The following is a 72089-nucleotide window of genomic DNA, read 5'->3' on the forward strand; positions in this document are numbered from 1 at the left end:
GAACAGAAAGGTTTAGGTGTTCGTTTTTCCCGCGCGCTGTTTGGGAGTGGAATGGTAGAGGGATAGTATGATTGTGGTTCGATGAACCCTCTGCCAAGCACTTAAATGTGAATTGCAGAGTAATCATGTACATGTAGATGTAGACAAATTTTCCCCCTCATAGAGGCTTTCAATGTATTCTTTCCGCCTATCCGCTCACTCCCTTACATTTAACAGTCGAATTCCCGTTGCACTCTTAATATTATCACCGTTGCTTTTAATTTCACCGAAGGTTGTTTTGACTTTACTGTATACTGAGTCTGTCCTTTGGACAATCATTTCTTTTTCGATGTCTTCACATTTTTCCTGCAGCCATTTCGTCTGAGCTTCCCTGCACTTCCTATTTATTTCATTCCTCAGCGTCGTATATCTCCATCCCTGAGTTTCCAGGCACATTTTTGTACTTCTTCCTTTCATGAATCAACTGAAGTATTTCTTCTGTTACCCATGGTGTCTTCGCAGTTACCTTGTTTGTACCCATGTTCTCCTTCCCAACTTCTTTGATGGTCCTTTTTAGATATGTCCATTCCTCTTCAACTGTACTGCCTACTGAGCTATTCCTTATTGCTGCATCTATAGCCTTAGAGAACTTCAACCGTGTCTCGTCAGTCCTTAGTACTTGCGTACATAACTTCTTTGTGTATTGATTGTTTCTGACTAATGTCTTAAACTTCAGCCTACTCTTCATCACTACTATATTGTGATCTGAGTCTATGTCTGCTCCTGGGTACGCCTTACAATCCAGTATCTGATTTCAGAGTCTCTGTCTGACCATGATGTAACCTAACTAAAATCTTCCCGTATCACCCGACCTTTTCCAAGTATACCTCCTCGTCCTGTGATTCTTGAACAGAGTATTCGCTATTGCTAGCTGAAACTTGTTACAAAACTGAATTAGTCTTTCTCCTCTCTCATTCCTCGCCCCAAGCTCATATTCTCCTGTAACCTTTTCTTCTAATCCTTCTCCTACACCTGCATTCCAGTCTCTCATGACTATTAGATTCTCATATCCGTTTACATACTGCATTACCCTTTCAGTATCCTCATACACTTTCTCTATCGCTTCATCTTCAGCGCCGGCCGAAGTGGCCGTGCGGTTAAAGGCGCTGCAGTCTGGAACCGCAAGACTGCTACGGTCGCAGGTTCGAATCCTGCCTCGGGCATAGATATTTGTGATGTCCTTAGGTTAGTTAGGTTTAACGAGTTCTAAGTTCTAGGGGACTAATGACCTCAGCAGTTGAGTCCCATAGTGCTCAGAGCCATTCATCTTTAGCTTGCGACGTCAGCATGTATACCCGAACTATCGTTGTCAGTTTTGGTTTGCTATCGATTGTGAAAAGAAGAACCCTATCACTGAACTGTTCACAGTAACACACTCTCTGCCCTACCGTCCTATTCATAACGAATCCTACTCCCGTTATACCAATTTCTGCTGCTGCTGATATTACCCTGTACTCATCTAACCAGAAAGTTACGTGCCTTCTTTCCACTGACGACTACCGTATCTGGATTGAGCCTTTGCATTTCCCTTTTCGGATATTTTAGTTTCCCTACCACGTTCCAGCTTCTGACATTCCACATCCCGATTCGTGGACGTTATCCTTCCGTTGATTATTCAATCTTTTTCTCGTGGCAACCTCCCGCTTGCCAGTCGGAGATCCGAATGGGTGACTATGCCGGATCTTTTGCCAATGACCATATCATCATGACAGTTCTTCAATTATAGGCCACGTGTCCTGTGGATACAAGTTACGTGTCTTTAATGCAGTGGTTTCCATTGCCTTCTGCATCCTCATGTCGTTGATAATTGCTGATGCTTCCAACTTTAGCGGCAGTTTTCCGCTTCTAGGACAAGAGAGTGCCGTGAACCTCTGTCCGCTCCTCCGCCCTCTCTGACAAGGCCGTTGGCAGAATGAGGGGTGACTTCTCATGTCGGAAGTCTTGGGCCGCCAGTGCTGATTATTAATCAAAATGTAAGCAGCGGCGGGATTCGAACCTGGGACCGAAGACGTTTTGAACATGAGTCAAAGACGTTTACCCCCCTTTTTTTAAATTTCGTTTTCTTCTTTATCGTTCACTCCATTTGTTTGGTGCGGACGTCCTATGACATCCGTCGAAGTTCGTCGTTGATCCAGTAGTTCAGTTTTTTATTACAGAGGGTAGCGAACACGCTTTTTGTTTCTCATTTTGTTCGTTTTCGTTCGTTGTATGCACTCGGGGCCGACGTCGCAAGACACCCGTTTCAGTTCGTCGTTGATCCATTAACTCGTTTTATTACAGAGGGTAGCTAACCCTCTGACCGAACACGCTGAGTTACCGTGCCTGCATAAATGATGATGACTGGAACAACACAACACCCAGTCCCTGAGTCCCTAGACCACGGGCTATGTAGGCGAGTTATTGTTGTGGGTTCGTTCGACGGGATGTTCAGTCCGTTAAAGAAAGTATCTGCAAGCTTAACAGTATTTGTCATCGCTTGGCACTGCTGCACGTGGTGTGTCGGGAGCAATTAATTAACTGTTAGCGCAGTTGGATTCAAGTGAGCCAGCAGCGGCGCTACTAAGACTCAGTCGAAGGTAGATCTCTGTGGCCAGGGGGCGCAGCTGGTGATTCTGCTGCCACACCGAGAACAGTGCAGTGCCCGAACTACACCGAGGCTTCTGCCGCATCTGAACAGAGGAGAGGAGTGTGCTCGTTAGGTGTTTTGTTTTAGATCAGAAACCTTCCCGAAAGATTCCATCCTATTATCCACATGCGACAGCAACTGCATAAAACTTAAAAGTCGTGTGACTACTGTTAGTTAAATGAGTATTTGGATGAATATCTTGAAAATTAGATAAAATTGAAAATCAGTTGAAAGTGGCTCGTCGGATGACCTTGAAAAGTAGCTGAAACTAAGTTGTTGCTAAAAAAACAACCCTCGTTTCGTACCTGTATAGGTCATAAATAATGGTGATTAATATTACACGTACATACACATAGCTCGGATTACCCAGAGAGCATTATTGACCATTTTCTGGTCGTAAATTAGAGACCTTATAATGACAGTTACAATATTAGGCGTAAAGGATTTGACCAAAGGTCACAAGTTCCAGAAGCCGCGTGAAAATGCAATTTTGTAGTTTCTGTGTGTGTGTGTCTGTGTGTGCTGGTTCTATTGCTCATAGAGACAAGGAGTCACGTGTTCTTGATAGCATTTGGCCTAGCCATCATCTGTACACCTGCTGGAAGAGCGGGCGTAGTGTTGCTATTCTACAATAAACGGGCAAAGTTTAAAACCATTACACACTTCAACGAAACCACGTGGTCTCCGAATGCGCGAAGTCTTGTTTAACTCCTCCTCTCCTTACAGCTTCCTAACTCTTTCCCCCGCCTGTGCGCGCGTCGCTCAGAGCGGTCAGAACTCGCCCGCAGCACGGCGCGCCGCGCGGCAGGTGCTCCGGCAGCGCCGTCTAATTCCATCAGGGCCCGGGCCGGCCCGCCACTTGCCGCTCCTCGGCCGGGATTTTCCGCGACGAGCGCCGGCCTCTGCTGCCGCCGCCGCCGCTGCTCTATTATTCAGGGCTGGTGGTCGCGGGACGCCACACAATTCTGTTACGTAGGCGGGCCTGATTCTTCGCCGTCAGAATTAGCTTCCTCCAAAATTCATGAAGCTCAGCCGGAGAGAAAGGCGGCAGAAGTTGGCGTTAAGTCCGTGCAACTGCCGTTTTAGCGAGAGAACAGTAGCTGCGCACTAGCCGGCCACTCCCACACACAGCCCGGGCACGTGCCGGCTCGGGCATGAATTAATGCGCGCAGCGGCGAGCCGTCGCCGGGCGCTGACTGCTCTCCGGCACGCACTCCACATATCCAGCCGGCACTTGCGGTTTTATTTAACGTCTCCACGATTCGCGAAAAGAGCTTCCTAACACAAACAAGTCCTCGTTTTCTCCACTCCACTGCGATTCTGGCTAAAAGGTACAGATTGTCTGCGTTGTGGAACGTAGCCGGCCGCGGTGGTCTAGCGGATCTAGGCGCGCAGTCCGGAACCGCGCGACTGCTACGGTCGCAGGTTCGAATCCTGCCTCGGGCATGGATGTGTGTGATGTCCTTACGTTAGTTAGGTTTAAGTAGTTCTAAGTTCTAGGGGACTGATAACCGCAGTAGTTAAGTCCCATAGTGCTCAGAGCCATTTGAACCATTTGTGGAAGGTATGACAGGGAGTATTTCACATTGCGCTTCCTAATACGTCATTCCGCCCGCTGCATTTGAAAATGTACGAGCACCACGGGGAAAAATGACTGTTTAAGTGCCTTCGTTTACTCTACAAATGGCATACCTTTGTCTTTAGGTTTCCTACGTAAGTGATACGTAGACAGCTGCACTGAGCAGCCAGAACATTGTGACTACCGACCTACTATCGATATAAACCCGTCCAGCCGATAGGAGCCTCACCTGGCGACGAATGACTGCTACTCAGACACACGCACGGCGCACGAGTATCAGCGTACGTAGGATGGGGGAGGCGCGCGATCTATGCGAGTTTGACCTGGAGCAGATTGTGATAGGCAGAAGGCTCGGCACGAGCATTTATCAAACTGCACGACGTATCTGGTGTTCGGGGAGTGCTGTGGTGTGTGTCTTCAACACGTGGCAACACCAATTTGAAACAACGTCGACGTGTCGTGAGGTTGGTCAGCCACCCCTCATTACAGATGTCGTACACCGGAGGCTGGGCAGACTGGTAAAACAGGACAGGCGGCGAACTGTGGCGGAATTAACATCGGACTTTAATGCTGGGCAGAGTACGAGTGCGTCTGAACACACAGTGTACCGAACACTCCTAATGGTCGGCCACCGATCGGCCTCTCAGCCGACGACCCGTGCGTGTGTCGATACTAACTCCGCGACGTCGGCAACTACGACTGAAATGGGAACGTGACCATCGGCACTGGACGCTGGCGCAGTGGCTGTCCGCTGCACAGTCTGATCAATCCCGATACCTTCTTCATCATGCTGATGGGAGCACGCGAATCCGTCGTCTTCCAGAGGAACGGCTCTTTGATACATATATTGAGGGATGGAAACACGCTGGCGTCGGCTCCATTGTGCTCTGTCGAACATTCACGTGGGCGTCCACGGGTCCAGTGGAGCTCGAGCAAGGGACCAAGATGGCCAAGGAGCATCGTGCACTGGTTGCAGACAACGTACACCCCTTCACGTGGATCATATTTCCCGACGGCAGTGGCATTTTGGAACGAGGTAATGCTCCATGTCACAAGGTTGGTTGGTTGGTTGGTTTGGGGAAGGAGACCAGACAGCGTGGTCATCGGTCTCATCGGATTAGGGAAGGATTGGGAAGGAAGTCGGCCGTGCCCTTTCAGAGGAACCATCCCGGCATTTGCCTGGAGTGATTTAGGGAAATCACGGAAAACCTAAATCAGGATGGCCGGACGCGGGATTGAACCGTCGTCCTCCCGAATGCGAGTCCATGTCACAAGGCCAGCAGCCCGTAGAGTGGTTATAGGGACACAGTGGCGAGTTGCAATTGATGGTCTGGCCCCCAGCTCGTCAGATCTGAACCCGATCTAATGCATCTGGGATGTTATTTAACGTGCCGCTAGAGCTCATCGCGTCGTGCATATATAGTCCCAACTCCCTTCGACCATCTACCAAAGCCAGATCGCTTCCATGTCACGACGCTTCGCCGATAGGTGGGCATTAGGTACGTGGTCATAATGTTCTGGCTGATCAGTGCATACCGTATTAATAAATTCTTCGTTTAGTCGTGGTTCGTGAAACTTCGCAAATAGACCATTACGAGATAACTGGCGTCTGTCTTCTAGTGCCCACCAGTTCAGGTGGTTTCTGTGACGTTCTCCTATCACTCAAACAAACATTCAAAAATTTTTACTGTCCTTATTGGTACAGATTCAACATCCCTTCTATTTGATATAGGTCTCACAGACCTGACCAATGTCCAAATACAGTAGGCAAGAATGCGTTACAACAAGTGTCCTGTGTGGATTTACTGCATTTTCCCAGTTTTCTAAAAATTAATCGAGCTGTAGCATATCTGTTACTATGCCTAAGACTTTGTGATCAATTCATATCTCCACCAATTGCAACAGCCAGATTTTTATATGAGCTGCCTGATTCGACTGGTGACTAAAGGATTTTGCAATCTTACAACACCAATTTTCTTCGAATTTTGAAGTGGACAATTTTCCACTTTTGCATCACTTATGAATTTTATCATGATCTGACTGAAACTTTGTGCAGCTTCTTGCAGATTTCGGATAGTTCCTCATTATAGGTGACAGTATCATTTGCAAAATTTCTGAAGTTAGTATTAATATTGTCTGCTACGTGACCAGTAACCAATGTAGGTAACAAGGTGCTATAGCTTCCTTTACACACTGTGTGCTTCTTCAGTGGATACAGGAGCGAGGAACAGGTGCCGTTCATGAACAGTAATTCAGATATTCATTTATTCTACATCCGACATCAAACAGTAAAAATAATACATAGCTGTAGTTGCAGCATCAGTTGCTAACTGTAGGCCGGCCGGTGTGGCCGAGCGGTTCTAGGCGCTTCAGTCTGGAACCGCGCGACCGCTACGGTTGCAGGTTCGAATCCTGCCTCGGGCATGGACATGTGTGATGTCCTTAGGTTAGTTAGGTTTAAGTAGTTCGAAGTTCTAGAGGACTGATGACCTCAGATGTTAAGTCCCGTAGTGCTGAGAGCCATTTTAGCTAATAGTAGATTCGAATGTAGAACTATATACAAATACATAAGATTTATAAATATATCACTGTTCAAAATAATAACTATTCAGTAGACCACAATCCTTGGCCACTATGAAAGTCTGCAAATGTTATTCAACTGGCAGACACGGAGAATGGATTCGAACTTTGACCCTTTGCTGCAGCTCCGGAGAGGGGATGCTTGCATCTCATCGGCGATGTGCGGCGGGGCGGGTCGCTCTCTCACTGTCCTTGAAACAATCTGTCCACTTACCTGGATAGGTTCCACGTTGTCTGCCCCTGCACTCTGCGGTAGTACGTAGATCCTGGTTTAGTAGATAAAGGCAGCGTTGACGAAAAGTCAGCTAAATACCTACCACGCAACCCATTGGCACCATCTGAGTTAAGGTATCGGGCGTTCGGGATTCTTGCATGACTCGTTCGGGAAATGTGTAAAATTTCCTATAGGCTGGTTTACTGTGTTTAAAACAAGGAAAAGGCTATCAGAGCGACAGTAATTATGAAATATTACTGACTGCTCTGTAACAAGTTCACGCCAAAAGCAGCTAGAAGATATTTAGTCCTAAACAGTTACTGACCCACGACTACTTCAGTCGTTCAGCAGTCTTCTTGTTCAGCAGTGCTCGCCATAATGTCTTGTAATTTGTACGGAACACGCCACGCGGAGTTTATGTATCAGTTAAAAGGTTCACACGCGAAATCTCCTAAAATAAATCACTCACAAAGCTCAAAATTTCTCAAAATATTCAACTACACGCGAACCAATCAAACCCGCGAATTTCTTCATTTTGGTACAAATTTTGATCACCCCGATTTAACATAGGTGTTTACCAGAAGACGGCTCCCAAGCGACCACATCAACTCATAGATCTGAGCCACCAAGCCCAACTCAAACGCATGGGAAATGTTGAATTCCTGTTGGCTATTATGGCAAGCAGCAAATGATGTCATCTCGAGCACTTCTATACTCGAGGTATTTCTAATATCAGCCAATCAGATTACCACGCGTATTTTAGGCTACAAATTTTGGAATTCCGAAACTAGATAAAACTTAATGAAAACAAAATACGATTCATTTCCAAAAGATAAATTACTAATAAATTTAATACTCAATGTCCCTTCTCGCTGCCCTTTACAAAATCATGCTCAGTCGGACAGATGTCACAAATTACCCTATTACAACAGCTTTCTCACGCCTACATTTACATAGTTTTAATAAATTATCACAATCTCACTCTACGTATGTCCTCCATTCACTCTCTCAGTCTGCCCAAAACATTCACACAACAAAAACGCAATGAAATAAAAATTTGCCAATGCACTATTGATTACGTCAGAAATGTGTGGCAATGAAACCAAAGCAAATTCCAGAAAATTGGATTATAGTTCTGGTTTCAATTGATACTATAGATTAATACATTATAGTACCTAACTCGATTTCACAATGCCAGCACAGTTAGGCCTATTATGCGTGTTAGATAACAATTTAAATCTCAGAAAATAATGAAGTTATTGATTTGAAATTTCAGCAGTGTGGTTCGGTTATCCATATAATCTGGTGCACTAAGTATGAGACAGATGGACTAATATTTAATGGTACCTCTCCAGATTCACAGACAGTACGAGTAAGGTACTGACTGCACGCAGCGGCGTCAGCTGTCCGAGCGTGAGAACCACAGTCTCCTCTCCCCCCCCCCCCCCCCCCCCCCCCCCGGCTCCAGGCGAACTACGTTCCCAATGCAAGGCGGCAACTCGTAGTAAGTTTCTACGTTACAAGCGGCGTCATCGTTCGTGGCAGCGGGCAGCGGTCTCATGCCGCGGTGGTGGCTGTAGGAAACACGACGGCGTAACTGTCAGTGCGCGTATGTCAAAGTGCGTCCGACCGGATAGCGGCCAGTAACGCCCGAGGGTTGCAGTACCCTTCCTCAATCTGAAATACAGGACAGAAGATGTTATTTAGCTGGATTAAACATTAAGCTCTCTTTCAATTCCAGCACGTGTCGACAACGGAAAGAATGACCGCTCTGTGGGTTCTGTAATTTACCTGAGGTCCTCTGCGCGACCTGTACTGGACAGATACACAGCGGGCCGAAGAATATTCCTAGTTCCTGCCGCGAAAGACGCTTCTTCGAGTATTCTGAAGCGTTTCAGGTCCGTCTTTCATCGCGTGTCTGCTGGTTGAAACTTCTCAATAGAGTTTTCACCGTCTCTGGCCATCCACAAAAGCAGCCTTTTATTGCTTTCGTTCGCTGTCCCATGTTACTCCAATCTGATGTACTGTACTTCCATATGAACTGTGCAAGTGTTTCAGATGCAATCGTTTTTCTGTTCGAACTACACTTTCCCATTATGATACCGAAGAATTTCCTTTTCTTTACGTCCAGCTGTGGCTACTGGTCGTTATGTTCGTCCTACACATAGTTATTGCAAAATACTTGAATGATAATAATAACTCTAACTGTGACATGAACCATGAACCAGGAACCATGGACCTTGCCGTTGGTGGGGAGGCTTGCCTGCCTCGACGATATAGATAGCCGCACCGTAGGTGCAACCACAACGGAGGGGTATCTGTCGAGAGGCCCGACAAACATGTGGTTCCTGAAGAGGTAGTTGCAGGGGCAACAGTCTGGATGATTGACTGATCTGGCCTTGTAACACTAACCAAAATGGCCTTGCTGTTTTGGTACTGCGAACGGCTGAAAGCAAGGGGAAACTACAGCTGTAATTTTTCCCGAGGGCATACAGCTTTACTGTATGATGATGGCGTCCTCTTCAGTCCCCCATTCGGATCTCTGGGAGGGGACTACTCAAGAGGACGTCGTTATCAGGAGAAAGAAAATTGGCGTTCTACGGATCGGAGCGTGGAATGTCGATCCATTAATCGGGCAGGTAGGTTAGAAAATTTAAAAGGGGAAATGCATAGGTTCAAGTTAGATATAGTGGAAATTAGCGAACTTCGGTGGCAGGAGGAACAAGACTTTTGGTCAGGTGACTACAGGGTTATAAATACAAAATCAAATAGGGGTAATGCAGGAATAGGTTTAATAATGCATAAAAAAATAGGAGAGCGGGTAAGCTACTACAAACAGCATAGTGAACGCATTATGGTGGCCAAGATAGACACGAAGCCCATGCCTACTGCAGTAGTACAAATTTATATGCCAACTAGCTCTGCAGATGATGAAGAAATTGATGAAATGTATGGTGACATAAAAGAAATTACTCAGGTAGTGAAGGGAGATGAAAATTTATTAGTCATGGGTGACTGGAATTCGAGAGTAGGAAAAGGGAGAGATGGCAACATAGTAGGTGAATACAGATTGGGGCTAAGAAATGAAAGGGGAAGCCACCTGACAGAATTTTGCGCAGAGCATAACTTAATCATAGCTAACACTTGGTTCAAGAGTCATGAAAGAAGGTTGTATACATGGAAGAACCCTGCAGATACTAAAAGGTGTAACATAGATTATATAATGGTAAGACAAAGATTTAGGAACCAGATTTTAAATTGCAACTCATTTCCAGGGGCAGATGTGGACTCTGACCACAATCTATTGGTTATGAACTGTAGATTAAAACTGAAGAAACTGCAAAAAGGTGGCAGGCTTATCTCACTAGGCGTAAGATAGATACTGCCTACAAGAAAATTGAAGAGATCTTTGGAGAAAAGATAACCACTTGTACGAATATCAAGAGCTCAGATGGAAACCCAGTTCTAAGCAAAGAAGGGAAAGCAGAAAGGTGGAAGGAGTATATAGAGGGCCTATACAAGGGCGATGTACTTGAGGACAATATTATGGAATTGGAAGAGGATGTAGATGAAGATGAAATGGGAGATACGATAATGGGTGAAGAGTTTGACAGAGCACTGAAAGACCTGAGTCGAAACAAGGCCCTCGGAGTACACAACATTCCATTAGAACCACTGACAGGCTTGGGAGAGCCAGTCCTGACAAAACTCTACTATCTGGTGAGCAAGATGTATGAGACAGGCGAAATTCCCTCAGATTTCAAGAAGAATATAATAATTCCAATCCCAAAGAGAGCAGGTGTTGACAGATGCGGAAATTACCGAATTGTCAGTTTAATAAGTCACAGCTGCAAAATACTAACGCGAATTCTTTACAGACGAATGGAAAAACTGATAGAAGCCGACCTCGGGGCGGATCAGTTTGGATTCTGCAGAAATGTTGGAACACGTGAGGCAATACTGACCCTACGACTTATCTTAGAAAATAGATTAAGGAAAGGCAAACCTACGTTTCTAGCATTTGTAGACTTAGAGAAAGCTTTTGACAATGTTTATTGGAATTCTCTCTTTCAAATTCTGAAGGTGGCAGGGGTAAAATACAGGGAGCGAAAGGCTATTTACAATTTGTACAGAAAGCAGATGACAGTTATAAGAGGCGATGGGCATGAAGGGCAAGCAGTGGTTGGGAAGGGAGTGAGACAAGGTTGTAGCCTCTCCCAGATCTCCAATCTGTATATTGAGCAAGCAGTAAAGGAAACAAAAGAAAAGTTCGGAGTAGGTATTAAAATAATAAATAAAAACTTTGAGGTTTGCCGATGACATTGTAATTCTGTCAGAGACAGCAAAGGACTTGGAACAGCAGTTGAACGGAATGGACAGTGTCTTGAAAGGAGGGTATATGATGAACATCAACAAAGCAAAACGAGGATAATGTAAGGTAGTCGAATTAAGTCGGGGGATGCTGAGGGAATTAGATTAGGAAATGAGACGCTTAAAGTAGTAAAGGAGTTTTGCTATTTGGGGAGCAAAATAACTGATGATGGTCGAAGTAGAGGGGATATAAAATGTAGACTGGCATTGGCAAGGAAAGCGTTTCTGAAGAAGAAAAATTTGTTAACATCGAGTATAGATTTAAATGTCAGGAAGTCGTTTCTGAAAGTATTTGTATGGAGTGTAGTCATGTATGGAAGTGAAACGTGGGTGATAAATAGTTTAGACAAGAAGAGAATAGAAGCTTCCGAAATGTGGTGCTACAGAAGAATGCTGAAGATTCGATGCGTAGATCACATAACTAAAGAGGAGGTATTGAATAGAATTGGGGAGAAGAGGAGCTTGTGGCACAACTTGACTAGAAGAAGGGTTCGGTTGGTAGGACATGTTCAGAGACATCGAGGGATCACCAGTTTAGCATTGGAGAGCAGCGTGGAGGGTAAAAATCATAGAGGCAGACCAAGAGACACTAAGGAGATTCAGAAGGATGTAGGCTGCAGTAGGTACTGGGAGATGAAGAAGCTTGCACATGATAGAGTAGCATGGAGAGCTGCATGAAACCAGTCTCAGGACTGAAGACCACAACAACAACAAACAACTGTGACATTATCCCAAAGACTGTAATGCAACACCTTTCCGCATTTTTTTTTTCCAGCGTTTTTCGTTCGCAAGTTGTGTTGTTTTTACCTCAAAGAAAATGCGTTACTTTCTCGCACCACACAAATACAATATAATACAGGGGGTCCATGATTAAACGTTTATTAAGTGTAAAACGGTGATGTAGGAATAAGGCGTGCATGCTAGTGCATTGCAGGTACAGTGTAGGTGTATAGGTTGAATTTGTTGCTGAAAACGATGGACTGGCTTCATGACATCACTAAACATGTGTCCTGTTGTTACAGGTGTGCAGGAGGGGATAGCCATTTTGACGTGGATTTTGCAAAGGTTGTCCTGTGGTGAAAATCGGACAATAGTTGATCGCCAGTAAGGGAATTCAAAAATCAGAGAGCAGGTTTAAACGCATTGTTACGGTAAAGAACGAGCCCGGATAAGGTCTTCCATCGACCTCCGCTGACCGAATGAAAGACATTAGAACATTACTTGAACGCTATTCAAAATGTGTACGGCGATTGTCGGTGAAATTACACTACTGGCCATTAAAATTGCTACACCAAGAAGAAATGCAAATGATAAACGGGTATTCATTGGACAAATATATTGAACTAGAACAGACATGTGATTACATTTTGGGTGCATAGATCCTCAGAAATCAGTACCCAAAACAACCACCTCTGCCCGTAATAACGGCCTTGATACGCCTGGGCACTGAGTCAAAACAGAGCTTGGATGGCGTGTACAGGTACAGCTGCCTATGCAGCTTCAACACGGTACCACAGTTCATCAAGAGTAGTGACTGGCGTATTGTGACGAGCCTGTTGCTCGGCCACCATTGACCAGACGTTTTCAGTTGGTGAGAGATCTGGAGAAAGTGCTGGCCAGGGCAGCAGTCGAACATTTTCTGAATCCATAAAGGCCCGCCCGTGCAGGACCTGCAACATGCGGTCGTGCATTATCCTGCTGAAATATAGGGTTTTGCAGAGATCGAATGAAGGGTAGAGCCACGGGTTGTAACACATCTGAAATGTAACGTGCACTGTTCAAAGTACCGTCAATGCCAACAAGAGGTGACCGAGACGTGTAACCAATGGCACCCCATACCATCACGCCTTGTGATACGCTAGTATGGCGATGACGAATACACGCTTCCAATGTGCGTTCACCGCGATGTCGCCAAACACGGATGCAACCATCATGATGGTGTACAGAGAACGTGGATTCATCAGAAAAAATGACATTTTGCCATTCGTGCATCCAGGTTCGTCGTTGAGTACACCATCGCAGGCGCTCCTGTCTCTGATTCAGCGTCAAGGATAACCGCAGCCACGGTCTCCGAGCTGATAGTCCATGCTGCTGCAAACGTCGTCGAACTGTTCGTGCAGGTGGTTGTCGTCTTGCAAACGTCCCCATCTGTTGACTCACGGATCGAGACGTGGCTGCACGATCCGTCACATCCATGCGGATAAGATGCCTGTCATCTCGACTGCTAGTGATACGAGGCCGTATTACCCTCCTGAACCCACCGATTCCATATTCTGCTAACAGTCATTGAATCTCCACCAACGCGAGCAGCAACGTCGCGATACGATAAACCGCAATCGAGATAGGCTACAATCCGACCTTTATCAAAGTCGGAAACGTGATGGTAGGCATCACAACAACGTTTCACCAGGCAACGCCGGTCAACTGCTGTTTGTGTATGAGAAATCGGTTGGATACTTTCCTCATGTTAGCACGTTGTAGATTTCGCCACCGGCGCCAACTTTGTGTGAATGCTCTGAAAAGCTAATCATTTCCATATCACAGCATCTTCTTCTTGTCCGTTAAATTTCACGTCCGTAGCACGTCATCTTCGTGGTGTAGCAATTTTAATGGCCAGTAGTGTAGCTATTGCACGTTCGACGGTGCATAAAGAGCTGTGATACCCACTGGAGAAAAACATCGCGTAGTCTGACAACAATTTGGCAGTGCGTATGAACATATGCCAGGATCTACTCTAAATAAGTGGAAATCGCAACAGCCTCTGTCAGGTCCTACACAGTGACGAGGCAACCTTCCATACTTGTGGAAGGGTTGACCGACATAACTGCAGCCTCTGGGCTGAAGCACCACCATAGGAGCTCCTGGAATTCGAGCAATACTTCCACAAAGTTAATGTCTCGATGGCAGTATCCATGGACAAACTCTACGGCCCCTTTCTTCTTCACTGAAAACTCCATCAGTGGGACAATGTACCTAGATGCACTGCAACCGTTTTCTTGACCACATCTTGTGCAGGATGAACGTGTGAATAATGTGTACTTCCAAGGTCGGCCCACCATGCTGTTATCTCGCAGATGTGCACAAGTTTGTGAATGGTGTGTTTCCCGGAATATGGATTGTCCACGCAGGACCCATGATCTGGGAAACACGTTCTCTCAAGCTCACACCCATGGACTTGTTGGTTTGGGCATTTACCAATGGACTTGTGTCTCGCTGACACCTTATCAACTAACTGGTGGATGTTGGAGACCGAATTAGAAAAGCTGCTGACGTATAGCAGTAGAAAAGTCGCAGCCGACAAAAAGGAGTTAAGTCGAGATCTGCATTGTGCTTATGTGGAATGTAACATGTGGTAACGATAAGCATCTGCCATTATGATTAATAAGAACAGTTATTTCAACAAGGTCGGTACTTAATCGTTGGGCACCCAGTGAACGTAAAATTTTTTTAAACTATGGCGCTAAAGGGGAAGCGATATTAAAATGGGTTTCCTCTAGCTCTTCATGCCGCAATGGATGGAGTGAGAGAGAGCATTTCCACTTTAGAGATTATGGAGAACTCAACAGAGATACCTCCGTGAGCGAGTGCGTAACACAAACTTAGGTCTGTACCAGAGAGTTTTTCTAAATGAGCAGCATAGATGCAATAATAAAAACGATTTTTATGCTTTGATGCTGCTATGAAATAAAACCTGTTATTCTTTGATTCCAGATAACGAGTTGCCATTCTGGGCTTTTCTAAAATACATGAAATGTATTCGCAGTTGCGAACATGGACTACCATCACCTGTGTAATGGAATGGCGGTGATTAAGAAAACTACGCCCGACCGGGATTCGAGGCTGGATTACCGCTTATTGTGACAGGCCGCCTTAGCGTATGGCTATCCGAGCGCAAGATACGCCGACTCCCAAACTTCCATATGCAGGCATGTCGGAAAGTACCTTGCATGGTAATTGGGAATAACGCAGACACTGCAATATCGTATTTATCCGTCGGCAGCGGGCAAGCGACTTTAAAGTACATCTCCACTGTAAGGAAATATGTAATGGATGTTCTAGTGTCATCTCTGATGACATATCGATGTTTGGATCTGGTAGCGAACCGTGCTGGGATAGGCAAATGGTAAGGCGACCGGTCGCGGTAAGTGATAAATCACTGTTCGAGTCCCAGTCAGAAACAAATTTTCATTGACGTCATTCCTCTATATAGATGATGGTAGTCCATATTCGCAACTGCTAATACATTTTATGTATTTCACAACGTATGTAGTCGCCGCAGTGCCCGTTCCATCAGACATGCATGCATGTCCGAAAGCACATTGCATCGTAATTTGGAATAATAGAATTTCCAATGTATTTTCTAAAACAATGAGAGATTAGTTTGTAAGCATACGGACATCAAAAAGAATTTTCTTCTGAGATTGTAAAAGAAAATGTCTTTGAGAAATTACTAAAGATTCCAAGATACGGTAACCGAAATTGCATTTCAGTCTAAAAGGCAATCAAGCTTAAGTCATTCGAAATGCGTGTGGTGTTTTTTTATTCATATTGCAACCTGCTGTTTTTCTTTAAATATTTCAACTACAGTTTGTAGTGAGTAGTAAGTCTAGAGTGTTGCTGTTGGTGTAAGTGATTAATTGCAAACCGGACCACATTGCACATTTTTGGAACCTATTACGTGCCGTATTTATTTCCAGCGACTCTTGCCGTCTATTCACCAAACAAATAAAACAAAAATACATTTGTCGACAGTTGGAGTTGTGGTAGTGGCGATCAGTGGAAATCCTTGCCGCCTAACATGTGACGCGATAAGTCTTTCAAAAATTTTAATAGTCGTTACAATCTGAGTACTGCAGCTTGTCACACTACAAAGCCACCAATAAAGTATAAAAAACAAAAAAAAGTCTCGTGAAACACGGCCCTTAGTTTCAACTGTTTATTGTTGCCTTACTAACAACACATTCGCTTTATTTATTTTGGATACCGTTAGTATTCCGGCGATCAAATTTAAATATTTAGTACACAAAATATTTCTTTCCTCTCGCAGACGAATACGTACGGGTTCATTCGTGCAGCAGCAAGGCAAACGGCAGAAAGACACTATGTCTACTACTCTGTCATAGCCCCAAGTTAATATTTTATCAATATTAAACGGGATGTTACTACCATTCCTGCCGGATATGCTCGTAAGAAGACACAGGGGTTGCTGCTACATTCCGTTCATCATAAGAATAAACCTCATGTGAGGAGTACCCTATGTATTCTTCCGCGTTTGCTTCAACCTCATTGGGTTTCGTTTCACGTGGAGCGGAAGCCCAGTTGTCTCGTGTACAGACAAGTACGATGATGGGGATACGTTTTGTGCTGCGTGTTAAGCGTACACTGAACTCAGTGATGACACGGGGCAACAGCTTTACCGCTTCATTCAACTTGAACAGCACTGGCCAGACAAGTGATCCATCTTACCTGCAGTCATGTGGACTGGTGCAGTAAAGACGTAAAAAGAAACAGGCAGAGAAACAAGATAGTTTTGAATGTCATTTAATTTTCAAACAGAAGGAAATAACATATGGCAAAACTCAGGCGGTACGCTTCTTAGATGACCGGACTGAAAACACAACATGCTCTCGATTTTAGCTAACGTAGTATGGTAATTAAAAACAAGAGTGATGAAAAATCCTGACTTTAAAAAGGGTAATTTTTCTGTATGAGCTGTGTGTGGCATAGAAGCGCATTTCTGATATCCCATGTATTTAACCGTTCAAGCCACTGAAGATATTATAGTGAGTCGTCTGGGAATCTCTGGACTCCTTCCATATCGGACTCCGCGGAATACGGCACATTGCGGTACTGCTGCGTCTATGTCGAGGCGATCAGCAACAGAGTCCCAAGCCACCAAAAAAAAATCCACATTTCTTCCTCCCCTTTATGACGTGTTGTTCAGCAGTGACATGTCACAAAACTTCCTGCATGCGTTCAGTACGTTTGGCAGTTTAAATGTCCTGTTATTTCTAGTGGCAAACCCCTTAACTTGGCTCCTGATCAATTTTATTGGGTTCAAAAATGGTTCATATGGCTCTGAGCACTATGGGACTTAACTTCTAAGGTCATCAGCCCCTGGAACTTAGAACTACTTAAACCTAAGGACATCACACACACCCATGCCCGAGGTAGGATTCGAACCTGCGACGGTAGCGGTCGCGTGGTTCCAAACTGTAGCGCCTAGAATCGCTCGGCCACCTCGGCCGGCTTATTGGGTTCAGATTGCCGTGTTACGGTGACAACTGTAAGAATGCAGCACTTGTGAAGTGTCCTCGACGCCGCGAAAATTATTGTTTTCCGCGTTTCTGCGACGCTTATCTTTGTGGCTTCCTTGAGATGACATCTGTCCTACAAAACAATGGTCATATTCAAATAAAGATTATTTGATTTTTAATTTTTCTCCAAAAAATTTAATTTTAGATGTTTTCTTATCGATGATTAAGAACGTATATTTGCAATGAAAACCAAAATTTTGTGTGCAATATGTAGCTAGAAACTAGAAGACGGACATTTTTCTTGAAAAATGAACATATATTTGATGAATTTCATGTTTAAATGATTGAGATATTCAAACGAAACAGAAAGATAATCATAGCCCACAACTCGTTTCGAACCGCTACCCACCAGAATACATGATAATCATTCTGTCACGCTGCCCTTCACGCCACGTGTATTATAGCAGAATGTTCTATTGTACTATATTGTATTTTATTGATTCAAGTGATCATAATATCGTACAATTTGCACATATGATATTGGATAAGTCAGCATACATTTTTACAAGTAATTTTTACAGTTTACTTTTCCTATTTTAATTGTTTCATCAAAGTTTGTTCAATATTACAAGAAGGTAAGACACATCACATTGTAATTTTACTTCTTTGGTGGGCTTTAACTCCTTTTTACTGTATGATGAAATGCAATGAGAGAGGGTGAGAGCAAAATGGGAACAAATACGTACAAGTATATTACATACTTGAAGGAAACATGCGCTATAATTAGGACGAAGTGATCAGCTATTAAGAAATACGTTAACATTTATTACCTTAAAAAAAATCGTATACTGTGTAAAAGTTTGGCTCCAAAAGAATATTTTAATTAATGTGTGAAAATTCTCGGTATTCATGTTTCTTTTTTATTTTAGCTACTAAATTATTACACATCCCTGTCCCACCACGTAGGACGCTTTTTTGTTAACAAATTGCTCTGGAATGAATCGTTTGTAGGTCAGATCGCTGTGTTTTACCATATGTGTTCATTTAATGTTAGTTGGCTGTCTTTGCTTAATAGGTAGGTTTCAAAAACGATATAATATCATAGATATAAACAGTTGGCTCTGTCATAATGCCAAATCTCTTGAAGTGTTGCCTGCATGATTCATTGTATCTTAGATTAGGTATAATATGTATTGCCTTTTCTTTTGCATTTTGATGGTATCTCTGCTGCAGGGTGAGTTCTCCCAGAACGTGATCCCATACTGTAGTAAGGCGTGAAAGTAAGAATAATATACTAGTGTAAGGACCAGTTTGGTGACTGATTTGCTGAGTACCCTTCGAATATAACACAGTTGACATGAGTGTGCCATTTAAGATTCTCTTAAAGCCATATACCAAGAAATCTGGAGCTCGCACTTGAGACCTCTTTGTTGTTTAGGACCAAGTCGGAGATTTCTCATTTTAGATATGAGAGGCTGAAAGTTATGTAGGTTATTTTTTGCACAATTATGATGAGATTTTTCTCATTGAACCATTCACTTAGTGGTGACTTAAGTCGTATAATCTTTTAATCATGGTCAGCTTTGTCTGCGCCTGTTACCAGAGTACTTGTGTCATCTGCAAATAGTATAGTATGCCCTGGAATAGGCTTCGTGCTTATGTCATCAATATACAGCAGAAACAATATGGGTCCCAGGATTGTCCCTTGTGCTACAAGATATGTAACACGCGTTTTCTGAAAGGAGTATTCAGTAGACTGATGAACATGCCCTTCCTTATATTTATTGCATACACTCGAAAAACGTTAAAGCTGATTTTTCTTTGTAATTTGGTGGAAAACATCAAGAACAAATTGTTTTTAGCCATTAGCGGTGTTGTGCGCGAGTGTTTCTCTACGAAGCAGAAACCCGTGTCATCCCTTTTCCACAGTACGTATCAACAGCGAGACAATCAGAGTACAAGCGGCGTATACAGAGACTGTGACTGTACATTCGTTTTGAAATAAAAATTACGTAGCTACAGTATGATTGAGAAAAAACTTTGATGGCTGTTAATATATCACAATGTTTTAAAAGTTCTTTTACAGTGGCGTAATAATAAGATATCTAATACGTAAGTCGAGGCTACTTCCCAGAAAGGAAAAATATCAATGTATAAGAGCTACGGCTCCTGACCAATAAACGCGTTTGTGTTTGTTTGTATCAGGTTTATTCTTATGATGAAGGAAGCACAGCAGTATCCGCTTATTCGTTAATGTACGAGGGGCGTTCAATAATTAATGCAGCACAATTTTTCTCGGACCATTTCTATTGGAAAAATGAGGAATTTGTTGTGGGGCATGGGGAATATTATCTATTCAATGTCTATAGTTTCATGAAGTTCCGATCGTTTGCGGCAAATTCACAGCCTTCGAAATGGCATCTGTAACGGAGGCGCGTTCCAAGGGGAGAGCTGCCGGTGAGTTTCTCTTGGCGGGAAATCGGAGCGTCGTAGATGTTCAGGGGCGCTGGCGGAGTGTCTACAGAGACCCGGCAGTGAACAAAAGCACGGTGAGTCGTTGCGCGAGGCGTCTCTCATCACTGCAATAAGGTCGCGGAAACCAGCCTGCTCCCCCGATGCCGCACAGCTGTGACTCCTGCAGTGTTGGAAACTGCCGACACTCATTCGTTGCTACTGACGGATGACAATCAATCACCTCGCTGCTCAACTGGACGTCTATGTTGGTAGTGTTGACACACTCGTGCGTCAGGTGTGTGACAGATGCTACCTTATAGACAACCATAACGAGCAATGGAGGACCATCTGTGCGGAACTGCCTACGCGTTACGAGGCTGATCGTGACAACTGGTTATTGAACATCGCCCCAGGTGATCAAACTTGGGTTCATCATTTCGAATCGGAAAAAAGACAGTCCATGGGGCGGCGCCACATCATCTCTCCTCAGAAGAAAAAGGTCAAAGCCGTACCCTCAACCACTACAGTCATGGCGACGGACTTCTGGGACTCTGAAAGGCTTATTCTGTTTGATGTTCTCCTTCACAGTGCAGCGATCAACTCTGAAGTGTATTGCAATATTCTCAGGAAACTGAAGAAACGACTTCAGCGTGGTCGTCGCTGCCAAAATGTAAACGAACTTCCTCTCCACGACACTTCACGGTGTCACAAGTCTGCACACCTGGGAGCACCTCTCCAAACTTCATTGGGCTGTTCTTCCCTATCCACCCTACAGCACGTATCACGCACCTACCGACTTCCAACTGTGTGGCCCAGTGAAGGCTGCACTCCACAGAGAATGGTACGTGAACGATGGGGACGTTATTGAACACGTTGGCTTCGACATCGACTCGTAGAGTGGTACCGTGCTGGCACACAGGCGCTCCCAACAAGGTAGCGTATGACCGTCGCAATGAACGGAGATCAGGTTGAAAAATATGGTTTTGCGCCAATAGAGATGGGTATCAGGTGGTGTATTGGCTTCCTGTATAAAACCATCCTGTATTCCGAAAAAAACTGTTGGATTACTTACTGAACGCCCCTCGTATAACATACCAGAACACTCGGGTTCCCTCAACGCATGTCACTGGGGATGTCGCGTGTGAAAAGCGCAGCTTGAAGTTCCCGTCATCGATGGTTTCGGAACCCAACCTGATTTCCATGGAAAATATTATATTGTTCCAAATAGATCATCATGTTTGAACTTGAAATATACTATGGCATTATTTCACAAATACAATGCTCAACAAAAGTTTGGAATGCTATCATAAAAAGAAATATACGATACTAGGGGTCTCATTGAGCTGGTCAGTTCATCCAGTTACAGCCCATAGACTGGGCGGTGATTGCTACTAGCATGTTTTGTGGCCGTTTCCCAGCCACATTAACATACTGGTGCCGCAGTGGCAAGCCGCAAGCAGTTCAGTATCGACAACAGCTTCATTCAGTTAGTGTCCAGTACTGCAATAAAATGCCATTTAGAGGCATGCAGCACTTTGGTAGAGTCAGGATAGTGGCTTTACCTTCAGCAGGTCATACACAGGAAGCTGCTGCCGATCGATTACATGTTTCTTAAGGTGGCGTGTCTGAAGTGTGGAGAAAGGACAGAGGGACGGAAAATGTGAACGGCAGACCTCGCAGTGCATCCTCGTATGACAACACCAATGCAGGATCGTTTGCTCCAAGTTTCGGCTAGCAGGCGCCCAACATCGACTGCTAGAAATATTGGAAATGACTTCTCCCGGACGACAGGGATTCGTATCTTAGACCAACCAGTGCATACAAGATTGAATCATGGTGGTCTTCATTCATGAAGGTCAATGAAATGCCTTGCACTGAAGAGACGGAACCGACGCAATCGAAGGACCAGGGCTCTAGCACATCGGCATTGGGTCATTTACAGAATGGACTAATGTCATGTTTGCTGACGAGACCAGGATCGGGTTGCGACCGAACACTACAAGTGTTAGAGTTTTCAGAAGCGATGGACGGCGCCATAAACGCCGATATGTGCAGGAAGGCAATCAGTTTGCAGGTGGAAGTGTAATGCTCTGGGAGGCAATAATACTGGGACGCCGCACCCTCTAAGTAAAATCTACGGCAGTTTGACTGCAACCTGATACCTCCAAAGGGCATTACAAATGACTGTAAGTTCCTACAGACGTGAAGTCGATGACAACTTTATTCTAGTCGACGGCAGAACAAGAACACACCGTAGTCTGACAGTGTTTCAGTGTATTCAGAGATGCAACATCAACGGAATGCATTGGCCAGGACAGTCCCCAGACATGAGCTCTGTTGAAGATGGTCACTGTACAGCGTTCGATCCACCTGTCTTCGGAACCTCACTGAAGCTGCCATTGAGGAGTGGGACCTCATAGTACAACATAAACTCGATGGTCTCATCCAGAGGATGTCTCGCAGAGCAGATGAACTCATCCGTTGCGGAAGGGACATATTTACTAAGAAAACCTAATAATCATCCTCATGCGACAAAGATTTTCACTGGTTTTTATTGACAAGATGTACACTCAGGAGAGAGCCTACTTTGTTTTGTAATGATTTTTTCTAATCAACCAAAATCATTCTTGTTTACAGAAGGAATTATGTTCAATTTGTTACTAAGCTATTGCACAAACCTCAATGGGTGCACTGCAGAAACTCGTCCCAAATCTTTGTTCAGGTGTGTAGACGTCACTGATGTGATGCGGTAGTTCTGGGGATCCCTTCAGCTGCTTTATAAATAAGTGTGACCTGCAATCTTTTGCAGACACTGAGAGCATGGGTGTGCAGTTGAGTCGGCATAAGTTGACGCCTGACAACTGCGGCCGGCCGACCGCGGCAGCTTCACGCCACTTTTTGTTCTACGGTCTTCTGACTGGTCTGACGCTGCCCGCCACGAATTCCTCGCGTGCGCCAACCTCTTCATCTCAGAGTAGGACTCACAATAATACAATCTATGCCCTCAATTACTTGCTCCATGTATTCCAATCTGTCTCCTCCACAGTTTTGTCCTCTACAGCTCCCTTTAGTACCGTGGAAGTCCTCACAGGCACCCTATCACCCTGTCCTTTCTACTCGTCAGTGTACCACGTATTCTTTTCTCTCCGATTTTGAGCAGAACCCCCTCATTCCTTACCTTATTTGTCCACCTAATATTCAGTATTCGCCTGTAGTGCTACGTCTTAAATGTTTCGATTCTCTTCTGTTCCGATTTTCCCACAGTGAGGGAAGTTTCGATGCGGAAGGAAACAGCACAGAGTACCAGTCGCATAAGAGGTGCGCTAAGAGCGCCACCACGAGGACGCAAATCAGGTTCGCTTTAAATACAAGCTGTAGCACTCGTGAGTGTTAGCTCTGATATTCGACTTGGTGATTTGAAGTTACACAAGAATGCTTGTAAGGTGACTAAGACGCCATTATCAGCACCTCGCTGAAGTATTGAACGAGGTCGTGTAATACGACTACGAGAAACTATCTGTTCCTTCTGCGATACTGGAGAAAGAGTTGGCAGGAAAGCAGCCAGATTGTTGGCAGCCGTGCTCATGAGAATGTACGGCAGCAAGAATACTGGCTCCGGGCGGCCAAGCGGGATGGCCGAGAGGGAAAGCCGTCGTGTTCCGCGTATGGCTCGGGCATATCCTAGTGCATCTGCAGCAGCAATATGAGCAGCTGTTGGTACTATAGTGACACAACGAACTGTCACAAATCGGGTACATCAACGACAGCTCCGAGCCAAATGCCCTGTAGCGAGCATTCCACTGACCTCAAACCACAGCCATTTGGAGCGTTGCTGGTGTCAAGCGAGAGCTGATTGGAGGGCAAAGTGGGAGGTTCGTTGTGTTTTCTGGTGAGTGTCGGTTGTGCCTCGGTGGCAGTGATGGCCGCGTGTCGGTTAGGAGGAGGTCAGCTGAGGCCCTGCCGCCAACCGGTCTGCGTGCTGCACACACTGGACCCACTATACTACACCTGGAGCTACGGTGTACGACAGCTGGAGCACTCTCGTGGTTATCCCACGCACCCTGACCGTAAATTTGTACGTCATTCTGGTAATCGACCTGTTGTGCAGCCATTCATGAACACCACACTAGGGGGTGATTTTTAACCTCGCTCACATACCGCTGTTGTCAAACAACATTTCCTATAGAGTGTCGACATGTTGCCTCGCCCTGCTCGATCACCAGATCTGCCTCCAATCGAGCGCTATGGCACATCCTCTCGTGACAATTCCAGTGTCATCCACGACCGGCATTAACCGCCCGTTTATTGACCGACCAGGTGCAACAGGCACGGAACCCGTGTCCACAGAATGATATCTGGCTCTTGCTCAACACAACATATTCGCATTTGCCTGCTTACATTCAACATTCTGCTAGCTACACCGGCTATTACTGCACCAACATTTCACGTTTGCAATGGCTTATCTCGCACTTACATTAACCTGTGATCTTGCAGCGTTAATTACTAAGCAAATGTATTCCCGAAATTTCAATACTCTACATTAATTATTTTTGGTAGTCTGATTTATCCCTGTCGTGTACGTTGGTTACCTATCGAGCCCGCCAGCTCTGTGCCAATTGCGCCTCATGAACTTTAGGGGGCTACTTTTCTCGTATACTGGGGGTGCTTGTGCGATAAAATATCTTACAAGGCAAACTCCCCAACGCACCCTCCTCAGATTTAATGGTAAGACGGCACAGGGGATAGGCCGTCAAAAGTGAACACAGACCAAGCATGAAAACAGGAAACAGATGTACTGAACCGAAAAAAAAAAATCAAAATGGAAACCGTGAACAGTCAAAGGACAAGAAGTGCAAAATGTAGAATAACGGCGTCCTGATTGAGGGCACACGGTGATGGACTGCCAAGCGGGCCCTCTTACCACTAAATCTGAGGGGGTGCGATGGGGAGTTTCTCTTGTTACGGTCTTCAGTTTGCCAAAGAACCTGTGTCTCAGTCGCTCCGCTTGTGAGTTTTGCCGATTGTTCGCTAACTGCGACGCTGTTGACTCCAATGAGCGAAAATCGCCGGCGCGGCAGGTAGCTGTGCCTTGTGTGTGTGTGCGCGCGTGAGTCTGCGGCGTCGCCTCTCGAAGTGGACGTGGAACCTGCCTCACTGTTCTGTATGGAAATGGCGGAGCGCTTGGCGCACTGTTTACCTGATGTGTCGGTCGTAACACTGGCGGCGCGATCGCGCAAAGTAAACAACGGTAGGGCTGCGCTGGCCTCCGCTCCTGGCACACTTCGTCTTCTTTCTTGTCACGCGAGACAGACCCTCCCCCTCCCCCTCCCCGCCTACCCCCCCCCCCCCCCGCCATCATAGACCAGTGCACCTCACCTGCTAACACGCTACACAGAGGCATCTACAACATTTTTGTGGTATGACATTCTCTCTATAGCAGAGATTAATAAAACCACGTCCTTTTTTCTATACCGCTAATTCCTTAACAACGCATATGGGAATCCTTCAATTACCCTGTCTAAAAATTTCACAAACAGGAACTCTCATTCTCACATTCGTACAATTACCAGTCCTAGAGGCAACAGCCACCCAGATTTTTCTCGTCAGTTCAACGTGAGAAGAATGCGTCTTGTGTGTTTACTCATCTAATGCATTCCTTACTGAGCCGCCCGTGTAGCGACACTACCGGGACAGTGATCGACATGGACCGGCTGATGAAGGACAGGGGACGGTGTGTCGGGCAGTCCGGACGTGGTTTTCGGGCTTCTTCCGACGTCTACTGTGTGAATGTGGGGCTCGCGTTCAAGTCCCACCTCAGGTACACCATTCGCACACATTTAGAAAAACTTTCGCTCACTTTCACGTGAATGACAGTGCACGTAGACAGTGCGGGAGCACACATCCGCTCTCGGGATGTAACGTTGTGCCGACATGAAGGCCGGCCCTTGAATTAATCACGTCAGATACAATCCTAACCATGTCGAAACTGCGTCCACGCATAGTGCATAACCGTTCATTTATTTAACAGCTGTTGCGAACAGATTGAATCTAAATCTGTCGTTCGGCTGCGTGCGACAAGCAGCCTAAAGCTTAAAGCAGCCGCCCCCGGCTCACAGTGTTATTTTGTTAAGCGCTCAGCCTGCAATTTGAGGTAAGTCTTTCGCATACAGTGCGACTCTTATGCAAGGTTAGTGCCATTCACACTTACGACTCACTAGTCTGCTTTCTTACCGGTTCCTATGGATTTATATCTAACGTGCAAGGTGTAAAACACCATGTCTAAAAAATTTTAGAGTGTTCATAAAAGATGAAAAGAAACACATTTTAGTGGGCAAAAATGTCGCACGTGCACCATTTTCCCGCCAGGGATCTATGAAGGTTTCGACGCTAGTACTCTTCAGAGACGGTGGTCAAACTGCCATATGATCAACATTGTTTGAGAGACGCTGCTGAAAATGCCGCTTGTTTAGGGTGGCACTGCTATCTGCGTGTTAATTGTCTGGCAGGCTCAAAACATCGACGGTTTTAAGGTTTTCACGAATAATGACTGCAATTTCAGCCAATAGCCAACTTACAAACAACTCCTCTGGAGTGTCCATAGATGTCCCCTACACCAAACGCTTCACCTTCCCCTATGAAAACACATCTGTAGCAGTAAGATCTCCACAACGTGGACGCCACCGTAATGGCCCACATCTCCCAGTCCAACAATGGCAAACTGTGGTAGAATCTTAGTCGTTGCCCCAATGCTAGCTAGCACTCTTCACTATTCCCGGTAGTTCTTCACGGAGAAAGACGCAGTAATCTATTACATCTAGCGTATTAGGCAGAAGATGTGACTCAGTCTCACACGGTCGTTGAATATGCCAACCCACACATTTATGGTAAACCTCTGTTGATGGTGGCCCACACGAACTTCATTACACTTCTGCAAACTCCCAGACGCCACTGTCGTGGCTGACTTCACTTGTGAAGGGGCCTCGTCAGTAAACAAAACATGCGTTTCAAATACTTACGATTTAGAGTAAATACCATGGGCAGAAAGAATTCCACGCGCTGGGCAAAGTCATCATCTGCTAAACTTTTTACCGTCTAATACTTGAATCGATGCATACCCTTCGCGCGCAGAACGTTCCAGACAATGGCGTTTGGAATATTCAGTTCCTTGGCCAGGGATGGTGTGCTGCTGTTAGGATTGTCCTCCGTTTGCTCTAACACAGCTTCCTCAAGCTGAACAGTTCGCGCACTCCGAAGTGTGCCTGTTTCCCGTCGGTCTGGTCAAACAGATTCTATTTCATGAAGACGACTGTCAGTTAATTGAAATATGTCATCATTATCTAACCACCGGGCCAGAAATTGTTTGATGTACAGGCGTTTTGCTGCACCACTGTTGCATCGCCTCTTTCCGTAAATGAGATGCGTGTCTGCTAACTCTTCTGGAGTGTACTCAGCGATCAACAACCTGCAAGAACAATAGACCTGTCATATAACCACAGCATAACGGCAACTACAATAATCTAGTATTACTAGCAGAAATGAAAAACATAGCCATCTTGGCAGTAAGATAATTGTATCCCAATTCAGACACCAGTATCATCATGTTGCATATGAAACAGTCCAAACAATAACAGTGAGGTTTGGCCTAAGACAAGACGAGTGCGTCAAACAATTCGAGGACACAAGCGGCGATACAGTGGACTTGTCGCATTTGCATCGCATAACAAAAGCGTTTCTTTTTGTTTCTTGTACCAAATATACAAATTTATGCATGTAGCTTTTTACAACCAATATACAGGGTGTCCCTAGAAGAAAGTTCAATATTCAGGAACGATAATGCAAAGCATGAGGATTATATACCACGAGTCATTCAAATGGGAAGGCAATATCAAGTGAATTCAGCGAGTCAATTCAGTACCATATGCGAAAGTGATTGCACTGTCACAGTGTTGCCAAATGTTTGTGACGATGTTGCCAATTCTCAGCTGTGCTAGGAACAGCTCTGTAGAGTTATAGGAGGAGAATCCTGTGCTCGTGTCATAGGAGGATACGGAGAGGAGGCGCGGGGTTTGGTTAATATGCAGCGTTTTCTCCTACCAGCTGTGTCACACATTTAAGTTTGTAATCTTCCATCTCGATTACAGGTTCCCACAAGATATATACGAATAAAACACTTACCTTGTTACTTTGTGACAAAATATTATTTCAGTACAATAAAAAGTCTTTGGAAATTAACTTTGCCCACCTGTCACGAAAAGTAAGATAACAAACACTTTGCACCTCGAAATCGATTGCATCTATGTGCAGTCTTGTGATCACACAAGTAGAATTTTATGAATTGCACGAGAATGTAGGAAAATGTTGGTGCGAATGGAAGCTGTAAGAAACACAGTTACCTAATTATTCTGTACCACGTAATAATCAATTCTTTTGATAAAACAGAAGACAAGAAACTAAAAATTATGCCCATTAAGACAGAAACTAAAGTGCAGATGCGGGCACTGTGCAGATCTGCGCTTTTTCAACTTCAGATCTATACAAATAATGTATAGTAAGCAGCGTATTCGTTGCTTTCGTAATGTTTCCCTCTTGTTTAGTCTTCTAATGATGAACTGGATCCACACCCATGAGTCTGATTGTTACTTTGTATCCTTCCATCTACTATCTTTGTGTGTTATTGTTCGGTGTTCAAAAAGCAAAATACTATGCCTGCTCCCACGAGGTATTAAAACGAAGTCGCAAGAAGGCTAACGAATTATGATCAAAATACAGTGAGACGCCAATTTGTCTGTCGTCATGGTGTTAAGGGGACGGAAATAGTTGGGTGTTATTGCTTGCATCACCGGAATCCCGTTGTCGTCTTCTCTTATTGAGATTTTCATATTACCCTGAACGCAAGACGCCGAGGTAAATGTGTATATTCTCTGTGACGAAACATCTCACATTCCATTCATCCTGATCCAGTTGTTACGTGCATTGGCGGCAATGAGCGATAGGAAAGCTGTTGTGGGGTGACGAATAACAATAACAATGGTATTAATTACAAGTCAATAATCAAGGATGTTCACTGCATTACAGACGATTAACAAAATAATCAAGAAAGGCTGAGTGTTTAATTGGCGCACTGCGTGGGTGTTCTTACCACTTTGTTACTGAATTCTGTTCAAGTTGTTTGCAGAAAAAAAACAAAGAACCCTGTAGCTATACATATCGCTAGTACAACGAGATATTACCTATCAACTATCCTTGCTTTACATCACGAGACGAACATGGCGTCACTGAGCTGTTATTTGAAATACATTTTTGTTTTCTCCCTCTGTCTCTCTCTCTCTTTTTATTTTTATTTTTATTTTTTAAGGAAAGCATTGAGAAGCGCGAATAATAAGCAAGCAGGCATCTAACATGTTTACAGTTATTTTCATCGGGATACATAATGCAAAAACACAAATTTTAAGTGTGTTATTGCGTAATTCCAGTTACTGACAGTCTATTCGTGAGCTTTCTCGCATTCAGTGAGGTGAAAGCTACCACAGAAGCAAACAAAACACGAATATTTCTTGCACCATGCGCAGCACATAAACGAAATCTCGCTGCTCTAACGTGTTGTCCGATGTACTGCACGGAAAGCATGTGTGATTCATGTTGCTAAATACATCAGATATCAATTTGGAAGCGTACCAAGTGTATAAAAGTATATCTTGAAACACGCAGAAAGTCACATAGAGGTATTCGACTGAAACATAGCCATGACCAAGATTTTAACTGGGGTCGACAGCATCGTCGTCTACCAGCTTGACAGCTCGAACGGTAACAGTGCTCTTCTGGTTACTTACGTTTACTGGTATCAAAGCTACAGCATGAAAACACAAAAATGTTAATAACCCGAAGATCATTAGTTTTGGAACCCATAGGAAGGAAAGCAGTCGTCAGTCCGAAAAGTGGTTTGAACACCACAGTGTTTTAATAAGCACGGTCTTGTTGGAGGTGGTATGCTGTTGCTTTCATCCGACCTTGAGTTGACTTATCTAGCCAGTTAATAGGGGAACCAAATGTTTAACGTGGCTTTCGGACCACAGTGCAACTCGGCATTTTTCACATCAACAAACACTGCCACAGGGGAAATATGTATAAAACGGCAGATAAAAATCTTGAGACAGGTGAGGAATCGAACCCAAGACCTTCGTATCGGTAGTTTTGTTCTTTATCACCTTGCCACCGACACTGGGGATTCTGCTTGGCATTAAAATTAACAATCTCGAGTTTGTGCCTGCGTTGTCACTTGCGTGTCCCTTAGGAGACCTTACCTTTAGGATTACCCTCGTATACGTGTGTGTATATGCCTTCCAGTGCCCACTCAAGGAAGACAAGGATACCTAGTGTAACTTCAGTATTACCAATACGTCTCAGTTTGTGGATGAACGCAGACTTAGGTTATTAGTACTGTACCCACTGGTGCGAAACTCGTTTTCAACTAATGATTCCCACAGCTACAGGAACACTACTTTAACACCTCTTGTGAGGTGCCGGGGCTAGCAGTGTATTTAACACTACATTCTAGAATCTACATATGTAAATGATGCTCTAAGCCCCCCCCTATTCTAACTCCGACTTTTGCTGTTGCACATGGATTAAAAAATATACGCGAACTGACTGTAATCAACCCTGCAAGTGGAGTAGAAGAGAGTTTGGCACCTGCAATAATTTAATTTGATAAATAAGTTAAATAAACGAAGGTTTCATTAACATAGTGAGGAATGATAGGGTCCCTCTACCGATTAACAGAACGAAAGTTCTGTCCAAAATAACAATATGATTTATTAAGACTAAACACAAAATAATAAACAAAAACACATGAAACATTTACAATACATCAAATTGGCTCAAATTGGATACTCATACAAACACTGTAAAGGTGAAGTTGTCCCTAAACTAGATCGTGAGGTTTAAGACGAAGTAGTATGTGGAGCCAATTCCTTGCCACTCAAAGCTCAAGAGAGACACACAGCTAACCCAACATTAATTGCTGCTACTCAAGACAGAACAAAGTTAGAAAAAGACGAACAGGCACCCTCTGCTGAGCTCTGATTATCACCTAGGAAAATCCCTATCTGCCGGTGCTGCGGACATACATTACCAAACTGTCTTCTTAACTGCCAGAACACGATCTGGCGTACCGGAGGCGATGGCTGGTTGCTTCGACGTCCTCGACCGAAAAACGAGAGCCGACTACCTAGAGCACTCGTACAGGCCGAACACACAACATTCCCGCCCCCACAACAGTGGCCGTGGTTAAACGTTCCAATCAGCAACTCGAAAACCGGCGGAAAATTCCACTCCATTGCCAGAGCACTACCATTCCACCAATGGAGATTCTTGGCGCCAATTTCTGCGCTGATTTTTGCTACGTCACGGAGCTATGCCCTGAGCAAGCCAATCACAGTTACTATTTTGCAGAAAGCGCGGGCATTTTCCCACCACAACTGCCTGGGTACACAAGTCATTCCCACGCCTCACTGGTAGCCCGCCAGAAGGTGTTTTTGCTAAGTCTCTGCGAACTAACGGAACCTCTAGCCCAGCCGCTACTTCAGGCCCCTCTGGGCGTGTCTTTTGACAATGTCGGCATCTGGAAAGCATTCACTCGACTGTCTCACACCCGTCGGCTTAACTCTCTCGAGATCAACAGAGCCCGCCTGTCACCGGACCACCCAGGTGATGAGAGACGCTGCGTGGGAAGTCCGCGTGTGAAGGAATAGCAACTTTCCACCACATGCAATTAGAGAGGAGAATCGTAAGATAGAAATATGAGAGGGGGCTCATGCCACCTCTCATTGCCCCTACGCCATTTTAGATTGTAATTGGTGAGCGGTTGGCTCACTTAGGAGCAAGGTAGTGAGTCAATCGCCCAAGAACAATCTTACAAACTGACTCCACATGCCACACTCTATAAAAGAATCACTGCAACCAAAAAATGCAGCTCATAGAGGGAGGATTATTTATGATGTAGCCAACTTCACCTTCTTAATATGGAACACTAACACTCACATCACACATCCATACCCAGGGAGCCCCTTCCAAATACCGATTCACACAGACTTTCATGCTCTAAATATGGCCCGGGCATATGAGCCAAATATGGAGCAGTTTATTCTTTACAATCAGAGTTGGAGTGCTCCGCAATTAAATGCCCAAGATTCTACAACAATTTGAATCATGAAACTAACCTGAACTCACTCACACATGATACTATTTAAGTTAACAATCTCTTTGTGAGCTTTCAGACTCTAGTTACAACCAGTTCATTCTGTCTCCCTGCAGCAAGAATAACCTTTACAAAATGTTCCCTGAACTGATGGTCCATTAACAATGACAGTGGTGGTATCTGCTTCAGTTTATGGGGACTTCAGGCACACTGTTTGCATACACACAACAATAAATACAAAATACAAAAAAAACATGGTGTGGAGAACAATACAGTAATTTGTAATAAGAATTACAGTGTAAAACACAAACACATACAAGGTATAACATACATTACAAAAACAACACTAGAGAAAGAAATTTAAGAACAAAAACAAGGTTCATGGGGCATCAAGTTGTGGATGCACATTGCACAAAGTTCACGACTGTGCTGAGAATGAGGTACTAAATCACATTGTTAGAAATATTCGAAGCACTTCACAAATTCCACAGTACTGACATCACATAGGGCTAAACGTCGGGTGTTGTTGCTACGTTGTTGCAACGGCAATAGGGTGTGCTGGAGCATCTACAGTACTCTGTTGAGATTGCACCAACACCCACGCATATGATCACGGCAGTACGGTAGGAAGACACAGTGATAGGCTCTCCTCACGTCGATTAATTGTCTCTGAGGTCTACTTGTTGGGATACATCACTAGTCTAGGTCTCTTCTCTCGCTGGACAGTACTTTACGTTTCCCAATATTGCAGTTCGACAAGGGATGATGGCACATGGAGTGACTCTACAAGTGTGTGACGTCATCCATACAGGATCGAACTAGAAGCGATGATTGCTAAAACTGCTCTCTAATAAAGAGGAGAAGTTAGAAATGAGACCATACATTTGTTAGTGTGGCACGATACTGCTTTGTGTATGCAGATCGGCCAATGCTAGTGAGTTGTAAAAACCCAAACAGGTGAGTATAGAGCGCCCCTTTCTGTCCTGAGGCACATGAGGCGCAGGTTCTGACACGATATGTGATCTTCTTCGTGTACTCACGACAACGTGGTCTGCCGCAGGGAATCCCTCCAAACCGCTGCCGCGTCCGGAGAGCTAGCAGGCTGTCGCGTGTGGGTCGCGTGTCAGGGTCAACGGCCAGCCTCACTTTCGTTTGTGGCCCGGCGAAGGCTGTCTGCCGCCTAATCCCTCAGGTATACGGCCCGGTGACTGTCAGCTTGTAGGACCGGATGCTCTCACGCCGTTCAAATCAGGTGGTGCGCTGACGCTCACTTCTTGCAGGTAGCCGATGACCTCTTGTTATTGCTTCTGCTGGCCTCTGCATTGCCTCGATCTCCGTCATCTGCACAATTCTTACAAAAATCTTATGCCTAACTTTTCCCCATGACCTTCTATGTTATAATAAATTTACATAATGACACATTGATGGTCTGTCATATCAGACACTCTTATTTTAGTTTCATAGTCATTAATCTATGGCTATCATTAAAACAAAATCGTGGTGTATGTAATCTAGACATGGAAATAATTTATCTTGATCTTTGTGTAGAGACCGGTCTCACGACTGTACATGGTGTGTGATGCTACACTGGATGAACAGCTAAATGTGCGGGCCCGCACCTATATTGCTATTACTTACATAGATCGACAGTAGACATGCTCAAGAATTAACTACCATATGCCAACGATCTACATCCTATGGCTTCTGAATAAATTATGTTATTATGCAGGCTGAAGTTTTACTGAACTATAAAGAACCTGCAACTATTCTACGTTCGCTCTCCGGTCGTCCCTCCATCTTGGGTCCGTGATTTGATGACCTGAAAAATAACATCTCCACAGGCGCACGCCAAACACTTGTGGTAGAAAACCGCCACAATATTAAGGATCTAGTTATTGTAAAATCCTAAAGTTTAATTTAACCTAGGATATGGTACTCTCTCTATTATTATTATTATTTTTTACCTTATACAACACTCTTACATAATTCCTGTTACGCTGAGATGTCTCGCTGCTCGCTGCTATTGACGACAGTGATGTGCGCGCCGTACGACATGGCCTCCGAGTTCTCACTATGCCTCACTGAAACTCCATAGACTGGGTTAGCCATGGCTATACAAGACAATACATTTATAGTTGCAACTTCTTTTTCTGTGTTATGCAGTATTCGCGATCAAAGCACACCTTTCCAGAGGCAATGTAATATGACCAAGCCAGGACTGGTTCCTGTTGAGGATTCCGTCGCCCACCACACACCAGCTGCACAGTATGTCACGAATTTCCAAGTATAATTCCTTGGTTATTCATCTGTGACAGTGACAAGCAGCACGCTAAATCCCCAACCAGCACATTGGAATGGTAGGCTTTATGCCCGCATTTCTCTCGTCTAGGGCACCATTGGAGTCAAACGCTCACAGGTTCACCCCGACTTGCAAGACAACGATGCTGGCGCATCACTGTAAAAACTATACTGCCCATATTCATCCTCGAAATCACGCAATATACCACAATCTTGCAGTGCACTGACGCGTGCCTGCAAGCATTGGTATGAACGTCTCACGAACTGGTTGTGTCCGCTATGGAGCGTATCACGACTTCTCAGAACGCTTCTAAGAGCACGTTCTTGTATGCGCCCGTTTGTGCGACATCTCGTCTCTCATCTTTATCCCTTAACATGGACACCAGATAGGAAAGGACAAAAACATTGCTCATGGAAAGGTAGTGCCTCTTATCGCAACGACAGAGGAGATCCCGAACATAGACAAAAAAGTTAACAGCAGTAATTTCTTATGCGAGAAAACGCAGCGTGTTAATACTTTAACAATCTTAATCTATTAATGCAACGATTATTGTTCCCCGAAGAAAGGTTCATATATTTGCCTATTCTACTATGTACACCACTTAAACTACTATTATTCCACGAACTTCTTTGTGTGAGAGAAGTGGTGGAGTCCTATGGACTAGCGTCAATCCCTTATTAGACTCCCCCTCCTCTGACGTGCATTAGGATTTGGAGGTCTAATTTCAATCTCCTGGTTCTCCTGTTGTCCTTGATTTCGCTCTCTCCAATTACGGTCGCTTTGCCGTTCGTCATTCCTCCTGTCCCAGATTGCTTGTCTAGATTGAACCTGTTCCCTGACGTTCTGGTTTCTGTGTCTCTGGTTTCCATAACCTTGAATAGCGTAACCTTGCTTTCCGTAACCCTGGTTTCCTAACTGACCAGTGCGATTATGCGATCTGTTGTCGTCTTCCCTTGCTGGCCCGTGGTATTTGTTATTTTGCGCCTTCTTCCTGTCCTTTGCGTCTTGTTTATCGAAGACTACTTCGAGTTCGCGCAGTAGACTCTTGAGTGCATCTATGTCAGATCCACACTTCCCGACAAGTGTCTGTTGATACCTAACTGGCAATTTGGAAAAGCAAAATTTAATGATTTCTCCGTTGCTATATGGACTATCTAAAAACTGATTCTTCTTGAGTAACTCATCAAAAAATTTGGTTACACTCCTATGCCCGGACACTTCCAGTTCAGGACAAAATATTATTTCCTCTTTAATCCTATCTTGCGTTTCCTTTGACCAGTAGGTCCGCAGGAATGCACCAACAAATTCCTGATAAGTCCGACACGTCGCTGCCACGCCCCGCATCTTTTCCGCTGCTTGGCCTTCGATGTGTCCACACATGAATTCTAATTTTGCTGGGTTGGCCATGATGCCGGTAATGAATTTGTAAACTGCATCACCCAGCTCTTCGGATGCATCGACCCTCCATTTTCTTTGAACTTCTGGAATTTTAGTATCGACAGGAAGTGATTGTGATCAAAATCCTGTCTGATCCTCGCACTGGTGTTGTCACTCGTTTCCGATACTTGCACGTCTGCTGAGTGTCCTGTTCTATCTTGCTGATAACTGTGATGTGCTACATCTGTATCACAGTGGAGATGGCATTCAGCATTCACTCTTCTAGGTGGGCTGCAATTATTGGAGCTATTACTCGCTGTTTCTGCGTGTGCATTGTTCGTTCCGCACGCTGTCACTGGGCTAGAGCACGGGGGGCTTTTCCTGTGTACTCCATCATTGGTATCCGAACGCGCAGTGCTCGTGTGCCCGTTTCGCACTAGTTTTGCTATCCGACTCTCTACTTCTTTCATTCGTTTCGTGATGTTCGTAACCGCAATATTACCTTGAGTCTTTAAGGCCGCTAGGGATTTGGAGTGGACTTGTGTCGCACGTCGCAAGCGCCCTGCGAGTTGAGAAGTTACTCTTGCGATTTTCATTTCCCCTGTTGCTGCAGTTTTGGCTAGGCCTGCTACTTTTTGTGCTACCATTGACATTTGTTTTGCTTCTCCACATTCTTTCTTTATTGTTAATAATTCCCCACGAATTTCCCCTATATGCGAAATTATTGCCTCCGTGTCCTTCTTACGCTGTTCGTCAGCTTCTTCTTTCTCCTTCTTACGTTGTTTCTCAGCTTCTTCCTTCTCCTTCTTACGTTGTTTCTCATCTCCTTCCTTCTCCTTCTTACGTTGTTTCTCATCTTCTTCCTTCTCCTTCTTACGTTGTTCATCAGCTTCTTCTTTCATTGATCGTAGGAAGCTCAGTATTGGGTTTACGTCATCTTTTTGATCCTCTTCAAACATGGGCGATGTAACTCTGGACACCTGGGCGCTAGAGCTCTGACGTGACCGAGCTGGCCTCTGTCTGCACTCGTTCGTTTGACTATAAACTTCTGCTACCGTCTCGACCTGTGTGCCTGTCTCTGTTCCATCCTCCAATTCACTATCATAATCATGGCCGCGACGTTGCTCTAAGATTGCGTCCAAATCACCGTGCTCATCAATGACCCTGTCGTTCTGTCCTGGTAAAAATGTGCCCATCTCATCTGCAAACCTATCCCCGTCAGTAACGTGTCTCTTATCCATTATAGTATCCACTTTTGTTTTAGCTTCGCTCACTAATAGTCGTGCCTTACTTCTCGTGATCATTCATGAGAAACAAAATTTATCTAAAATACACAATAAAAATAATCTACTCCCTGTATTTTTACACATAGACATAAAATTTCAACAACGCTGTTCCAACACTGTAATTACAAGCACAATTTGATGTGGTACAGAAACCGCACACAAATCCGACAAAGTGCGATGTGGTACGGCCACCACATCAACGAAACACAAAAAACAATGAACAAAAAAATATATACACTAAAAACAAAAACTGTAATCATGCGCCGCTACTTAAAACTAATCACGGAACTATAAGAAAAAGAACTTGGGTGTTAACCATTAAAAAATTAAGCAAAAAAAAAAAAATTCTGAGTGTCCCTACTACTAGTAATACTTGCTTATCAGCGATTCACAGGAAAGATCTGAGGCTAAGGGTCGCCATTTTATGCGAGGTGCCGGGGCTAGCGGTGTATTTAACACTAAATTCTAGAATCTACATATGTAAAAGATGCTCTAAGCACCCCCTATTCTAACTCCGACTTTTGTTGTTGCACAAGGATTAAAAAATATACGCGAACTGACTGTAATCAACCCTGCAAGTGGAGTAGAAAAGAGTTTGGCACCTGCAATAATTTAATTTGATAAATAAGTTAAATAAACGAAGGTTTCATTAACATAGTGAGGAATGATAGGGTTCCTCTACCGATTAACAGAATGAAAGTTCTGTCCAAAATAACAATATGATTTATTAAGACTAAACACAAAATAATAAACAAAAACACATGAAACATTTACAATACATCAAATTGGCTCAAATTGGATACTCATACAAACACTGTAAAGGTGAAGTTGTCCCTAAACTAGATCGTGAGGTTTAAGACGAAGTAGTATGTGGAGCCAATTCCTTGCCACTCAAATCTCAAGAGAGACACACAGCTAACCCAACATTAATTGCTGCTACTCAAGACAGAACAAAGTTAGAAAAAGACGAACAGGTACGCTCTGCTGAGCTCTGATTATCACCTATCTGCCGATGCTGTGGACATACATTACCAAACTGTCTTCTTAACTGCCAGAACACGATCTGGCGTACCGGAGGCGATGGCTGGTTGCTTCGACGTCCTCGACCGAAAAACGAGAGCCGACTACCTAGAGCACACGTACAGGCCGAACACACAACATTCCCGCCCCCACGACAGTGGCCGTGGTTAAACGGTCCAATCAGCAACTCGAAAACCGGCGGAAAATTCCACTCCATTGCCGGAGCACTACCATTCCACCAATGGAGATTCTTGGCGCCAATTTCTGCGCTGATTTTTGCTACGTCACGGAGCTATGCCCTGAGCAAGCCAATCACAGTTACTATTTTGCAGAAAGCGCGGGCATTTTCCCGCCACAACTGCCTGGGTACACAAGTCATTCCCATGCCTCGCTGGTAGCCCGCCAGAAGGTGTTTTCGCTAAGTTTCTGCGAACTAACGGAACCTCTAGCCCAGCCGCTACTTCAGGCGCCTCCTGGCGTGTCTTTTGACAATGTTGGCATCTGGAAAGCATTCACTCGACTGCCTCACACCCGTCGGCTTAACTCTCTCGAGATCAACAGAGCCCGCCTGTCACCGGACCACGCAGGTGACGGGAGACGCTGCGTGGGAAGTCCGTGTGTGAAGTAATAGCAACTTTCCACCGCATGCAATTAGTGAGGAGAATCGTAAGATAGAAATATGAGAGGGGGCTCATGCCACCTCTCATTGCCCCTACGCCATTTTAGATTGTAATTGGTGAGCGGTTGGCTCACTTAGGAGCAAGGTAGTGAGTCAATCGCCCAAGAACAATCTTACAAACTGACTCCACATGCCACACTCTATAAAAGAATCACTGCAACCAAAAAATGCAGCTCATAGAGGGAGGATTATTTATGATGTAGCCAACTTTACCTTCTTAATATGGAACACTAACACTCACATCACACATCCATACCCAGGGAGCCCCTTCCAAACACCGATTCACACAGACTTTCACGCTCTAAATATGGCCCGGGCATATGAGCCAAATATGGAGCAGTTTATTCTTTACAATCAGAGTTGGAGTGCTCCGCAATTAAATGCCCAAGATTTTACAACAATTTGAATCATGAAACTAACCTGAACTCACTCGCACATGATACTATTTAAGTTAACAATCTCTTTGTGAGCTTTCAGACTCTAGTTACAACCAATTCATTCTGTCTCCCTGCAGCAAGAATAACCTTTACAAAATGTTCCCTGAACTGATGGTCCATTAACACTGACAGTGGTGGTATCTGCTTCAGTTTATGGGGACTTCAGGCACACTGTTTGCATACACACAACAATAAATACAAAATACAAAAAAAACATGGTGTGGAGAACAATACAGTAATTTGTAATAAGAATTACAGTGTAAAACACAAACACATACAAGGTATAACATACATTACAAAAACAACACTAGAGAAAGAAATTTAAGAACAAAAACAAGGTTCATGGGGCATCAAGTTGTGCATGCACATTGCACAAAGTTCACGACTGTGCTGAGAATGAGGTACTAAATCACATTGTTAGAAATATTCGAAGCACTTCACAAATTCCACAGTACTGACATCACATAGGGCTAAACGTCGGGTGTTGTTGCTACGTTGTTGCAACGGCAATAGGGTGTGCTGGAGCATCTACAGTACTCTGTTGAGATTGCACCAACACCCACGCATATGATCACGGCAGTACGGTAGGAAGACACAGTGATAGGCTCTCCTCACGTCGATTAATTGTCTCTGAGGTCTACTTGTTGGGATACATCACTAGTCTAGGTCTCTTCTCTCGCTGGACAGTACTTTACGTTTCCCAATATTGCAGTTCGACAAGGGATGATGGCACATGGAGCAACTCCACAAGTGTGTGAGGTCATCCATACAGGATCGAACTAGAAGCGACGATTGCTAAAACTGCTCTCTAATAAAGAGGAGAAGTTAGAAATGAGACCATACATTTGTTAGTGTGGCACGATACTGCTTTGTGTATGCAGATCGGCCAACGCTAGTGAGTTGTAAAAACCCAAACAGGTGAGTATAGAGCGTCCCTTTCTGTCCTGAGGCACATGAGGCGCAGGTTCTGACACGATATGTGATCTTCTTCGTGTACTCACGACAACGTGGTCTGCCGCAGGGAATCCCTCCAAACCGCTGCCGCGTCCGGAGAGCTAGCAGGCTGTCGCGTGTGGGTCGCGTGTCAGGGTCAACGGCCAGCCTCACTTTCGTTTGTGGCCCGGCGAAGGCTGTCTGCCGCCTAATCCCTCAGGTATACGGCCCGGTGACTGTCAGCTTGTAGGACCGGATGCTCTCACGCCGTTCAAATCAGGTGGTGCGCTGACGCTCACTTCTTGCAGGTAGCCGATGACCTCTTGTTATTGCTCCTGCTGGCCTCTGCATTGCCTCGATCCCCGTCATCTGCACAATTCTTACAAAAATCTTATGCCTAACTTTTCCCCATGACCTTCTATGTTATAATAAATTTACATAATGACACATTGATGGTCTGTCATATCAGACACTCTTATTTTAGTTTCATAGTCATTAATCTATGGCTATCATTAAAACAAAATCGTGGTGTATGTAATCTAGACATGGAAATAATTTATCTTGACCTTTGTGTAGAGACTGTTCTCACGACTGTACATGGTGTGTGATGCTACACTGGATGAACAGCTAAATGTGCGGGCCCACACCAATATTACTATTACTTACATAGATCGACAGTAGACATGCTCAAGAATTAACTACCATATGCCAACGATCTACATCCTATGGCTTCTGAATAAATTATGTTATTATGCAGGCTGAAGTTTTACTGAACTATAAAGAACATGCAACTATTCTACGTTCGCTCTCCGGTCGTCCCTCGATCACGGGTCCGTGATTTGATGACCTGAAAAATAACATCTCCACAGGCGCACGCCAAACACTTGTGGTAGAAAACCGCCACAATATTAAGGATCTAGTTATTGTAAAATCCTAAAGTTTAATTTATTATAGGATATGGTACTCTCTCTATTATTATTATTTTTTTTTTTTTTACCTTTTACAACACTCTTACATAATTCCTGTTACGCTGAGATGTCTCGCTGCTCGCCGCTATTGTCGATAGTGATGTGCGCGCTGTACGACATGGCCTCCGAGTTCTCACTATGCCTCACTGAAACTCCAGAGACTGGGTTAGCCATGGCTATACAAGACAATACATTTATAGTTGCAACTTCTTTTCCTATGTTATGCAGTATTCGCGATCAAAGCACACCTTTCCAGAGGCAATGTAATATGACCAAGCCAGGACTGGTTCCTGTTGAGGATTCCGTCGCCCACCACAAATCAGCTACACAGTATGTCACGAATTTCCAAGTGTAATTCCTTGGTTATTCATCTGTGACAGCCACAAGCAGCACGCTAAATCCCCAACCAGCACATTGGCATGGTAGGCTTTATGCCCGCCTTTCTACCGTCTAGGGCACCATTGGAGTCAAACGCTCACAGGTTCACCCCGACTTGCAAGACAACGATGCTGGCGCATCACTGTAAAAACTATACTGCCCATATTCATCCTCGAAATCACGCAATATACCACAATCTTGCAGTGCACTGACGCGTGCCTGCAAGCATTGGTATGAACGTCTCACGAACTGGTTGTGTCCGCTATGGAGTGTATCATGACTTCTCAGAACGCTTCTAAGAGCACGTTCTTGTATGCGCCCGTTTGTGCGACATCTCGTCTCTCTTCTTTATCCCTTAACATGGACACCAGATAGGAAAGGACAAAAACATTGCTCATGGAAAGGTAGTGCCTCTTATCGCAACGGCAGAGGAGATCCCGAACATAGACAAAAAAGTTAACGGCAGTAAATTCTTATGCGAGAAAACGCAGCGTGTTAATACTTTAACAATCTTAATCTATTAATGCAACGATTATTGTTCCCCGAAGAAAGGTTCATATATTTGCCTATTCTACTATGTACACCACTTAAACTACTATTATTCCACGAACTTCTTTGTGTGAGAGAAGTGGTGGAGTCCTATGGACTAGCGTCAATCCCTTATTAGACTCCCCCTCCTCTGACGTGCATTAGGATTTGGAGGTCTAATTTCAATCTCCTGGTTCTCCTGTTGTCCTTGATTTCGCTCTCTCCAATTACGGTCGCTTTGCCGTTCGTCATTCCTCCTGTCCCAGATTGCTTGTCTAGATTGAACCTGTTCCCTGACGTTCTGGTTTCTGTGTCTCTGGTTTCCATAACCTTGAATAGCGTAACCTTGCTTTCCGTAACCCTGGTTTTCTAACTGACCAGTGCGATTATGCGATCTGTTGTCGTCTTCCCTTGCTGGCCCGTGGTATTTGTTATTTTGCGCCTTCTTCCTGTCTGTTGCGTCTTGTTTATCGAAGACTACTTCGAGTTCGCGCAGTAGACTCTTGAATGCATCTATGTCAGATCCACACTTCCCGACAAGTGTCTGTTGATACCTAACAGGCAATTTGGAAAAGCAAAATTTAATGATTTCTCCGTTGCTATATGGACTATCTAAAAACTGATTCTTCTTGAGTAACTCATCAAAAAATTTGGTTGCACTCCTATGCCCGGACACTTCCAGTTCAGGACAAAATATTATTTCCTCTTTAATCCTATCTTGCGTTTCCTTTGACCAGTAGGTCCGCAGGAATGCACCAACAAATTCCTGATAAGTCCGACACGTCGCTGCCACGCCCCGCATCTTTTCCGCTGCTTGGCCTTCGATGTGTCCACACATGAATTCTAATTTTGCTGGGTTGGCCATGATGCCGGTAATGAATTTGTAAACTGCATCACCCAGCTCTTCGGATGCATCGACCCTCCATTTTCTTTGAACTTCTGGAATTTTAGTATCGACAGGAAGTGATTGTGATCAAAATCCTGTCTGATCCTCGCACTGGTGTTGTCACTCGTTTCCGATACTTGCACGTCTGCTGAGTGTCTTGTTCTATCTTGCTGATAACTGTGATGTGCTACGTCTGTATCACAGTGGAGGTGGCATTCAGCATTCACTCTTCTAGGTGGGCTGCAATTATTGGAGCTATTACTCGCTGTTTCTGCGTGTGCATTGTTCGTTCCGCACGCTGTCACTGGGCTAGAGCACGGCGGGCTTTTCCTCGGAGACACAATCCTGTGTACTCCATCATTGGTATCCGAACGCGCAGTGCTCGTGTGCCCGTTTCGCTCTAGTTTTGCTATCCGACTCTCTACTTCTTTCATTCGTTTCGTGATGTTCGTAACCGCAATATTACCTTGAGTCTTTAAGGCCGCTAGGGATTTGGAGTGGACTTGTGTCGCACGTCGCAAGCGCCCTGCGAGTTGAGAAGTTACTCTTGCGATTTTCATTTCCCCTGTTGCTGCAGTTTTGGCTAGGCCTGCTACTTTTTGTGCTACCATTGACATTTGTTTTGCTTCTCCACATTCTTTCTTTATTGTTAATAATTCCCCACGAATTTCCCCTATATGCGAAATTATTGCCTCCGTGTCCTTCTTACGCTGTTCGTCAGCTTCTTCTTTCTCCTTCTTACGTTGTTTCTCAGCTTCTTCCTTCTCCTTCTTACGTTGTTTCTCATCTTCTTCCTTCTCCTTCTTACGTTGTTTCTCATCTTCTTCCTTCTCCTTCTTACGTTGTTCATCAGCTTCTTCTTTCATTGATCATAGGAAGCTCAGTATTGGGTTTACGTCATCTTTTTGATCCTCTTCAAACATGGGCGATGTAACTCTGGACACCTGGGCGCTAGAGCTCTGACGTGACCGAGCTGGCCTCTGTCTGCACTCGTTCGTTTGACTATAAACTTCTGCTACCGTCTCGACCTGTGTGCCTGTCTCTGTTCCATCCTCCAATTCACTATCATAATCATGGCCGCGACGTTGCTCTAAGATCGCGTCCAAATCACCGTGCTCATCAATGACCCTGTCGTCCTGTCCTGCTAAAAATGTGCCCATCTCATCTGCGAACCTATCCCCGTCAGTAACGTGTCTCTTATCCATTATAGTATCCACTTTTGTTTTAGCTTCGCTCACTAATAGTCGTGCCTTACTTCTCGTGATCATTCATGAGAAACAAAATTTATCTAAAATACACAATAAAAATAATCTACTCCCTGTATTTTTACACATAGACATAAAATTTCAACAACGCTGTTCCGACACTGTAATTACAAGCACAATTTGATGTGGTACAGAAACCGCACACAAATCCGACAAAGTGCGATGTGGTACGGTCACCACATCAATGAAACACAGAAAACAATGAACAAAAAAATATATACACTGAAAACAAAAACTGTAATCATGCGCCGCTACTTAAAACTAATCACGGAACTATAAGAAAAAGAACTTGGGTGTTAATCATTAAAAAATTAAGCAAACAAAAAAAAATTCTGAGAGTCCCTACTACCAGTAATACTTGCTTATCAGCGATTCACAGGAATGATCCGAGGCTAAGGATCGCCATTTTATGCGAGGTGCCGGGTCTAGCGGTGTATTTAACACTAAATTCTAGAATCTACATATGTAAAAGATGCTCTAAGCCCCCCCTATTCTAACTCCGACTTTTGTTGTTGCACAAGGATTAAAAAATATACGCGAACTGACTGTAATCAACCCTGCAAGTGGAGTAGAAAAGAGTTTGGCACCTGCAATAATTTAATTTGATAAATAAGTTAAATAAAAGAAGGTTTCATTAATGTAGTGAGAAATGATGCGTTGCTCTACCGATTAACAGAATGAAAGTTCTGTCCAAATTAACAATATGATTTATTAAGACTAAACACAAAATAATAAACAAGACATGAAACATTTACAATACATCAAATTGGCTCAAATTGGATACACAAACAAACACTGTGAAGGTGAAGTTGTCCCTAAACTGGATTGTGAGGTTTATGATGAAGTAGTATGTGGAGCCAATTCCTTGCCACTCAAATCTTGAGAGAGACACACAGCTAACCCAACATCAATTGCTGCTACTCAAGACAGAACAAAGTTAGAAAAAGACGAACAGGCACGCTCTGCTGAGCTCTGATTATCACCTAGGAAAATGCCTATCTGCCGGTGCTGCGGACATACATTACCAAACTGTGTGCTTAACTGCCAGAACACGATCTGGTGTACTGGAGGCGATGGCTGGTTGCTTCGACGTCCTTGACCGAAAAACGAGAGCCGACTCCCCTGAGCACCCGTATAGACCGAACACACAACATTCCCGCCCCCACGACAGTGGCCGTGGTTAAACGTTCCAATCAGCAACTCGAAAACCGGCGGAAAATTCCACTCCATTGCCGGAGCACTACCATTCCACCAATGGAGATTCTTGGCGCCAATTTCTGCGCTGATTTTTGCTACGTCACGGAGCTATGCCCTGAGCAAGCCAATCACAGTTACTATTTTGCAGAAAGCGCGGGCATTTTCCCGCCACAACTGCCTGGGTACACAAGTCATTCCCATGCCTCGCTGGTAGCCCGCCAGAAGGTGTTTTCGCTAAGTTTCTGCGAACTAACGGAACCTCTAGCCCAGCCGCTACTTCAGGCGCCTCCTGGCGTGTCTTTTGACAATGTTGGCATCTGGAAAGCATTCACTCGACTGCCTCACACCCGTCGGCTTAACTCTCTCGAGATCAACAGAGCCCGCCTGTCACCGGACCACGCAGGTGACGGGAGACGCTGCGTGGGAAGTCCGCGTGTGAAGTAATAGCAACTTTCCACCGCATGCAATTAGTGAGGAGAATCGTAAGATAGAAATATGAGAGGGGGCTCATGCCACCTCTCACTCTTAGACAAAATACTTGCACAGTGCTATCAGACGGAAAGATCAATCTGACACAAACTGTGGGAAGTTTGTGTTACAACCTTCATACCTGGATAAAGAGCTTTTCCTATTTGAGATATCTGTGAACGATGCTGCATAAGACGATTTAAGAAGAAACTAAATTCCTTCAGCTGCGCCAATGTTTAAAGAAATCGTGTTAACGGCACTAAATCGTGGTCTGTAAATCGTTTACTAACCGTGGTCTGCCGCATATCGCTGGTTGGAAGGCAAAAAGCTTACTGACAAATTTTAGAGAAGGAAAAGCGGGACGAAACGTCTCCCACTCGAAGGTCATGTTGTTTTACTTATTACAAAATCAGGTAAAACGAACAGTGGGGTTTTCAGTATAAGCACATTACTGTTGTCAATATGATGTTGCTCCGCCCAGGGCCTGTAATGACAAAGGGCCCACTTAGTCCAGGGATATTGTATACAGAAGTGGAAGAGAGAGCACAACTAAATTCTACAATCCGTACGCATTGCATACACGAAGAAATTACTGTTACAGTGTACTTATGGAGCCCAATGAGTGAATTGCATATTTTACGGTGAGAAAGAGCGCTGGAAAACAGTCTTCGCTACATTAGGTTACTTAAACTGGCGTCACTCTGAGCTAGAATTTATGGTCAGCGACTAAGTGTAAGGACAGTGAGTCGGATTCGGGTTTTGCAACTGTGAATTACTTTCCTTACATTATGGAAGCGAATATTAAATTTGAACTAATATTGCGAAAATTTTGGACTTGGATAGCTTAGAATGAATATCTTTCTGTTTATTGTGAAGGAAAATAATTGATTTTCTAAAACATTCTCTGTCATACACAACTTGACACAGGTCACGTCGACCAAATCATATGGAAGAACCGACAGATATGTATGTTGGAAGGCAGTAAGATCGCTTGGCTTTTGGTTTGGCAGTATTCGACAGCCATTTCTAGGCGCAAGTAAATGAATAAAGGCAGCGCGTTTTTGTTATCAAGTAACGTCTTCAACAATTACTTTACTTTTAATGTGATCTACGAGTAATTGCTGATGTTTGATATTAACATGAAAAGGATTCCGTAGACAGGGAAAGAACTTGTTCTTGGGCAACTACGTCTATAATGACCAAAAGGCCTTAAATGATCTTCAAGAACATAGGTTCCAGCAGCGGTATGAAGAAAATGATAGTAATAATGACGGCGATAATCGAATTATCCGGTAACTTCACACTTCACAGTGGATTTTCTCGAACTAAGAAATAACCTGAATTATGAAAATTTCAAAATGGCTTCAATCGAGGCTATGATGCCTAGAAGGGTCTTTACATCCTGCTGACATGAGAATAGCATAATCTCCACGTCAGAAGCTTGCTTCTACTTAACCATTTAATAGACTGGCGCTTTTTTCCACCGTGACTAGTTTTGTAAACTAAACACATCATCCGTTACAGCAAACTCCTGGGGCTGGGAAATGTGGCCACAATGGTCTGGTGGAACGAACTATCACAAATGCAATGCGTGGTTTCAGGCATTTACTTTTAAGAGGCACAAACAGATTTACTTTACCTCTGGTAACCTCAAGAGAAAGCTGATATAATCCAGAATCCGCATTAAACATCACGTTTCTTCATTCCAAACTGGGCAGAGCCGGTTTACGTTGGAATATGACATTGGTGGAGGTCAGGGCAAACAGAAATACTGTCGCCGGTAAACTTAGTTACATTAGAAAATTTTATTTTATTTGATGAACCGATAGCCATGTAAAGGAACAGGGCTCTTATTTTAGTTGTACTTGATTGAACTAGAGACGTTGAAAAATTTTGTGCTGGACTGTGATTCGAATTCGTATCTCCTCTTTCGAGGTCCTGAATCTCTCGGAACAGTATAGTTCAATCATTTCGTTCCTTTTCCCGAGACTGCAGTCTTCTCTAGGTCTTCTATAAAGATAAGCATGTGGGTCCGAATCCTGATCCAGTACAAAAATATTCATAATTTCTTTTCCAGCCCTATCACGTGCACATCGGCCTGCTAGTGAAAATTAACGTGCATTTTTAATGTCCATGTTGCCAACAATTTCTGGTCAAACACGCACACATCTTACTGTTGGTGAGTAAGCAATTGATACTTAAGCTACATTCGTGGACAATAAAGAAGAACGATAGGAGTGCGGTTCGATTGTCGCTCAGGCACAAAAATTTGTGTCCTTATCTTAGATTCAAACAACTAGCCCCTGGCAAGAAAAACCGATACGTAACATTTGATTTTACTTAGTTAACAATCCCATTACGTCTTGGGTTCGTATCTCCGTCGCAGAACTTCACATCATGCGCTTCATCTTTAAATGCATACACACTTTGTTACTTCTGAATTGAGGTATATCAGACATCTTTCATGGTTAGTTAACAGGGATGAAAGGGTCTTGATAGGAGTCCCGGTTTGTTACAAAAACTGTCGTCTTTTGTTTTCAAGTTTAGATTTGGTTACTGATATAGGCGAAAATTTCGGTACTTCGTGGCTCTTCATGGATAGTCAGCAATATGATATGATTAGCTTAGATTAGATAAATACTTGTTCAATAGATTATGAATACGACATTTCGTAATGATGTGGAACGAGTCATTGTAATGAAAGATTTCTTTACATACCAGTATTCAATTTCTTTGCAACAATTTTTTTATCCTCTCTCTCTCTCTCTCTCTCTCTCTCTCTCTCTCTCTCGCACTCTTTTTTCTCTCTCTCCCTCTCTCTCTCACACACACACACATTCTCTTTTTATTTTTATTTTCTTCGTTGTGCTCGACTATCGGCGAGGCACGAAAACGTCCGTGAATAAGTTTCTTAGTTTTGATTACAGTTACGAAAGAAATTTAAAAGCAAATATGAGAGTTACTGATTTATGATGCTTAGTAGCAGTCAGTTCTAAGTATTATTACTAACTAAGCTCCAGCCCCTAAACCTAGTTACAGAAATGCGAATCAGACGCATTAAATATTCCAGGGCGTAACAGCCGCGTCTTTGAGGCGCCAGCTATGGTCAGTTTACAGCCCGCTGTAGGATCACATCGGTTCGTCTTCTTCCTGCTGGTAATGTAACTGAGATTTGGCAACAAGGCAAGGTATGTTTGGCAACTCTGTGATCGTCGAGTGCTCGGAATTAACCCTTAAAGTTCACTTGATTTTTCCTGTCATTTTCATTGAATAATCTCGTCGTAAGGTTATCGTGGGTAATTTTATTTCGTTTCTTATTATACAGTGCACAGTTTTTGTAAGGTTTCTTTTAGTGTTGATAAAACAATACTAAACATGAGAGACAAATTAATCATTAACGATATAAGCGAATTCTCGGCTGTTGCCTACAACAGTCAGACAATGCACATGCAGATTCTTGATTACATGCATGTAGAAAACTTGTTCTGAGTTAAAGCTGTCAAACAAGATTTGAAGAAGAATAAAATGCCACTACCAGACGACAGCTAATGTAGAAAATACTTTTCTGAGTATTTTGGCACGATGCGCTCTCCCCATACATAATATAAAAGCTTTGAGATGCATCTGCTGCATGGCCGTCTATTAAACCTGAAAAGAACAAAATGTTGTAGAAGTTAGCCTTTTTTCTTTTTTCTACATGCGACTATTTTGGGTTGAGAAGTGAAGAGAATTATGTTCAAAGTTCCGTTAAATTGATAACTTCAGCAGACAGTAGAATTGCGTTTTAAAAATGTAGCAGCCGGCCTAAGTGGCCGAGTGGTTCAAGGCGCTACAGTCTGGAACCACGCGACCGCTACGGCCGCAGGTTTGAATCCTGCCTCGGGCATGGGTGTGTGTGATGACCTTAGGTTAGTTAGGTTTAATTAGTTCTAAGTTCTAGGGGACTGATGACCTCAGATGTTAAGTCCCATAGTGCTCAGAGCCACTTTGATTAAAAATGTAGCAGCGAATGTAATAGAACCCGCGACGTCTTATGAACAGTGTGCGACACTTACCGTTACGCTACCAGCTGTGATGTAGCTATAACAGCTCCAGAAGTCAATAACAGTTCCTCCAGAACTTTCGCATTCCACAGTGCTGTGAGATAATGCATATGGCCGGATCTACACTTCTGAGGCACAGACAGTTACTGCTTTTCTTTTGCACTGCACGACTGTTTCAACAAACAGACAGCGCAATAGAGTAGCTCAAATGGAAAGGAACACTTCCTATTTAAATTTCTGCATCTTACACTGTTGGCAGTTCTGTGCAGCTGGCACTTACGTTATTTTATTTCGGTGATTACAAAACAGAGCCGAATGTATGCACTGGGTAGTCGAGGCAGCTAGTTCATGATGATTCTGTCAACCAAGTATATAAATGTACCGAACACGCTGCAAACCAATACAGGGAGCCTGTGTGTCAGAATTCTCATTGAGTGTGCCGCAATGGTGTTATGATAGGGAAATGAGTCTGAGAGAAGAGGATTGGGTGGTCTGTTGGACTGATGATAGTTTGATATGATGATGGTCTGGGTTCGATTCTAACTTCTGCCGATGATTTTTGATAGGGAGAGGCAGATTCTATTCTCTTCTGGCTACGCCATGTGAAGAAGGTATAATGGCATTGTGGTCTGAAAATCACATTAAACAAGATATTCCTTCTCTACCAAGCAGACGTTAGGTGCAACCACAATAAAATCAGGAGACATGTAGAAACTCTATCACCAGTAACCCTTGTTATACTAGTTATTTATTTCTAGTGACGAAACAAACACTGTGTAGGGTCACAGGACACTTATTCCATCTTTTATTTGAGCTTCTGTATGTCGATAAAATTGGTTCTGAACTGAGAATGCAACTCAGATCGCCCTTAACGCGGAATTTGATCCCTTCGTGACAATACAGCTCCATTACAACTTGTTGTTTGTTCAAAACTGCAGATTCCTCAACATCTCCACATATTGCGCGTGAATGGGTTGGAACCCTGGCCCAGCACAAAAGTTTCCACTATGTATTATGAAGTTCTACCATGAGAACCCCTATTTGCTGGTGGATAATAATTTTGATTTTTAATGCATTTTCATTCGTTGTCAACACTAACGATATCTGACGTTTTTGACTCCCAATGAGACACAGAACTATTTGCGAGACCACTGTAAACTGAAGGATGTTATTCCGAGCTGTTGGTGGAGAAAAATTCGGTAGCTGACGCCTCTCTGTGTGAAGTCAACAACGATATGTTTGGGGTTAGATCCTCAGTCAGCACTGAACTCTTCGTCATATTATTTCTAGATCAAACATGCTCAGATGTCGCTGATGGTGTAACAAACCCATATTTAACGTTCCTTTTTTCTAGAATATAACAGCGATACGTGCCGAGTTGGAGTCCTGGGAAGGAAAAAATTAATGTCTCATCTCGTCATTTCAGTTAAAGCATCTAGCTACTGTCGAGAAAATCCGATAATATCACAGTTGGTTGTGCTTCGATATCATTCCGATTAGGTTCTGGGTTCAAATCCCTATCCAACACAAATCTTTACCTCACTGCATTTCAAATAAGTTACTTGTGAAGAAGCAATATTTAACATCTCTCGTAATTCGTTAACAGGGACAATAGATGTTGGGTAGGAATTCGCGTCCGTTAAAAATGTTTACATTATGTAATTTAAAGTTTATATTTTGTTAACTGATACTGTCTAAAATCGAGGTATATCAATCTCTTTATACTTAGTCAGGAATGACTGTTAGTTTCCGTCAGCCACGAAATCTTAGTCTGCATGACCTGGGTTTGAATCCATATGCAGAACGAGGCGGTTCGTCGTGTCATTTGAAGTTCATACATATTCTCAACTAGCTGCTCGTGAATATCGTAAATTTTTAATGACATTTTATGTTAAATAACAAGTATGGTATGTTACTTTGAAGAGGAAATCATGAATACGGCGAACTTACTACGTGCATTACCTATCTGACGTAATAATAAGAGTGGTAACATTTCAGGAATGACATTTATTGCAATAAATGTGTGCTTACAAGCCTTAAAGACAGTCTTATCTGTGATGAGGTGTTCCCTGATATTTGTAGTATCGTAGTATTACTTTACGTTTTGAGTTATTGCGATACAGAGCAGTGTTTTCTAGTGGTGACTTGTTGGAAGCATTTTCAATAGTCAAACGACTGTACCAAAGAGCGATTAGAGGACCTCCTTGACAGCTGCGTTATGTGGGTTGCATGCGAATCAGGCGCAATGCAATTCATGTCGTTCGGATACTTTTGAGCATGACTGTACATACTTTTCCATGATATACAACCGGAATTAGGTATCATTTGATAGGTTGTACATAGTGTATATGAATATATGAATATTTAAAGAAGACTGGCATTGTCACAGACACCTTGTAAATAGTTGTTAACGCTCACTGCATGAAAGGTGATGCCTTGTCTTTATTCTCGAAACAGCCTGTACTAGCAGAGGTTGGAACGCCAGTGGGAATGAAACAGCAGGTGTAACTCAGACCCTGGGTGGAAAAGCCTTCATAAATATGTTGCTCTCCTTAACACAGGAAGTATCCCAAGATGGACGCCGTGGCACCTGAGTGCTAAAGCACAATACAGCGGCGGCCGGTCGGTTTGTAGCAGGACGGGAAGGATAAAAGGATAATACTTCGGAAACTCTCAAAATCTTGGACGCCACAGTGGGGAACGAGGAAGCATTACCTCGCAAATCACGCAGGCTGGGTTATTTCCGTGGATTTTTACTCCGATAAGCATACCATTGTATGAATTCCTAATTAACGGGCACAGGTATTTGCTCGCCTTCTGCAGTTGCGAGGAAGGGAAGCCGAGCTTTGCTGGAAAGCCAGTGGTGGAAAGAAAGAGGTCTTCCGTTTTGAGCGCCCATGTTTGACGGTCGCTTTGTATCAGCTTTTGTTGGTACAGATGGACTTGCTGCCTTTGCTCTCAGGAGATTTTATAGTTAGAACGGTTGGGCTCTGCATTGTGGCGAACTTATACTGTTCTGAACTTCGCTTCCGGGTAGGGAGTCTTCGTTGAGAATGTAGCGTTCAGTGATTGAGAGTACTTCATCTGTCTACACCCACATTGAGACGTTACCAGATTTCCGTACTTGTGGCTGGGAGTTCGCGTTTCTTGTCTGTAGAACATAGAGAGAAGACAATATTAGATTATACTAGTCAGAGGACCGTCTACTGCCGTCGTGGAGTTTGAAAGAGTTTTTAATTTTGTTCAGAATGCTTCAAATGGCTCTGAACACTATGGTCCGCAGCTCGTGGTCTTGCGGTAGCGTTCTCGCTTGCCGCGCCTGGGTTCCCGAGTTCGATTCCCGGCGGGGTCGGGAATTTTCTCTGCCTCGTGATGACTGGGTGTTGTGTGCTGTCCTTAGGTTAGTTAGGTTTAAGTAGTTCTAAGTTCTAGGGGACTGATGACCATCGATGTTAAGTCCCATAGTGATCAGAGCCATTTGAACCATTTTAAACATTATGGGACTTAACATCTGAGGTCATCAGTCCCCTAGAAATTAGAACTACATACACCTAAGGACATCACACACGTCCATGCCCGAGGCAGAATTCGAACCTGCGGCCGTAGCGGTCACGCGGTTCCAGACTGAGGCGCCTAGAGCCGCTCGGCCACAATGGCCGGCTTTAATTCTGTGGCTGGAGTTCTTCCATCGTCACAGACGTGTGCGAGAGCCATCACTCCGACGGACGGGACGCAGTACATACGGTGATATTGCTAATTGCTTCGGATTATTAGGGCTATAAAGCTAAACAGCTGTGATCACGTAAGTTGTATTTCCACTGAAGTTGCACACCACTGTAGATCATTTTGAAAGTATTGTCTTCTAGTGTATGGTATGTAGATGGCGTAAGTCATTTCGCGTTATTTATATTAGATCGCATAGCCATAAAAAGGGGCAAATGTATGCAATTTGCTCAATCGTATTAGTTAGGGAATTCATTTGTATCTCTTTATGTCCACTGGACATTGATATACTATCATTTATAACACATACAGGGATTTTAATCAGCAATATATGTACAAGCAGAAACAGCATGTATCATTTTGTATTTACTTGTTCCCTTAACCAACCATATACGTTCATGTTGTAATTTATATGTTAAAGAGCAAGAAGGAGGAAACAGTATCACAACAAAGAGATCTTAAGAACTGCTTCATTGGGTGTCAGACTGCGCCAAATCATGATTTTCGCGTTCATTATCTTCCTTTGCGCATTTTCATTTTTACACCCACCTCTAGTATCGTCTTGGAATGGAGTCGGACCAAACAAATTCTGCTGATCGCATGTTCACATGCGAAACAGGAGGAGTAAGCAGTGTTCTGCGGCGACAGAGCAGCAGTGCTGCACAGTGGTAGCAGGCAGGGCAGCGAGGGCCGCGGTGGCAGGCAGCCACCAATGCCCAAGGCAATTAGATGGAAAAGTTAGTGTATTTGGTTACGTATTTTTCCAACTATAAATAATGATCCAATTGAAATACAGGTAGATAGTATGGATTAAGCTGTTTCCAGATTGATGGAAAGCCACCAACTACCAAACAAAGCTGTCTGAAGTTTTGGTTCATGAGACTGGTCATGCAGTAGGTTTAGAACACTCAGATGTTTAAGGATCAATAATGGATACTTACTACAATGGTTCAAATTTACCATTATCTCAAGATGACATCGATGATATGCAAAGCTTGTATGGTAAAACACCAACACAACCATTCATATCAACACAACCATCTATATCACTGACACAACGATCTGTACCAGCAGAACCAATTTAATCATTATGTCAAACTTAAAAATTTGTACATTTATTATTTGTGAATGGAATTTTATAAATTTTAATTTATCAGAAATATGTGTGAATAGTTACCGATAAAATACAAGAATCACAGATAGTAATTAATTGGTTAAGATTCTTATTACAAGATTTACAAAAATGAAATGGAGGCCAGGTGGCAACAAGATATATCACGTATTTCTACTCATTACAATTAATTCCAGAATATACAAATCCACAGTCTAGTACAGAATTATATAAAAATTTTAAATTTGATGGTGTAGTTAAAATGTATTAAAGCAGAACTTTTGTATTCTTCAATGTTTTTTTTTTCCTATACACAGTCAGATGAGAGTAATTTTAATAAGAAAGGTAGTCTATGAGAATATGTAGGCAATGTCTAAACGAATATTATGCAAAAATGTACAGTAATAAACAAAGTACTCGTGTATAGTTGAAAAACGTTTCTGTATATTATTATAAAAATCATATACAACAAATGTTAAGTGATGGGCATTCGAAGACCCTGTTGCCGATGAAAAATTATGAACAACAACAAAGTGAAAGTGCAAAAAAGTGTAGTGATAGTCAAGAAATTAAAGATTGACTTTGTTGCTATTGAAATCCATTGGTTAAGAACAAACATAAAAAGTAGATGTAAGAAATGTACTAGAAAATGTAACAAACTTAAGAAATCTGTTGCAGGTGAGTCCAATTAAATTTAACTTCTTACTAAATAAAAATACAAACGCAGATATTCATGGTGGTCCAACTTTGTTATTACTGTAGAAGAAATAATTTGACTGGATATAGTACATTAAGGCAAGCTGATCTAATCATGGTGGCCCAACTTTTTGATTATTGTAGAAAAAATAATATGACTGGATATAGTAGATTAAGACAAGCTGATCTAATTGTTTTTACTATAAAAATGATTTTATTTGGGAGCACACTGTTAGAAATCTTTGAAACAATTACCTTATTCTAAAATTAAAAATGATGGAAGTATTCCAAAATACCGGTATATTTGCTTGTGAGACAAATCAGTTGACAGACATATTTTTAATGAGGTGTTTAAGAAACAAAGAAGTAGAAAAGCATTTAATTAATATCCAGTTAATGAAGCATTGGCAGATGGACTACAAACAACAATTTTTGATATAACTCTAAATATATCTGGCCTAACTTTTTCTTGACCATATCAAAACCAACAATTATGAAATTTTGAAACATAATAAAAATATATCATGGACTGCAAATTATTTTCAGACTATTTTACGACTACAAAATGTGAACAGATCAAAGAAGTGTGGAATTTGGGTTTGAAACACAAAATTATATAATCATCACTGAAAAAACTTAATTAGAAAACATGAAAATGGACAACAAGAAATATTAGCAGAAATGTCTAATTTAAAGGCTGTGCATCTGAGTGGACATTAATCAGAATTATTGACCTACAACAAGAAAGTAATAGATGTATTCCATTAAGAGGCTCATCTTATACTGACTTGCCAGGTAATATATAAAATAAAAAAATTGTATTCATGCAAAAAATCTTCATCTCCATGATGATTTGAATACAAAATGTATAGCTTCACTACGCAATCAGTGTAACATAGAACTAAAGCATCGAAACATTGTACTAATTTATCTATATAATCGGTCAGGATATAACTCACATTTGTTTGTGAAAAACTTAGGTATGATGTAAGCAAATATATTTGACTCACTATTATGAGGACAGATACATCAATTTTGGTAAGAGGATGAACAGTTCGAAAATAAGATTATTGATATGGTTTCAAGTCTTGATAAACTTTCATCAAACCTGAAGAAGGAACAGATGTTAAATGATAAAAAAAATTCCAGAGGACCTAGTCAGTCTAGGTGTTAAATAAGGTGTTTATGCTATGTTTACATGGATAATTGGAAAAAATTTTAAGAAGCATATTTTCTGAGAGAGGAAGAATTTTACATCAAACTGTACAGGTGTGATATCAGTGATGAAGACTACAAACATGCACAGTTAATGTGGCAGAAATTTAAGATTGAGAAACTTGGTGAATATAATGATCTTTGTCTTAAAATTGATGTCTTGTTGTTGACTGATATATTTGAAAGTTTCAGAAAAATGTGGATAAGAGCTTATGATTCTGATCCATCTCAGTACAACACAGCACCAAATTAACTTGTTATACAAAATTGAAAATGAATAACAGCCACTTGCATTATTGCAACATTATGACATAATTCTGATGACACAAAAAGCAATAAGGGGTGGTATATCTTAATGTTGTAAAAAACATGTGAAATCAAATAACAGATATATGAAGAATTATGATGTAAAACAGATATTAGATTATTCAGTATATTTAAAAGCAAACGATTTGCATGTTTATGCAAAAAGGCAATATTTACAGTATGGATGATTTGAAGGAGACAGTCGACATTGTATACAAATTCTAAAGGAAGAAGCAAGATCTCAGACAGTTCTCAAATTGGATATACACTTGAAGTTCACCTAGAATATTCGAACGAACTGTACGATTTGCAGTAAGATTTGCTACTCACTCCTGAAAAAAAAATTGTATCAGGAACTAAAACAGCCAAGTTGTTGACTACACTGACTGGCAAACACAAATAAATAGTCTTGAAGTTATTGCAGTCAGATAGTTTGAAGAACTATATAAACTTGAACACAGAAATGAGGATCAAAGCGAAGAATAATTTTGAGAAAGATTTCTACACACTGATGAACGGCTCAGTGTTTGGAAAACAATTGGAAACATGAAAAACAATGGGAAACATGAGTAAAAGAGTGAACATAAAATTAGTTTCAGATGCAAATAAGTGTTGAAAACTTAAACAAAACCAAATTCTAAAGGGAAAACAACATTCAATTAAAATCTTATTGCAAATCACATGAGTAAGACCAAAATTACGTTCAGTAAGACAACTTACATTGATATAAGCATATTTGATGTATCAAAAGAGCTGATGTATGATTTTCAATATAGAGTGATGAAGCTAAAATATGAAGAAAATACTGTGTAGTGTTATTGAGATAATAGACATTTATATTTAGAAGATACAGACTGAAGATTTCTATAAAGACACTAAATCGATTATTAATCATTTTGAAAGAAGGAATAAGTCAAGAGATAATATTTACAATATTCCACAAATAGACAAGAAAGTCTTACACAAAATGAATGGTGAATGTATTGGAAAAATAATGAAGGAATTTTGTGGCCTGAGAGCAAGAATGTGTGCCTGTAAAGCTGTCGATGTAGTGAAGAAAAAATCAAAATGAGTCAGGAAACGTGGTATAAAACATTATTAAATTGCAAAGATTGTTTGTTCAACAACACAGAACAGTGAATTAAATAATAAGCATTAAACATGAAATTTTTTATCTGAGATGAAGAAGAACAAGCTGCAGGGGACTGGTGGTGGAAAGATTTTAAAACACATTATGGGCTTACCTTAAGAGTACCTGAAAATATATCTGCTTATAGGTCTTCAGTGGGAAATAGGTCAATAATTATTGACTTTTATCAAAAATTAGAAGCAGTAGGAATTCAAGATCGTCCAGATCTAGTATGGAATTGCGATAAGACAGGGCTCTCATATGCGGTAAAAGCATCCAAGATCGTTACAGAAGTTGGCAAAAAGTATGTATACAGCAGAACGTTTGCTGATCAAGGTGAAAATCACACATTGCTTGCCTGTGTCAATGCTAGTGGTCACTGGATACCACCTATGGTAATATTAAAGGGTGTTCGAATGTCAGAAGATCTTCATAATTCCTGGCACTATCACCATAAGGGTTGATAAATGGATAACTTTGTCTGGAATGGTTCAATCATTTCATACAATGTATACCTCCTGCAAGACCTATAATTTTAGTAATGGATTCCCATGGATCCCATATTTCAGAGGTGGTCATTGATCTGGCCAAGAAGAACCAGATCTTCCTTCTGACATTTCCTTCTCACACTACTCACATTCTGCAACCACTGGATGTAGGAGTATGTAGGCAACTTAAAAGATCATGGGGAAAATCTTTAAAGAGCTACATGGTCAAGAATCCAGGTCTCAGACCCAAGAGATGTGATTTGCACAAGTTGTTGAAACCTGCTTACTACAGTCCTTTCAGCCCTGAGACCATCATATCAGCTTTTAAGAATACTGGGATATATTCATTTAATCCTGCCACTGTGACTGCTGAGGCAAAGCAACATCAAAGCTGACAGACAAACCTGAAGAAGACAATCTGGAACCAGCATTAGATGATTCAGAAAGTCATTCAGAGGTGAATGAACTTCTTGCTCTGCCTGTCTTAATAGATTGATTGGAACAGAAATGCAAGCGGAGAAGAAAGGCAGATAGCAAGGCTAAATGTCTGACTCCAATTCAAGAAGCAGCTCCCAAAAGAACCAGAGGTAGGCCTATCCATTTTATAAAATATCATCTCACGTGCTTAATTAACAGAGTTGACAGTTGTTCCATTGAGTTGTTGTTTATTTATTTTAATGAGGTTTATTGATTTATAGGTAGGCCACGAAAGGAAGATACATTAAATCCACAACCCAGCACTTCTGGAGTGACAAAGAAGAGAACGAAGGATGACAATAAATGTGGGTCCTGTGGGGACAGTTATTTAGAAGACGTGAGGAAAAAATCAAATGCACTATGGATTCAGTGTAGTTTTTGTTTAATGAGGTGCCATTCGAAGTGTCAACATACTTTTGAAGAGAGTGAGGACGCTTTTACCTGCAACAAGTGCCGAAACCTTTCTGGTGAAGACTAAAATGAAGCTTTCATTTAATCATTAAATTCAATTCAGTGTTTTTGCTCATTACTTCGTCAGTACTTTACCATTATTATCATAAATAAGTCTCAATGTCGTAAAATGTCAAAATAAAATCTTTTATAGAAATATAATGCATTTATTATTTAATTAATTACCCAAGTAATGTCACGAACTTATGAAGGGGTATCACGAAATAACCTACAAAATTCTTAGTTGATGAAATCATAAGTGAGAGAATGCAGAATCAACCAATCATAACATTGTGCAACAACTATTCATAACATTGTGCATATTGAGTAATGGATTTAAGGACAGGCTTACATACATAATTCATCAGCCTTTCAAAATATTTTTTATGTACTTTAACTTAGTACAGAAATCCTCACAAAATTACCAAAGTTTACCCTAACACTTCTGGTAGCTCTTCAGTAGTAAAACCTTTGTAGGATGTTATGGTTTTCTGAGTTGTTCATTTATAACAAATAAAATGTATTAGAAAAGATACTTTCACTTTGTGTCACGCCGCACTCTGCATACATTTAAATTTTATTATTAAATATCTTTCCTATAAAATTGGATTCGCTATTGAAGATGCTCAAGATCACAAGCAAATCTTATTCATTCAAAAAGACTAAGCAAGTTGAAATTAATAGTTTTATGTAGAATTACTGGATGTTAATATTTGATGACTAGATATGAAGAGAAAATTTGTGTGGAGACGAATAACGAATTTAAAGTTATTTTACCTCGCAGAGATTTAAAACCGATTAGTGGTTGGGATTTTCAGTTTCCGTTCTCGTTTCAGTACCTGTCAGATGCACGCTTTCGTCTAAAAATGTGGAGCGTTTATACGGGCTTAGCCGTCTCTGTTTTGCCAAGCCACGGATCTCTTCATATAAAAGACATCAGAGCTACGGCTCGGGTGTGAAGCACTAGGGTCACCCACACCACAGTGACCCTGCCACTTTGCTGCATCGGTGATTTTATGAGCTCTATCCCTCTTGTGGGCCGGGCTACGTGGTGACTGGTTCACTCTGTTGTGACAGTACCTGATGTGTTAGCAGGTGCCCTGCCGGCCCAGGTCTGCCTCGCCTCCTCGAGGCTCTCGCATGAACCATGGCGGCGGCTTCACTTTATTCGGCTGCGCCAGTAAATTCGTTCGGGCACGAAAATACTATCCAATGCAACTTTCATTAACCATACAATTTAAGTAGATCTCATTTAACACTTTTAAGAACAAAACTAATATTTGAAATTATAGAAAATGCTCTACAAATGTCGATTGGTGAAACTAACGTTTTGCTTGAGAAAGCAGTCTGGGTTCAGCCACTGAATTTTGTCGGTGTGGAACTACCAATGGACGTTATAAATTCAAGTGTATCGACGGGAATAAAAGAAGTTACAGTTAGTGAAAGCCTACAGTCTTGAGCTGCAGATACATTCACCATCTTTCTCTTCAGTTTTACGGAGCGAGAATGGCATTGTGGTATTTTCCTCTGCGTATTTGTCTTACGCTCACTACTTTACTATTTTTAAGCCTGACTACTACAATCAACGAGCAGATTACCGTAGAGCTAGTAATATTTTTGTTACTTACGCAGTTCGGCTTCAAAACGAGAGCGGAAAGGGGAAGAAATTGAAGGTATTTCTGTGAACCATCTCACAGACACTTAATTGTGAGCTGCAGAGAAGGTGAATGGTCGATTTTATTTAACAGACAGCGCTTACGTAGTCAGTCAAACAAAATGCACTTCACAATATCAGACCAAGAACCAGTACGTGATTCTACGTTAACCTGGTTCGACTTTGACATGCTTATCCTTGGTCCGTTATTACATAAGGCACTAATGCTGTCGTGCAGCGCGCCAGTACGACGTTCCTTTTACTGCATCCCATTTCAGTAAACTTCCCCCATTTGCCGTCACTAATGAATGTTCTTCGCTCCCCACGTGCGCGGCGAAACCTCTGCTCGCCCGTCACATCAGCTTTCCGCTTTGTAACGCCGCACACCTTGGCGCAGTAACCTCCATTAGCGATGCTGCATCCGCTTAGCGCGAATGTGTCTGCCACTCGGTACTGTGCTCCCCTGACATTAGGTAATCCTTCCCGTACGGCCATTCTCTTTGCCACTCGGTACTCTGCTCCCCTGACATTAGGTAATCCTTCCCGTACGGCCATTCTGTTTACGCTGCTAATGGTGCTGCGCATTTTCATTGGCTTCATTTACCATGCGTCTTTTACGCCTTCACAGTGTTTAGCGTCTGTGTTTCTTCTACTATTTTTCAAAAAAGAACATAAAACACAGATACTCATAGTTTTAGTTTTTACATTTTCATTCATACAATATAGGTCAGTTTTAAGATGTTATGAGTTACCAAACATGAGGTATTCAATGTTAAAACATATCTGCGTTCCCATCAATAAGGCAGTCGTTACCGAAATGATTTTTCCTCCCAAGTCAATGACGCTACAGTTCTATCGGAATAGCTACTAGTGAGCAGGGATGAATTCACTGGGCAATAGGGTTGGACTGCTGTCGGAATGTCTTACGTCCTCACAGTTTTATACTGCATTGACAGCCTTCTACGCATCCAGCTTGAAAAAGCCGTACGAGCACTTAATATTTCATCTAGTTTCTATTTCTTAGTCTTTGCAACGCGAGAAAGATTCTCATTATATTTACTGGTATGGAAGTGATACTTTAACAACTTTCAGCACTTTCCACATCTGTGTCTTCAACATGGTCAAATCGCTCTAAGAAAAAAAATAATCTTAGCTCATTGTACAATTAATTAATCTACAGGGTGATTCAAAAAGAATACCACAACTTTAGGAATTTAAAACTCTGCAACGACAAAACCCAGAGCTAAGCACTATCTCTCGGCGAATTAAGGGAGCTATAAAGTTTCATTTAGCTGTACATTTGTTCGCTTGAGGCGCTGTTGCCTAGGCGTCAGCGTCAGTTGATGCTAAGATGGCGACCGCTCAACAGAAAGCTTTTTGTGTTATTGAGTACGGCAGAAGTGAATCGACGACAGTCGTTCAGCGTGCATTTCGAACGAAGTATGGTGTTAAACCTCCTGATAGGTGGTGTATTAAACGTTGGTATAAACAGTTTACAGAGAATGGGTGTTTGTGCAAAGGGAAAAGTTCTGGACGGCCGAGAACGAGTGATTGTGTTTAGTGATGAAGCAACTTTCCACACTAACGGGAAAGTCAACCGTCACAATGTCTGTATATGGGGCACTGAGAATCCGCGGGAAACAACTCAGTATGAACGTGACTCGCCTAAGGTGACCGTTTTCTGTGCCATTTCAGCCAATAAAGTTTTTGGTCCCTTTTTCTTCGAAGGTGCTACTGTAACTGGACTACAGTATCTGGAGATGTTAGAGAATTGGCTGTTCCCTTAGCTCGAACAAGAAGCACAACAATTCATATTTCAGCAGGATGGAGCGCAACCACATTGGCACTTATCTGTCCGTACCTGAACGTCAACTACCCGAGGCGATGGATCGGCCGCCAGGCAGCCCGTGACAGAGCACTTCATCACTGGCCTCCAAGAAGCCCCCCCCCCCCCCTGCGATTTTTTCTTATGGGGGTATGTTGAGGACGTGGTGTTTCGGCCACCTCTCCCAGCCACCATTGATGATTTGAAACGAGAAATAACTGCAGCTATCCAAACTGTTACGCCTGATATGCTACAGAGAGTGTGGAACGAGTTGGAGTATAGGGTTGATATTGCTCGAGTGTCTGGAGGGGGCCATATTGAACATCTCTGAACTTGTTTTTGAGTGAAAAAAAACCTTTTTAAATACTCTTTGTAATGATGTATAACAGAAGGTTGTATTATGTTTCTTTCATTAAGTACACATTTTTAAAGTTGTGGTATTCTTTTTGAATCACCCTGTATTTCAAAATTCAGACTACCCCTCGATGCATATACAGTCAACACTCCTTGCAGAAGCAACTGATCCTAAGTTTTTACTCCCTTTTGCACTTGTCCACTTATCAGCACTCCAACATTCACGATGGTCACTTTGGTCTCAGCTACAAGCATCAGAATGTTTCTGGTAATTATCTCATCTCCAGTTTCGTTACCATCTTCACGAAACATTTTGTACTGCAATTTGAGTCATCTTGCACGATAATAATTTTGCATCTGGGATTACCTGAAAATTCTTTACTTTTAAGGGTACTCGATGTGGCTGCATGCTGCTTTTGGTTCACTCACTTTGGCACGCTGTTCGACAATCTACGGCAGTGATACGACATGTGGTGTCACCAAACATTACGTTGGTGTTAACTGTGCTGTAGCTGGTCATCCTCGCTCCTGTGGAGCCTGCATAATATAAATTGTCATGTGGGGTTGCTGTTCCAGTTTTCTGTTACAGTTTGTTCCTCTTCACTCTGTTTTTATTTATTTACTGTTGAACTTCTTACTTTTACATTGCATTACCACCACACTGTCAAGGACGTTACTTCCTGTACGCTTCTTCTTCAATTTAGATCTGCAACTTCTCTTCCAATGTTGTAACTTCTTTGGTGACAGTACTTAGTAAATGTCTGAAGATGGCTTTGTAATTCGAATACCGGTTAACACAATAAAATTTATACTGTACAACAAAAGCAAACTAGCGCTTTTCATTTATTAAGTAAATAGGCCTTACAGCACCAGAACTGTTGGATGTACGAAGCAGAGAAAATCTAGTGAGAACTTATTTAGAAAACACGATAAATAAAGGAAAAAATAGGCAACACTATTTACGATTAAATGTATTTAGGCAGAATCTACCTACCTGAGTGGTCATCGCATCTTATTGGTCTATGGAACGGACACGTGGGAGGACTGGAAAGGAATCAGATGAAACTCGTGATGCTGATTGACGAGCTACGTGAGAGAGAAGTAAGAGGTCCAAGGAGCAGCCCCAAATCGTCGGTATTTTCGAACGGGAACAAAAAGTTGATGTGGCGCCCACCTCCTGCACCTCCCCCCCTTACCACTCGTGCGTTTGAGACAGGATGTCCAAAATTTCAAAAAACTGATTGTCTTAAAATACATTCATTTTGTAGCGCACATCTTTCTGAACAGTTTGGTATATAAAATACGTATTTTCGAGGAAATGTAAGACATTTTATTCGGTTTTAAGTATGCCAAATTGCAGTGCCACGCTTCTTGACACAGCATTCTTCTATTGCACGTCACTGTATTTCATCTGTGGAATTCAAACGTATATATTTTGAAATGCAAGCCATCAAACCCACATTCTGGTCAGTGGAATTTAAAATGTCCTGTGGTGCCTCTAATACCCTCAGTTGGCCGGTCTGACATCCTACCTTGCCATAAAAAAAACTCACATTTGATACTGGGTGGAATTATATGTTACCGGGAGAATAAGAACTCTTCAGAAAATTTGCACTCTTTGTTGCCTATTAGCTGATAAGTTTCTCTTTTGTGTGTCATGAAACTAAATATGGGAAACATAAAACCAGCAGAGACAAGAGACAAGCAAGACAGTACATGATTCTTCAGTCCTTAGGTCCCCGCATTTTTTTGTCTTTAATCTTGCTACAGTTTTACACGGTGTGCTTTCCTCTCTGCGAAGGATAAAAATTATGCTGCATGAAAAATCAAAATGTCGTTGTCTAGTACTGAAAAAGCTGTTAATACGAATAGTACCCAAGAGCAGTGTGGTTTCTCGGTTTGATTACGTCTATTTTGTCACTGTCTCCTAGGTAAAACGAAATAGGCCTTTCTAACATTTCAGCAGTTGTAAGATACGCCAAATAAGCGGGACTGTTTTGGCACAAATGCTCATTTTTATCTACCTCATTTACATGAATAACAAGACAGAATATAATTCACGAAGTACCAGGAAGTTTTCTGTTAGGAAATTCTTGCACATTTCAATCATATGCTGCAGTTTCTCAGGCATGAGTTCGAAAAGTTGTAGTAGCAGTACGAAATTTTTATAAAAATCTTGAATCGTTTATTCTTCCATATAATATGTGTGATGTCCCCGTTTCTTCTCCTTCCTCGTCCTAAGAAACAATCTTGTCATCACTAATTCTGTAACTATTCCTGCCATTGACAAGACTTATTCTTTAACTTGACTAACCCTGCCAGAATCACCGATTTAGTTGCCCCGCTTCTATCCTCCTGTTAGTCGTTATAATGTGTTCGTACAATGTGGTTTTCCGTGCTATTCCAAGAATAGAACTTAAGCGGCTGCTAACCGGGAAACAGACAATTGGGCCCTTGGTAGCGTAGCGATCTGGCAATTTTTTCTGTGAAAATTTCATTTTCTTGGGTACACCGAGAAGATAACATGTAATTATTCTTACCTGTTATTCCTGTTATTCTTTTGTTTCTACTCTGGTAGAGTAAATCCATGGATTTCGCTAGTAAGTATAACAACGGTTATAATTCGCACACCAAATTAACCACACAAACAAACAGCAATTAGCATTCACCCCTTCGGATATATTCGGATCAGCTCGTATAGCACCATCCTCTTTTGTCTGCAGGAAAGTTTTCTATTTCTTGATGCGACGGGAATTCCCCTGTCAGAGATATCGCATACGCCACTCATTCAAGAATCGACTTATGATTTGTTCAGAAATCAACTTGGAATGTGTTCAAAAATGTTCAACAGGGATAAGTTTCAAAATCATTTGAACAATCAACAGACCAGCGTGCGCTGGATGCTAGGCGCCTTGTGAAACAAGGTTTGTTTTTTTTCTTCAAGGTTATGAATTTTGCGCCCCTTAAACGGCCGCCTGGGGCACATAGCCCAATTTGCCCCCCTCCCCGTCTCCCCCACCGCTAGATTCGGGCCTGACTCCAAGTACTGGAAAGCTGACAGCGACCGGGAGAGCTGTGTGCTTACCACATGCGTCTCTAAACCGAATCTGATATGACGCCATATGGCCTAGGACGACACAGCGGCTGATATCTTCCGGGCCTCACTGCAGAAGTGTTTTTGTTGGAAGACAGTATGTTATGGTATTGACAGTTTTCCCTCTCGTATCTTGAAGAAGTGGCGCACTCCCAGTGGTTTTCATTAAACCTTTCCACCGTGTACAGAACTACAGTGAGAATAAAAATATCAAATTTTTCAGAGGTTATGTGCGTGGAGTTGTCACATTATGAGTCACGGGAGCCACATGTGCGTAACCATGTGCCGAATATAATGGTGCATGTTGTGTATCTTGAAAGAAAAACTCCCATTTACAGTCAGGGAAAAATATACGTACAGCCCCTGACAGCGATGTGGTACAATCTTTGTTTTCGATAGCATGGTGCAGAAGGATCGCACAGCAGCACGTAGACAGGACTTGGGAATGAAGCAAAGTGACGTCACAGACGATGAATGCTGTGGAAGAAGTGTGGCGTCGATCACCACAGGGAAGCAGCGAGGCGGTGAAAAAACCAACAGCCGAAGGGACGAGGGCACTGTGTGAGTCAGAGTAACAGCACACGTGGGAACACCTGTCAGGCAGGAAGCCGCTGGGGGCAGAAGGCAGATCGCAGGAACTTACTTAAAGCGTTTCTTAACGATTGTGTCAACGATTTACATTAGGCGACTACTTTCAAATCCTACAGATTCATCTTCAAGACTGGCCTGCTCAGGGTTCACTGAAAGTTGCTGATCTTCGTAATAAACATCAAACTGGCAACACATGCCTTATAGATGTTTGCAGAAGAATTCTCACGTTCCTCAAAATGAAGCTGTTCTTCCATTTTTACTTGCTTAGAGGACCGTGGGGGTCGCGGCATTCATTCTGAAAACATGAAACTGCTCTTTGATTCTGACTTGGTAACAGGCACCTGTGGATTGTGGCATTCATTCTGCAAACATTAGTAAAACATGTTTTCGCACTCTGATGTTTACTTTCAAGATCAGGCATTGTCAGTGCAGCAGTACTCCAGGATTGAAAATGAACCTGTAAGGTTTGAAACTACTTGCTTAATATAAATACTGGAACTGTTGACAGAATCGTTAATAAACGCTTTAAGAAATTTAATAAAGTTGCTGGTACCCTGTCAACAAAACATGAAACTGCAAAAGCACGGACTCACACTATCTGAGCAAACGTATCCGTACACCCCTATCCTACGTAATGAGGAAATATCACTACATCTCACAAGCGGCGGAACCCATCATAAAAGATGGCGGTGAGTAATCTGTTATCAGCAGAGAAGCAATAACCGGAGAGTGGGGCAGCCAGGACTGTCATCAAAGCTCAGTGACTCCGAAAATGGACCCGTCCATGGATATTACGTCAGTAACAAAGGCATCATGCATATTTCAACCGTTCTAAAGCTCCTCAAGTCGACTGCTGCTCATGTGATTGTGACGTGCAAAATTGAAGCAACAACTACAGCTAAACCCAGATCAAACCAGGCTAATCTTCCAACAAGCAGCGACCGTGAACCATTGAGGAGGGTGGTAATAAAAAATTTCAAGAAATCAGCGGAAGGATCGCTCGTGAGTTACAAAGTATTACCAGCAGACTTGACTATACTAATAGTATGTGCATATACAATGAAAAGCTGATACATTATGACCACTGCCCACCGTTACATTGTATGCCGCTTTGTGGCGTTGCGGGCACGTGGAGTAGTAACAAAAGTATGTAAGTGGAGCAGGCACGGGTTCATCCTAGCGAACATATGAGCTCCAAATGAGAAAATCCACTGAGATACGTGACTTTGACAAAGGGTGGATTATTATTATGTAGAGCCTACGATGAGTACCTCGAAAACGGTGAAGATGCTCGAATATTCACATGCTGCTGTCGTGAGCATCCACAGAAAGAGGTAGAAGGACACTGAAACCACCACTAGGCGCTACTCTTCACAGAACATGGGATTCGGAGGATAGTCTGCTGTATAATGTAGATGGTGATCTGTGGCATCTCTGACAAAAGAGCACAATGCTGGTGCACCCACAAGTGTTTCAGAGCACACCGTTCATCATACAGTGCTGAGCAAGGACCTCTGCAGCAGGCCGCGACTACATGTCCACAGGTTGACCCAGAGATATCGTCAGTAACGATTGCAGTGGGTACATGACCATCGGGATTCGACCGTTGATCACTGAAACGTTTCGGCTCTTCGGGTGCTTAACATTTTTGCTACAGAAGGTCGATGGTTGTCTCCCTAAACACCGCCGTCGGGGGGAACCTGTGCATCACCTCATTGTTGACAAATTTATTCAAAATGGCAGATCCAAGATAGCGGCGATAGATATGGCAAGGTCGCAATACGTCATCGCGGGAAGTTGAGATTTTGGAGGGAAAATAGGTCAGTTAGGCTACCTCCACTAACCTAACCCCCTTCCCTCCCCTAACCTAACCGCCTTCCCTCCCCCTCCCCTCCCCCAGAAAATGACGTGAAGCTCAAATTCTAATAGGACAAAGCCATACAACATGGCTACCTCCACTAACCTAAGAAAATGGCGGGAAAAAAGGTCACTTGGGCTACCTCCACTAACCTAAGTCATCCGAGAGCCACCTCTTCCTAGGAATTGGTAGGAAAAGGACTCAGCCTGTGCTGGGCTGCTGGATAGGATGGACATAAGTCTTTATTTTGCCTGCAGTGTGCATTTAAACAATTTGAGGAAGTACCTCCATCCAGTGTGTCCTTAATGAGGTCTGGAGTCCAACTGACATAGTACACAGTACTGCCATTAGAGGGTGCTGTCATCTCTTCTGTGATGAAATCTAAGATGGCGGTCTGGGGGGGGGGGGGGCTGGCGGGAAAAGGACTCTGCCTGGTCTGGGCTGTTGGAGAGAGGAAGGGGTGTACTTTATTTATTTTGGAACAATTTATTTAGGGATGGATTTCACACAGTTCATTTATTACACTGACACAAAACACATGCCCTGACGTGCTTGGGGCACACTACACAGCACACGGACCTGCAAACTACTCGGAAATTATCTAAATAATGCAGTACACTGGTATAAAGACACGCTAACAACTCTTAAATTGCCGAGATAATGCAGTACACTGCATACAGACCTGCAAACTACTCGTAAATTACCTAAATAATGCATGTAAAAGGCTCTGCAAACACGCTCACAACGCTTAAACAGCCGAAAATAATGCAGTGCACAAACACTCAGTGCACGCAAAAAACGCTTTCCAACTATCATAAAGTGCAACGTATCAGCGAACTGTTCCAACACGCGCACATGGTGACACCGACACGAGCCTCCGCCGGACAGAAGAGTGGAGGGGTGCAAGCCATTGCTCCCAGGCCACAATAGCCTGGCAGCTGAAAGTCCCATCTATTTTTGAGTATATAGTTAAGTGTTCTTCAAGTGTTATACGGATGTCACATGTCTATGTAAATAGGAGCCCAGTCACCCTCTGGGCTGAGTGCGCGTACTTACCGTTGCTGGTGTGATACTTCTCTACCCGTGGATACTGATGTCACAGGTCGCGCTATAGAAATCTGTTTATGAAAATAGCCCACAATAACGTCAGTTGCTTGCTCCCTCGCAATCCATTACTTATCAGTCCCTTCTCGGAATTGGTAAAGTGTCACAAAAACAGTTAACCATCACATTTGTTGTAGCGTTTGTGATGTGTCAGCTTGTCTGAATGGAAATTCTTGTCCTAACAGGACCTGTTAACGAAAATAGCCGAGAATAACACCAGCTGCATTATTTCTGATGGTCCTAATGAGGCATCAGATGTTACTGTCCCCAGAAATCGTAATATTCTGCTTTTATATAGGTAAGAAAGGGGGTCGCTAGACTTTCAACTACCTAGTTTCAACTACTTTTCAAGGTTATCCAATCACCCACTTCCTCCATCTAAAATACGGATGACCTTGAAAAGCAGTTGAAACTAAGTAGTTAAAAGCATAGCGACCCCCTTTTCTTACCTACATGAAGATGAGTGCTATTAAGGAGGTGCAGTTTAAATCGAACAAAATATATAGAATGGTTGCATGGAATTACTCCTATCATGCAGCATGAATTGGGTTATGGGAGCAGGAGGCACGTGACTGTCTCTGCTTCCAAAGATACATAGCAGACATGTCTAAAATTATATCTCCTGTGCTTGAAGAAAACCACAGCATAGCATGTGGTTAAAACTGTACACTGTCAAAGTGGGAACAGGACTGGAAGAAAAACGAACACAGAGGTTGTGGGGCAAAAGAAATTCATTTATTTCTTATACAACTTCAGAGTAATTTTATCTTTCCATAAGCAGACACAGAGAGGTCCCACTGAATAAGTATGGAGACAGGAGTTTGAGAACTGCACAAACCAGCAAGTAAAACATACCCTAATAGGTATGTTGTGATGAAAGGTTTCAATGACTTGTGCCAAGCTGATCTTTTAGATATGATGGAATATTCACATGATAATAATGGATTCAAATATATTTTAATGGTTATTTTTGTGGCGGTGTTCGTAGGGACAAACAATTCGCTGTAGAAACGGCTTACGAAGTCACCGCCACACTTTTAATAGCGGGCCGACCGGTCCGCTGGAACAGTGAACAGAAAGATGAAAACCCAAACACTCTGATTAAATAAAAGTCGGTACTTATCTTTATTAACGAAGATACAGAAACACAGTAGTGAACGTGTCTACAGAGATCTGTCTAGTTCGAGTCGGAGCGGCTAGGTCAGCGTCGGCTGACGACAAACAACTCTGCTGCGATGAACACACAACTGACTAGCAACTACACAATTCGGTGGCGAGTATACAACTGAGCGGCGAATACAGAACTGTCCTAGCACTCGCGACTCCAGCGCTTAAGAAGCCAGAAGCCAGCGGTGGCGCTCGCAGACTTGCGGCGATTTCCTGTCTCGCTGGCGCTGCTTATGCGGACGGCGTCCGGACTTTGATGCTGCCAACCTTTTGGCAGCGGGCTCGGGTGGCATTACTGGCTAGGATATAACAGTTATTGATACATAATCCGAATTTGCTACAGACAAGGACGAATCGATGACCAGACAATCTCCAAACAGATCATGGCGGGGAGTTTTACAATAGGTATTTCAAGACAGTGATGCAGCGGTACGGAATGCATCACTACTCAACATTCACTCACCTGAAGGCAAGTATCGTGGAGCGTCTGAACAGAACAATAAAAGGTCGAATGTGGATGCGTCCTAATCTTCACCGCTCATACAAATGGACAAATATCCTCCCAGAAATCATTGCTCAGTATATTCGAGCCAAACATGCCACAATAAAAATGGGACCAATCGACGTTGGTGATAATGGACTCATGGACACGGCGTATTATATCATTAAAATGCTGGATCCACACAGACAGAAATTTAAAGTAGGTGTTTGGTACGTATCTCAAAACGCAAGACGGCGTTAGAGAAACCATACCTACCGAACTGGTC

The sequence above is a fragment of the Schistocerca americana genome, chromosome 5 (assembly GCF_021461395.2).
Source record: "Schistocerca americana isolate TAMUIC-IGC-003095 chromosome 5, iqSchAmer2.1, whole genome shotgun sequence".
In the NCBI taxonomy this organism is placed as follows: domain Eukaryota; kingdom Metazoa; phylum Arthropoda; class Insecta; order Orthoptera; family Acrididae; genus Schistocerca; species Schistocerca americana.